The sequence below is a fragment of the Amphiura filiformis genome, chromosome 2, assembly GCF_039555335.1.
Source record: "Amphiura filiformis chromosome 2, Afil_fr2py, whole genome shotgun sequence".
Lineage (NCBI taxonomy): Eukaryota > Metazoa > Echinodermata > Ophiuroidea > Amphilepidida > Amphiuridae > Amphiura > Amphiura filiformis.
Genome location: NC_092629.1, coordinates 64206475 through 64278563, shown reverse-complemented (window position 1 = coordinate 64278563; position 72089 = coordinate 64206475). Strand labels below are relative to the sequence as shown.

The window sequence follows — 72089 nt, the reverse complement described above, 5'->3', positions numbered from 1 at the left end:
TTAAAAAGGTTTAATAAAATAGATATTAAAAAAACACTACCACAGCATTTTTAAGTGTCGACAAAATGTTTAAGTATTATCGGTAAACATTTTTGAATTTTTTGGTTAAATGTTTGGAAAGATGTTTCTGAATGTTAATAAAACGTTTATGTAGGCATACAATCATATGTACATGCCGCACACCTCCTATTCTCATACTAATCCACCCACCCCTCGCAATCTCATACACTCCACGCAGGCAAGGGTCCGGGGCGGAAGGGTCCGGGGCCGGACCCTTGAAAATCGGACGCGGGTTCTACTTGATCATATCTACTTAGAAAATACTACGGATGCACCTGGATTCCAGCAATGTGCAATGTGTTCAAAATCTGTCACGTGTGTTCTGGAGGGCGATTCAAATCATGTATTGGATTGTACCATTCCTCCTGAGCAGACATGAACACTTTTGACGCACAACGTGTACAAGGTGTACTGAGAATGTTGGATCGTATTTTTGGGGATATTTATACCCCGGGACGTACCCTTTAGCTCTAAACTATAGTGAAAGTAAACAAGGGAAGAGGCCTACGCATCATACACTGGAACATGGAAACATTCAAACAGTACAAACTAGCGCACGAGATCAAATTAATGATGCTTAATCGTATTCTTAATATATCAATATACAGGGGAAAGAAGAATTGCGCATCGCACACTAGCACAATATATAGTGAAAGTATTATTTTACAGTTTCTCAGGCATGGCAAGAAATTGCGAGCAGTCCTGAATGGCGTGAATGACGGGCAGTCCTGAATGAACATTTAATTATGCTCGAAGTTGAAAGGAAGTTCAATGACATTTCCCCATGTTCCTGTGGCATCCCCCGGTAGAAATATAAGCTTGTTCTGCAAGTTTTTAAGTGGCACTGCATGGAGAAGATCACTGCAAGGAAACAACACAAAAACAAACATGCAAATTATCAATGCAGCAAATGGCCATTGTCAAGCAATACAAGCACGAGTTTGGAGACTGCAGTGGACCCAGACTTTTATAGTGTCCATGGTTTAATGATGATAAATATTACAGATCATCTCCTTAAAACCAAGTTCCACACAACTATGAAGCGGAAAACGAAGGATTTATAACACGTTATAGAAGATTGAGCCTCACAATTATTTAGTCGAGAACAAACTTTTTTTGGATTCAATATGTTTTCAAAAGTGAGAGCTAATACTTTGAGAAGAAGACCCATACCTGATTTTGACTGGAACTATGTGCTCAAGTAAATCTGATTTGTGATCAAGATCCAGGTCTTGAAGACATTGAGTTGGTATGCCCTCCATTAGGTCTGCTTCTGGAAAACTCCTCAGACACTTGACTAAAGCCAATGGATGGGAGTCTCCGCCTTCATCTTGGACCATACAAAACGTTTCAATACAGCCATAGAGATCCCTCCCGCAGCTCAGGTATTTGATGTACTTATCGCAGTACACCTTCGCTTTGTCACTGCTCCCTTCGTAGGTGGTAATGCCGCGATGCTCTATGCGATGAAATTTCAGAACTTCCACCCCTGTACACATATTATTTTTGTACAGGTGTATTGCTTCTGCCTCTTTTCTGGAGAGCCGGGCATTTTTCAAAGCCCCCGTCTGCACAAAGCCACCTCCCAAATCATTCAGATTTCTGAAATAGGAGAACAATAAATAACTAATTATCGAGAACAAAAGTGCAAAAGTGTCCAAGTGATCCTTAATCCCCGCCATGTTCATACAAGTTTCAAAGGTATAGGGGAAACTGGGGTAATTGTGGCCCCCTCTTGCATTTTTACCATGTAATTCTTTCATGAACTGGAGAAGTAAAATTTCTTCTGAATGAATGGATAGAGGCAATGGGTTCCTATAATATGTAATAAATATAATTGGAAAATATATTACAATTTGCATAATAATTAACATAATGTTAATTAGTTTTAGGGGCCACAATTACCCCAAGCTTTGGGGGTAATTGTGACCCCTGAACAAAATAAAGAATAAGAGTATTGTGAATCCAGTTCTTCCTGATAACTATTAATAACATGTTTTATAGTCATTGCAATAATTCTAGGCCATTTGAACTGGTTTATTTTCCAGGAAAAGGCATTTTACGGCATTTTGTAAAATACTTGTTATTATGCTAATTTTTGCATGCCGAAACTGCGACCGGATCTAACTGTTCATTATACTTCCTTGTTTTGACTTGAAAATATACTAAATATGTCTTTTTTGTTTCAATAATGACCTCAAATGGCTAATTTTATTAACATATAACAGATTAATGACCCAAATAGCTTTTTAGGGGGAGGGTCAGATGCAAGTAATTTGCGTAAGACATGAAGACGGGCCACACTTACCCCAAGCTGGGTATTACATTATATGCAAATTTAGCTCATTAAATAAACATTTTTTTAAATAAAATTGTTATATAAATGGAAACTGTTATGATTACCTTTCATGTCAAACACATACAAAATATACGAGTGGATATTCAAAATACAAAATATACAAAATAGTCAGTGATACAACTAATAAGTACCGGTATCACCCGTGTGAATAAAAAGTGGACTTGCCACTTTTTTAAAGCCATTTGAGATGTCGCTACACTAATTAGATCCCTCTCATAATAAAAATTCCTTTAAAAAAGGAATGTGGCGCCCAATGTGAACTTGGACGTGATATGGTGAATTCCATGGTGTGTAGATTTGGTATTATAATGATTTTTCTAGGAAGAGTAGAAGATGATCAAATGCAAGAGAAATGTGTTTGATTGGGGAAGGTGTTCTGACAATCCAAATATAAACTTAGTCCACCTCAAATGACCTGTAACAATTTGTGATTGACATTACTTAATTCACCTCGGATGACTTTGATCTGATATTCAACATTTTCGCGCTTACACCAATCATATCCATAACAATTTAACTCTTACAACTTCCTGTCAACTCTCTAATTTAAAACTCTAAATTTCTGTCTGTTTGCCTTTTCTGTCTTATACCATTTATACACTACAGTTTGTTACAATTATTAAGAGAAGCAAACATTGCTGGGTAGATAACAGGATTTAGTTATTTACTTAATCCAATCATGGAGGTAGTAGCTAGTCAATTTTGGTCTTCAGTGTTTTAAAATCCAACAATGTAGAACATGTATAATTAATATGCCGTGTTGTTTGCATACAGTTTGCCGCCCAATTGTGCCACCATATTGCAACTTTGGCAATAACCGCTATATAGATTCTATGGTATAATTAGCAAACAAAAGCCATCAGTTTAAGAGGCTTCGTTAATTGATCTTATCACTATGGACCACAAGAGTTTCATCCCAATGGCACAGTCCAATAACCTCAATTACATAATCATAGTGCAAAATTTGACCTCAAGTTGCAGAGTATGAGTTTGTGTATATCCAAATTTTCAAAGGATGAATGTACAAATGTATTAGGGTTTAAGAACTGTTCCCATGATAGATGAGCATGTTGTGGATCCTAGTGTATGGTCAAATGTCACCGTCTATCGGGTTCTAAGGCACACGGTAAACTGGTTGAACGCATACAAAGGTCAGGATTTATTTGGTGTTTTATAAATCCTAATTTTGTATTTTAAACAAAGAATATACGCTCACCATTTTATCCCGTGCATATCAGAAAACAATAATAAAATAAAATCCAAGCAAATTGTGGTTTTATTTCTGAGCTGGGCATAATTGTAGCAAAACAATTGCGAAGTCAATCTAGCAAGAGTGAAATTAGAAACTTTTCACAAAGTCATGCCTATATTGTGGCGCGCCTCCGTAGAGGGCGCCACAAAAATGTTAATGCTATTTGAATATTTTTTTCATCAAACAGTAACATAAAGACTACTCTTTCATACAAGTTAAGTCACCTAGACCAATGCTTTAGTATAAAGACACCGTGATAAAGACAAGGGGTCACATTTACCCCAGGGCCACAATTACCCCAGTCTCCTCTACAACAAAATCATGGATTTTACAAAAATATTCCTCTCATTTCAAGCAGTGTGTTTCAAGGATTCAGAGAAAGTATAATTTCACCATAGACCCTATAATTATAGGGTCTGTGATTTGACACATACTCACACCATTCTGAAAAAAGTCAAAAGGTCAAAGCTTGGGATGGCCAGTTTTTTGCCCTTACAGGGTCAAAAACTATAAACGCTCCGATTTCAACAAAAATATCTCAAAGTGTGTAAAGAAAGTCAAATGAATGATACACATGATAAAGGAAACACATTGGCTATTTACGTTCATATCAAATAAAACAAATGCTTACCTCTTGTCATGCTGGATCAGCTTTCTGACTGATGGATGGAGAACTGAATCATCCGAAACCTTTCTTCTTAAATCTTGTGCCATCGTTATGCCGGAAACAATCTGATTTAAGAGAATTTAACACAAATAGGACCGTTTAATAAATTACACTGTCAACACCATCCTAAACACCTGAAATCACAATTTTACTTAAAAGATAATTATTCATAGTTTTCAAATTTCAAACGATTTCAACGGAAACCTAATCAGTAAATCTGACTAATATGGCAATGTTGTGAAGTGAAGGAGTATGTATGTGCTATGTATGTGCGTGGGGGTATCATGAATGGATCCATTACTTTAGATCCTAATGTACCAAATTCAGGTTATTTCTTCATGTAATTTTACACGAAATTAGGGTTAGGGTTAAGGTTAGGGTTAGTTTAGGTCTATGATTAGGGTTAGGGTTAGGATTAGGGTTATGATTAGCTTACACGAAATAATTTCATGAAGGATCGACCCAAATTCACAAGAAAGATGGAGGAATATACGAGAAGTGCACTAAACATTTATAAACTTGGTTGAAATCGGCAAAGAATTGGCCTAAAAATCATGAAAATGGGGTTTATGGTATGTTAAACTGTTACTAGGGTGGGGGTTACTCAAGTTTGGTATTGGTAGGGGTGTGCCGCTAATAATTTGAGAGTGGACCTCTCGTCTGGCTTCAATCAGGGAGCGTTGAGAGTATCGTCTAGATCCAGATATAGGGGAGAGCGGGGAGTGTTCGCCCTTGGTGCACGTTCGCCCACCCCTTGTTTCTCTATCGGGGAATTTGGTGATGGCAAAATTAGGTGACATACCGTAAAACCCCATCTACAAGCATATATGGGTTTTTTATGAAAGCTTAACTAATACTAATTAGGCGTATATATACCAATACAATAGATTGGTCTTCTTACAATAATACTTGTTTTTATATGCTTGAATCTGTAATTTATTTGTTCAAACTCCAGAATGGCGCCTGGAATAATTTAGCTTTCATCAGAAGCACTCTATATGCTTGTAGACGGGGTTTTACGGTAGGTCATTATAAACTTCTCATGTTAGCTACGCGACATTATAGGGACGTGTTCATCGAACTGCAGCCAAAACAAAAAAGTGATACCAGAACGTAATTTTTTCTAGCATTAATAATGTTGTATTATCATTGATACATAAATACAGATGGTTTTAATGGAACGCTGCATTGGGAACATATGGGAATTGTCAAAGATTTAATGCAGTTATAAACGCCTTATTCGATTTGTATTTTGCATATCCTGAAGAACATACAAAAATGTGCACAGGGGGCACGTTCGCCCTTTTGTGGATGGGGCATGTTCGCCCTATATATCTTCCACGGGCGGACTTACCCCAAACTGGAGGGCGGACATGCCCCATCAGCGTATTATGCAAAATATTTATAAATATATACCATTAAACAAGGTAAAAATACTGAAAAGCATGTTTTTTAAAGTTATGTGGTATCAGTATTACTCATACCACCCTACATTTTACCTTGCCCGACCCGTGTCAACAAATTTAGTGACTCCCCAGAAGAGAACGAATGCCATGCATACTCTTGCTATGTGTTTGCATTTAATATGTTATTGTTATGCAGTGTTTAAACCTTTTTTGTGATTAGGGTGAACTTACCCCACCATATGGGCGAACCTGCCCTTTTTTGTTTGCTCTATCCTGTTGCTATTGTAAGGCCTATCAGGTCATCCCTAACCTTAAAATTGGCATCGCTAGGCTGGTCAGAAAAATATAGGGCGAACACTCCCCGCTCTCCCCTACTATAGGCTTTTAAAAAATTTGGACTCATCGATACACCAAAAGCAAAAATATTGGCGAAAGTCCCAAAATTTTGGCTCGATTGAGGCAACATTTGGCTATAATTTTCCGGAAAAAAAATAGCGAAAAAAAAAAAAAAAAAAAGGGACCCATCCATGTACCTCCTCAGGTAAAGATAAAGCCCTAAAATTCCTTAGGGAATTAGTCAACGGTTAAGATGTATCCATGTAGTATAAATTATTTTCTGTCTGTAATCAAAGTAACATCAGGTGTAAGTCAGTTCTTCTGTGGCGAACTGGGGCTTCTTGTTTAAGTACAGTTTTATTGTAGGCATACTCGTAAGAATTACCTGCTGTGCTGGATAACGGGTACTTGTCACCATCTTGCTGTAATCGCCACATCTGCTTTCAAACCCAAAACACCCATGGGTGTACAAGGGGCCAGCCAATTCTACAGAATGGACCAGGTGTGTCCCCACGTTGTGCGCATTTATAGTGCATTGTTCTGGACCTGGAGGGGAAATAGCAATTATTTCAAAACGTTACATAGTTTTGGAAGAAGGGACCCTCGTAAATCAAGGTCTAATCCACGTTTGCAGATCAGAAAAGGAAACAATAAGTTATGTTAACAAATTCAAAAAGTATCACTTTGTTCCAGTCGACATTATTTCAAATGAGCAATTTCAGTGCTACATCGATTTTTATTGTCTAAATCAATATATTATCAAAAAATAACACTTTGATGTTTTGCAAAAGTTCATTCTACAAATCATATACTTTTAAAACTTGCTTAATTTATTGTTGTTAATGAGTTATGTACATTTTACAAAAGTGTTGTTGTTTCAGCCCTCTTTACAACATAACTCAAGAACCACAGGACCTACAAAAGTATTTCTGTGATATTTGAATTCTTCTACACGCTCGCAAGGATATGAGCAATGCATTTTTTGCCAAAGCTCACTACCATTCGCAAGATGGTGTGAACTACCAAATCGCAACACTTTAAAATAGTGTATTAGTACCTTTTAAGTCGCTGTAAAATCGCTGAAAGTCGCTGTAAAGTTGCATCATAAGGGGTGATTTATATCCCTGGTAACACTGAGTTGTGATGTTTAAAATGGTAGGCTAATTCTTGATTAAAAACACAAGAAGCGTATTTTAGATTTTTTTTAACCAGTCAAGCTTTAAGTGTCAGTGTCGTATACATACCGTAGTATTGCTCAAGATATTTCAGCCATCCCGTAAGCAGATCTCGTGCTTCCTCTAATTCTTCAGGCTCAATTTTGTCCGACATTAAAATAAATATTGCCCGTGACAGCATGGCAAAATGTATATAATGAGGTGGAGCTAAGACCCCTTTCAAAACATACACGCCGTAGAACAGTAAGAAGTACATATACTCCGATGCTGAAATTAAACATGGGGAAAATTAGCTGTAATTAGTTTACCAAGTTTATGCCCAATCTGGCAAGCTTTCACATTTTGTTCCCATATGACCTTGGACCTCGAATGATTCGACTCATAAAGTTTAATCTCAATCGGATAAAATTTGATAAACCTCTGAGTTCAAATAAATTTAGTGAATTGTATATTAAACACTCATTTTTTTCGATGTCCCGTATGAATTTTGTTAAGTTTAAGCCCATGGAATCGTGTTCATTAAATTAATTAAGAATATACGCATCATGTTACCCATGTTGATAATATTTACCCGGAAATTACACTGAAATTGACATTCCTTTTGCAGTGAATTTCATGATTACAGGCCTGCGTGGGCTTACATCGACCGTGGGGTTATAAATTAGGAGTCAACAGTTGGAAACTGATAAAAATAAACCAGGGCACATCTGGAATGGGAGTTGGAAGCTGTGTTAGTTGAACCACCAACCCCGCTTCCCTCCACCCCCCCATTAATTGTAAATATGATGAAATCAAATAAAACAGCTGTTTACACTGCAAAAAATGCATTAAACGGGCGATAACGTGTTGGTAAAATAACATTCAAAAACTTATGACATCGACCATTGCCCAACGTTGGGAATTTTTGGGTGATATATAAAAAAAATCAAGCAGCGTTGGGCGAGATTAATCCGGAGCAGGGAAATATACAGTGGGTGACTTTTCGCCAACTGCTATGTAAAACGTAGCACGTGCTTGCAGACAAAGCAAAAGTTCATGATGTTTTTACCACTTGAACCTTGTTGAAGAACCCTAACCCTAACCCAACAATTGGTTTTTAAAATACTCAACATTTTAGAGTAAATTTTGACCAACATTTTAGTAAACAGTAATGCCCATTTGTTGGGTTATGAAATTACTCATTTGATGTTGAAAAAAAATCTGCCCAACAAGAGGGCAAAACCATGTGTTCCACGGTGTTGGTGAAAATTTACCCATTAGATGGGTGGGATGCATACTTCAGCAATGTTGGGCGAAATGTTGGGCGAAATTTAGCCCAATTTTCTAGCAGTGTAGGCCTACCTTTGAATTTCGGCTTCCTGGACAGTGTCTGTGGTGGTCTGCGGATGTCGGTTGGTGGTTGAATACGTAGGAGCCTGCTGTCAACTTCATGGAGATGTCGCTTAATGCAATATTGCTTGCTTAAAGTTGAATCAAACCAGCATTCCATTAACCGTTTAACCACTCCGAGACAGACACCATGCATATGGTCGAGGAGAAAGTGTGTTGATATGTTGCATCTGGGTAGCAGCATGATAACAGACAAGCCTTTAACCCCTTTCACCTAAGAAATATACATTTGCACAAAAAAGTTTGGCCATCAGTTGCATGTTGTGGATGTTGTTTGTGTGTTATAATTTTTATACTATTTGTACTTTTTCTACAATACGACGGCAACTTAGCTCACTTCCGGTCATTTTTACCGGCGTAACATCTGCTGTTACGTAAAAAATTTTTTGAAAGAAGTCGCCAAATACGTTTTGTTGGAAAACACTTAAAATTGAATGTAGAATGAAATGGAATATTGAGCCAAAAGATAAGATTTGATGCATGAGTAAAAACAAACGTGTAAAAGTTGAAATATTGCGGGGAAATGAATGTTTATTGTGCCTGAAGTAGCCTACAAAACGAGAAAACATTCCTGTCACGATCATTAAAATGAATACAATTTACAACCTAACCACCGGTCGTATGCTTTTCTGTAATGATCGACATTATAACTAACGTGAGCTTGTATTAAATTTTCAGCGAAAATGATTAGTGGAATACTTGAGTCGTAGGTTGAAAAGTTACTTTCAAAGAGGCCTCGTGTCGTGAACCGTGCGTGACCATTGGTGAACAGAGTCAATTAACAGTTGGTTCTGATATATCGATTAATAACCGCCAGATCGTTCAGAGATGTATTTTTTTATTCGTTCAAACTTAAGATTTCAAAACATATATAACAAAATGAAACAGAAATGCTACCGGGATTCGAACCAGGGAAGATGAGTCTATGTATACAGATTGAACTTCTAAATATTTACCGCAAAGCTATACAAGTGGTTTGATAGACTCGGTGTTATAGCAATGTTATTCTCACTCAGCATGCTCAGTGGCTCACTCGTGTAGGCCTGTGCTTTTTTTTCCAAGGTAACTAACCAACAATGGACAATTGACAATGACAATTTGTTTATAGGAAGAAAATCAGGCGTATAATACGTCGCGTGACAGTAGTCACGTACAGAGATCAACATTTCAACATGTTCATTATACATGTACGACTATAGGAATATACCCCACCCATATTTCATGAACATGACACCCATTTTTGAGTTTGGCGCTTTTTCTTACGTGAGGATATGAACATTTTTGCGAAATGAAAACAAAAATCCTCAAACTCTCATGTTCCTCCTTGAAAATGAAAGGGTGCGTCACTTAGTTAATTGCGGTGCTTAATTCGAAAACGGAATCACTGGATGCCTATGTGTTGACATTTTTTGTTAACACATTGCTTACCGCTTTTTTTCCACCGTTTTGCAAAGCTTTCTTCCCTTGGTCAATGATGCTTTCATGTGTTCTAAGAAGCAAATTATCTGCATAAGGGTACACACGCGCACGTCCATGTCCACGGGTTACATGACTACCTTCATGCTCACAAAGTCCGCAGCCAAATGAACCGTTGTATTGGTGAACCTTAAAGGTAAAAATATACAAACAAAATTATAGACGTGATTGAGGGGTTCATTCATATATCTATATCATATGACTACACGAATGTTCATTATGATATGAATGAATTCCGTTCATGCTTACCAGAATATTTTGTGGTTCTTATCTCATCAAAATAATAACAAAAGATACCAAATTGTGGGATAGCTTTTACGACAATAACATAACAATGAATTAGTGGGCTTTTAGCGGGTTCGCCTTCGGACAAGTTTAAAAACCCACTAAATTGAAAAGATACCAAGTAATTATTCAAAAACACGACTGCACATCTAAACCAACGGATATCCGTATTATACCAATGGCGGCGTATTTAGGCACTCAGTTCTCATGGTCTCACGCCAAACTCACGCCAAGGTAGTGCCGAGTGATGTATCTCACTCCCCCACACTGGCAAAATAGTAAATTTCGCGTATCGTCAAAATATTAAGTGAAAATAACCTATAAAAATGGTGCCAAAATGGTTTCATTTGGACTTTCATTTTGGAAGTTTTATCACGGATGAGGCGGAGGGTGGCCCGGGGGGGGGGGGGGCACTCAACTTAAATTTTGGTAGGGGTGGGAACTAAGAACTGATTTTCGGGCAAAATAGGGGCTTGAAGAACTGAAATTAGAGCCAAATTATAGGCTGTTGAGCTAAAAATATCTAAATTATTTCCAAATTTGAGCTTAAGCGCTACAATTGTCAGAGTTTGAGGCTCAACGAACTGGAGCAGATTAAGATATGGGGCTTAAGGAACTGCCGGAGAGCCTGAAAAAGGGACCCTTGACCGCCGCACATACCCGTACCACCTTAACATGTGAGTGCCCCCCCCCCCAGGTAATATACATGTACATATCGGTTAGACTGATATAGAGAGACAAAAAAGAATAAAAAATGAAAAAGAAAAAGAAATTAACAGAAAGAGAACCAATTAGGCCCTAATTATACCCCATGTCCCCGGCAGAAGTTCATGCAACCCTTCTTAGTCGTACTATCATGTAGATAGACCTCTTCCAGCTTCCCCGTGACGTCTCTTAATTGATATTGGGTCTTTAGTACGTACACGTGCATCCTGACGTGCATTTCCCCGTGTATGCAATGTAACAACACCATACACTGCGTATTTCCTCCCGGTTCTGCATACCTATAGTCCAGCTTCCCAAAATAATTAGAAATTGCATAATCTTATCTTACCTCCTTTACAGCACACATTGCAGGGAGATCCATAGTGCACCCAAGAGCAAGAACGCAGCATCGCTTTGTGTTTCCATCCATTACAATGTCAAACCCTACAGGTGGTACACAAACATATAGGCCTAGGTTAATGTCATGAATCCTATAATTTGTAATTATGTCGGCCTATAGAAAAAAGAGGCAACACTTTTAAATTAGAAACAAAAACGTCATGTCTGCCAGGTCTTTTGATTCTTGAGAAAGGTTGAGTAGGCTTTCGAAATATTTAAGGAGTGCGGGTGGCATTTGATTGGAGGGGGATTGTGTTGACAATTGGTTTTACCATTTTTGGAATATCAATATCATTTATTGCTTTAACTGATAATCTGTCCATCAATGTGACAGGGCACTTCCCTGAGGAAACCATAGACTCTGAGTCTATGGGTCAACAGGGTACCGGCACCAACAAGGTCATATCTGTGGACTACTGAGCATAGCATGTTTGGTTGCATGTGAGTGCATAATTGATATGTTGATAACAGATCTAATCATGTTGTAGAATCAAAATCTTCATTATATGGACCACATTGAAATCAAAGTAATTATCTATCATATCCTGTATCGTTTTATGGATAAAATGACTCAAAATGTTATTGATGATATTATTGCTATCTTAAACATCAGTTTTGTCTTTTTAATCCGATGGAAAATAAAGTTTTTAGGGGCTAGCTATAATGGGCACAATCCTATATAGTATTGAACAATATATATCCCATATTTTGACATGCACTTATAGAAAATAAATAAATTATTGTCTTACTTTATAGATTATAAATACTGTAAAATGACACATAACTAAAGTGAGGCCACTTTCTATCTATTTTTATGAGCTTCATAAAATTACATTCAACAAAATGATTGAAGACTGAGAAAACACGCAATGCAGACTATTACAGAATGGAATAGTAAGATAGTAAGAGTAAGATGTCATGTCCATAGCTTCGCAGGAGTTTCGGAATAACAATCAACACATTCAGAAAAAATACAGTTTAAAAGTGAAGATTGTAGTGAGTGATCAGTCCTCTATCATGTGTTTGCCACTATCTACTTTATAGTAAACTATACCTTGCGAATTAATATAAAATCATTTAAAAATAAAATGTGCATGTAAGTTGAGTTTACATAGCGAATTAACTAACAACTGCAGTGTATTTCTTGATTTTAATAATAAGCATGGGTAAAAAGCAGAAAAGACAAAAATACAGAACAACTTGGAGTAATGAATTAAAGAGTTGACAGGAGTTATAGGAGTTAATGTTTTTTGCTGCTTCAGTGTGCATGTTCTCATCATTGATGGGTTAGTGGACTGTCATGTAACATGGATATAAGCGTGAAAAATGCCCTTTCACGGTGACCCAAACTATTAACAAGACCTCTTCTGCATTGAGGCTGGCCTTCCCTTTTAAAGGGAATTTTTATTACTGGGATATTCGAGCGGGCTCTTGGTACCCGCCCATTCAATATTGTCATCCATGTAAATATTTTGCTGAAAGCAGACGGCTATTATGATACCTTCCCGAGTCAATAGAATTTACTTAGTTAAAGGCCCATTCAGTGATTTGCTCATCCGGACGATCATCGTAAAATCATCAAGATTAAGATTTTGGTACTTTTGCCATTGTCATAGATGTGCTAACATAGCCTGCGAGTGGTTCAGCCGAAAGCCGTGTATTTAAAACAAATTAAGACATTTTACATGAATCTGTAATTTATTAGATACTGATAGTATCTAAATTAGCTACATGTATTAGAATGGGGCTTCAACTTCGTCAGTACTGCTGTTTTCTTCGTTTTTTTGCCAAATTTGTCATTTCAAATTATACCAAATGATAATTGAATGACTTATCCTTCACTTGTAAGCAATTTGTACACAATTTTAATTTGTTAACACTTGCGCCGGGATCACTGAATGGGTCTTTAAGTTATATTTTGTTTACATATTATTGTTACAGTAAGAAAAACTTACCATTTAGGTACATGTCTTGGAGCGTATGAACAATTGGAGTGAGATAATTGTTCATTTTGGGTTTGCTTGGACCAAACCACAAGCCAAAGAGGACTATGTAGTTCTTGGAAAATCTACATAAAGCATAAAATAGATTAAAATATAAATAGCAAGTCAAGATGATAGCGATCCCTATCTAAAGCCACAGCTACAGAGTATATAGTATATGAGTATATAGTATATTTATTAAAACACACATTGCAGCCAAATGGCTGAATTACATGTATTTTACAATTTGATTTGAATAGTATAAAAACATCAAATAACATTTTAACGACACATTTAGAAATTGTAAAAACATCAAATTACATTTAGAATAATTGCACACGAGAAACATTTAAATATATATAAAAAACATCAAATATTGCACATTAGAAATACATGTAATTAATAATACCAAACAAAAAATGAGACCATGGGGGTTACACAGAACAGACCAGCTGTTTTAAAAGGGGCTAAATTTGGAAAGGGGGATACATAATGTGCAGACCAGCTGCTTGCAAGAAAATTGGATTTAAATATTTGGAAAAAAATAGATGAAAATGAAATAGCTATCACAGACAAAATTGCACTGAGCAGACCAGCTGCTAAAAAGTTTGAATACCTGATAACAGGGGGGGAGGGGTCAACCATATTAACACAAGATAATGTTCAAAAACTAGATAATATTCAAAAACCTGGCAGCAAAATGAGTTGAAAAAATACAATAATACAAATGCACTCAAAAACACCAAATTATTTGTTTAAAAGGTCAGCCATGTATGGCATGAGGCTATCCTGGAATCTTTTTTGTTTTGCACTTGAAGTTCTTGAATTTTCTCAGTAACTCAAAGGAGAATAAATAAATAAATAAATAAATAAATAAATAAATAAATAAATAAATAAATAAATAAATAAATAAATAAATAAATAAATAAATAAGGAACCCGGTTGAGTAAAATTGTGAAAAAATTTAATTGGGGAGAATTATATATATAGGGGCCTAAACATAATAATCATTTTAGAGAACAATGGGTCATTCGACGATATAAATATCCATTTATAACTATTTAAAATGGGCAATTGATTGGTTGACAACTAAACAGAAAGGGGTCATTGGGTGTAATGAAGTGGGTCATAAGCAAGATCAGACCTACCAAATGTGTAGCAACCAGAAGTAACAAGAAATAGCACACGCTGCTTGTGCGACGTAGGTAAGCGTATATGCCTATTGTGATTGTGCAAGTGTGACCTTGTGTGCAAGATGCACACTGCAATTTCAGCTTTTCCATCTTTATCTATATGAGAAAAATCTATGTTTTTGCTATCATGAAACCCCAGAATTAACATTGAAACTTTAAAAATTCATTTAAGGAAATCATAATGGCAGCATTTAACATAAGAAATTATGAAATATAATGTAGGCCTATAATACTATTATACATGTAGTCTGATGTTAACTATATGTTAACTATAGAAATCAAAGGGCATTACATGCTTTGTCTATTGGTCCATTGTTAAATATCTCTGAACAAACTTGGGAAATGGACTGATCTGTTAAAAAATGGTGTCAACAATTATTGGAAAAAGCTATCTACTTTGTTGGGTTTTTTTCAGTACGTACTGCCACTTACATGTTCATTCATATGTAAAAGTGTTAAGAACAACAATTCAAATATACTACTACCGGGGTTAATTTAAACAGAAACTTAGCTTGTAATCACTGTTAAATTCAAGCTTGAGAAGTGGACTGAAATCATCACCTATGAACTCCTGGTCCATTTTTGTCATAGAGATGTTTATTTTGAACTACCGTAAAACCCCGTCTACAAGCATTATAGTGTTTTTTATAAAAGCTTAATTAATTCGAAGCAAGCGTTAATATACCAATACAATAGATCGGTCTTAAAATAATACTTGTTTGTATATGCTTGGATCCGTAATGTATTTGCTCAAACTCCATAATGGCGACTGGATTAATGTAGCTTTCATCAGAAGCACACTATATGCTTGTAGACGGGGTTTTACGGTATATCATTTGTTCATTTCATAGGATAGGGTTTGGCTGAAATTTTCACACTTCTCACATCCAGCTTGTCCAGGGGTGAGTTTAACAAACTTTCATTCGCTTTCTTAGGAAACCATTACATAACATTAGTCAACAACAAAAACTTACTCAACAAAACAAAAAATAGATCCTTACACAACTTGGTCAGGACATTGCTTATAGTCTTAGCTTTTCTGTGATACCCTATTTGTTAGGAATTATCTTCAAATTCTCTTAGAAAATTGAAAATACGTGAGGCTACATGAGCTCGGTTGTTACGCATTACAGGCCAATATGAGCGCCTCGTTAAGAAAATTAAGTGCTAATTAAACAGTTAATGAAGAGCTTTGTTTTTTGTTTGTCGGGCTGAAATATATACCTTAATATCTTATTCATAAATAGAAACAATTAAAATGATGTTAATATTAGAGTTTAGACTGAATTCTACCAAAAATCAGGGGTGGGTACATAATGCAATTGGTTGGTCTAATCTTGCTTATGACCGGCATGAACTGTCTATATTTTGTATCAAAATAAAATTGAAAACTATACAATCGACTGTTATCAGGTTACATCCGAACACGCTGAATTATAAGGACTGACGGGGTAAAATTTTCTGTGCTGCATGGATGGTACATAACTCACCGTTTTCTGAGAGGCACTTCATTCACGACTGCCTGAACTGGCCATATCTGGACATCACTGGACTTGTACACAGACACGCCATCCGTGTGCCACAACAACGATATGTTTTCCTCTTTGCTGAGGAAATCCATGTTTTGCTTGTACAGCAAGCCATCGTAGATGTCACGGATGGATCCATCATGTGAAGCCCGCTCTCGCTGCTCCTTGATTCCTCTGGCAAATTTTGGATCTGATCGAGAGAAAAACTTCAATTTAGTCGAATGACTTTTCGGTGTTTTCCGCATGTACCCCGATATGGTGGTCTTTTTTAAAATTAAATCCAGAGTGGCCGCTTATGCAAGGGGTGAAATTTCGTTTGACCTGTCTCCAACATAGAGTTCATGAGGTCCGAGACTTTGGCAAATATGAATCAAAATGAGAAAACTTAACTTAGGTTAGATAATATCGCAAGTAATTAGACATTTTCCTTATAACTCAAGAACTGTACATTGAAGAGAGATCAACCTATACTTTTTCTGAATCCTTATGATTAGAGGAATTCACTGGGATAATTTTAACAAGAGTTGACCAACTTTGACATTTAAATACACCCCTGCATAAGCGGTCATTTTGGATTCATGCAAATTACGCACTTTTTCTTAGTTGGCGTTTATTTCAGCAGCAGGATGGAGTATACATTTAAGTTTTTTCCATCTTTATTTAAAATCCACCACAAACACCGAGTCACTTTTGACATATATAGTCGGACGAAAATTTGCCTAAGTAGGGTGAATCTCGATACAACATCTTCATCTAGAACATAGTCATGGTGAAATTACGTGCGTATTCCCCGATTTTATCATGTTTATGGGGAAAAAGGAAAACACCCCACCCCCACCCCAAAAAAACACGCACCCGCTCTGTTTTATTTTGTCTTAAACCAAATCAAGTTTCTTGTGGGTTCCACAAGTGTTTCCACATGGCCCGAAACCAACCGCCCACCCCAATAAGTTACTCCTCAATCTTTCCGACACCTTTAATATACATTCGCAAATTTGCAGTATTTTATGGTCTGCCATTATAGCAAATTGGCCAGCGATTGTGCTAATGGGTTTACCTTGGCGCCTTGGGCCATATTGTGCCCGCTTTAATCATACCTTTGAGTGAAATACACGTACCTTTAAAGAATTCCTGTATCTGATATGCCGCGTCCAGCTCAATGAAAAATGCTGCTGGTTGAAGTTGTCCCTTTTCTGCTAACTTTGATATGTACCGCTGTCCGCCACATACCTTGCCTGACGATAAAGTAGGACATCTTGTTTCCCCCTCGCGAAACAATCGCGAGCAATTTGGGCAAACATGATGCAACTTTGTTCTTGATGCTTGAAGTGACATCTGCAGAAGATGAGAAATGTCAATTTTCAAAGCAATTATATTGTTCAAGGTTAATATTCAGGATATAGGCCTATCAATGAGCAGTCATATATAAGGGTCCTAGAAACATGGCTATGCACCTTGCACATGTTGCATAGGCGTAGATCTCGGGCGTAGATCCCGGAGATGGGGATGACACCTCCCTTCATATTTTGATGAGGGGTGGTCCATACAATCGCCCCTCCCATGCCAGTGCCTGTAGGCCTACGTGGGTTTCTGGCGACAATAACCTCGCACTGGGTTATACTCTAGCCTTTATAAGCCAATGCTTGCACCCCAGAGGGGGGCACTTCAATATGAAATGGATATAGGTGTAGGGCTGGCGCTTTCGCACTAAGGGGTATTCGGTGAGAGCAACATGTAAAAAATATGGGGTCATTGGGTGAGAGCATGATTTTGGCATTCGGTGAGAGCAAAATGTAAAAAATATGGGGTCATTGGGTGAGAACATGACCTTTTTTAAATGGAATCTTTGGGTGATAACCAAAACAGCGCCACAAAAACCTCGAAAATCGAATTTATTTTTTCAAAATAAGTAACAAAATCAGTGATAAATGAAAGTTGCTGTTCAAATTGAACTTGTAAGGGTCTTTGGGTGACAGATCAAATGGAAAAATAGGGGTCTTCGGGTGACAGAGCGCGGAGCGAGCATGTGTTCGTAAAAAATATGGGGTCTTTGGGTGACAGCGATGCTGAAAAAGGGGTCTTAACAGCCCTACATACGCGTCACCTCCAAAGTTGGAGTGCCCTTGCAGGGCTTGCACTCTTTATGCGAATTTGTTCTACTTATGCACCATATTTCTTTTAGTTTTAATATGCACATTTTTCATGCGTAGTTGTGCCATATAGGTCTAAACTTATTCGCCAAACGTGCTGAAAGTCGTTTCTTGGTCAACATGGTCAAATAAAAAAAAACAATAATTGTATTTTAGCATAAAATAATTGTATTTGTTTCAGTAATGTCAAATAAAACCATACATGTATAGTGCTTTTGCTAGTTTAAAAGAATCCTGGTGTTAAAACTAGGTGTGACAGGTAATTCGAATCCCAAGAAGACGAAGAAGAAGGAAAAGAAGAAGAAGAACATGAAGAAGAAGAAGAAAAGCAAAGGGTTTTCACGTCTTTTCATAACTAAATAAATATAGGTTTTCAACAAAGTGAATAGTCCTATGTAACACAGAATAAACACACAAATGTTTTAATGGGTAATGCTTGTAATGAGAAGTACTTTAGGTATATTGTTCATTTATAAAACGCATTAATGCTTGCAAATACGAATACGAATGTAACATTTTAATATTGTTTTATTCACACGAACGTATTAAAATATGTTTAAAACATCGATTAACACGTTCGGGTGTTAACAATATTAACACTTTAACATGTTAATCGTCACGTTTCCAGGATTTCATGTGTTTATAATTGAACACTCACTATTCGCCTTCACTGCTTAAGTTATGGACCTGTTCAAATGTTTTTGCAGACACCGAAAATGCCTATACATTATCCAAATTTTCACACGATGAAAATGGACACGAAATGCGTCTATACGAGGGTCAGTCGTATAAATGAGTTGACTTGTGACGTCATATGTGGATTGTTTTCATGGCATTTCTCAATGATTACATAAACACTGTACCTTTGTCTTTCAAACAACAAATGTATAAAAATTATATCACACACATGATTACGTAACAGTATTAGCAGAAAATCCAGTCTAGAGTCACCTACTGAAATTGAGTCGCTTTTTCAACCCAACATTCTGTTAAAAATATATTTTGGATTGTTATTAAAACGTTTTTATACCCTTTATATAACCCGACATTTAAACGTTTTCTGTAACACATTCGGTGTTTGCTGGGCAGTATCAGAAAATGTTTTTTAATGTTAAGAAAACGTTTTATACCCTTAATAAAATATACCCTAACCCGACATTTAATCGTTTTCTGACAACCTTTTATAACCTTTTGCGAATGATGTCGAAAACATTTTGTGTTTGCTGAGATATCTTCTCTTGTATACATGTAGACTACCGATATTATTGAAACAAAGCTTGTGAAGTAGATTTTAAAAGAGATTACCTTGACGACCAAGTAAAATTCCATACAACCATTAGGTGACATGTTTGCCAAATAGTACTATTTTGTTGTTATTGTTGTTGTTGTTATGAATCAAAATATAGGGTTGTCAGTAGCGTTATGTGTGTATTGATGTACGTCATGTACGTGCACCATTTCTTAACCTAAATTAAACTAACCGATTAATGAAATTGATAAACACCTTTGGGTTTTGATCATGTCAGTAGCTTACCCATAGAACTTCGCTCTATTTAAAGCAAGGCAAACATTATAAACTTTCATAGTTTAGATGGTTAACTTCATTAAATATCATGATTACAAAATAGTAAATAATATATGATACGTACCTGTTTAAATTTATAGATTGACTTCAGATGATCAATGCACCCAACAGATTCCGGGAGGTGCAGTACAATTAAGTCCAAAACGATATCCAGAGTTGCCATGGTCATATCTGGCCTAGACGCCAGGTATAAAATTGACAATATGGACTCCTCCTTTGTCAATTTTGCACCAGGGTAGATTTTGACATCTTTTCTGATATCAGGAGAGCTACATGTATCAGTATTGTTACTTATATCAAGCAACGGACAAGACAAAGACACTTCCGAAGATCCGCTATTCTGATCACTAACAGCAATATTTGGATAGCTTGCAGCTAGGAGTGAACGCATCTCTTCCCGGGCGTTGATTTCAACACTATGAAGTTTTTCGTAAAACGTGCTTCTTGCGTAGGGAAGTTGATTTTCCTTTCCTAACTTATATTTTCCACGTTTTCGCTTGCTTTCAGTCATAGTGCTTTTCCAATAACGAGTACGTCCAACGAAAACACAGATATTCAACGTTAACGGCGCTCAGGATAACTATAATCCACATGCGGTCAAACGAACCAACTTTAAAGAATGACTTATATAGCTCTGTTTAAATCATAAACATTAACTGACAATATTCTGAACATATGTCGAATACTTTGTCCTGCGATTTAGTTCATGGTAATCCAAACGGTAAATTCAAATTCCTCTATTATAAAAGAGGAATAAGGGAAACGGTCACATAATATTGTTACCAGGGATGACGGTAAATCCTCTCTGCAAACACAAAACAAAGATATATACACCAGGCTTGTTTGTTGAGCATTGTAAAGTGATCCTGGAAAAAGCAAGGGTTATATATTACAATAGAGTTGTGAGCATCACTGCCTTTGGTGAATAGACCTATTATTAGAATGTTTGAATCTCGCGCGTATAGGCCTATTGGTATATACCAGGAAATGAGATAAAAATGAAAAAGAACAAAATCCATGTACCCCCCTCGTTTTTATATTGAGCCCCTCAATTAAGAATAACGATTAGGCACGATCTCGTGCGCTAGTTTGTCCTATTTGAATGTTTCCATGTTCCAGTGTATGATCCTCTTCCTCTGTTTGTACTGATCAATGAAAAGTTATAATGAAGCGTTCACCCAGGAAATATACTTCTAATCGACGCTTCTAGAGCAGAATACATGTGTAGAATAGATAAGCTAAAATGTAAAAATATTCCTGTAGTCATATATTTTCAGAAATAAAAACGTAATTTGACCTGTGACTTACTTTTCTTAAGTTGGTGAAATGGGGGTGGGGGTGGTGCCCAGCCACTCACTAAAAATGGGTGACGGGGATGTTCGGCCATATTGACCCCCGTTTTTCATCATCTCTTTGTTTTGTTTTTAACGATTTCCTGACAAATGATGTACTGATCAAGTTGATAAATTTGAAATGTAAAGTTATAATAAAGCTGTCATCCTTTACACAATTACAAAATTATCATATATATATGTATAAATAAATAAATAAATAAATAAATAAATAAATAAATAAATAAATAAATAAATAAATATATAAATATATAAATAACAACAAGAGATGAACAAGAGATGAACTAATTTTTGTTTACTCATTGCTTTTTGTGCCTAGATTATAGCGCCTTAGTGCAAATTCTTTTTTGGTTTTTGGCGCTCTATAAATGTCAGTGATTGATTGATAATCCAGCCGATATTTTTCTGATATTCTCCCTCAAATGTTCAAGCTTAGTTTGCATGTTTCTTATGACCTATAGTGATCAACTTAAAATAATATTAATAAACATCTGACAGAATTAGAAGCCTTTGCGTCGGGGCTTGAGATTGGAATTCCAGTTTCTTTTCTCACTGAGTAAGGGCTAAGAGTAAAATTCTACAATTGTATTTGGGAGTGGCCTTCTCTCCTTTCTCCTTTCCCTTGCTATTTTGTTCCATTTCTTGCTTTGTTTATCAAAGCTATCTGGGCCAGCATGTATTTTTATCAGCCTACACTGGCTATCTAGGCTTGTGCATTTGTATCTGTTTATAGTATGAGCTTGGAATGGTCTGTGGATTTCCCATGGATTAGCATGTGTCCCTCACGGACAAACCCGGGTAAACAAACAAACATACAAACAAACAAACAAATAAACAGACACACTGTGCCTAGCCTGTTCAGGTTTAAACGAGGAATTGTTCGCCTTTAGAGTTTCATCATCTCTTTGTTGCGGTTTTTCCGATTTCCTGACAAATGATTAGATGTACTGATCAAGTTGATAAATTTGAAATGTAAAGTTATAATAAAGCTGTCATCCTTTACACAATTACAAAATTATCCAGCAGGAGAATTGGGAAATATTCTTCTAATCAACGTTTATAGAGCAGAAAACATGTGTAGAAAAAGATAAGCTATGTAAAAAAACCAAGAAATGTCAATAGGCGTCAACAGTGGTAAACAACACCAAAATATTCCTTTAGTCATATATTTTCAAAATGAAAAAGCACAGTTTGACCTGCGACATACCTTTCTTGAGTTGGTAAAAAAAAAAGGGGGGGGGTTGCACGGAGCACTCACTAAAAATAGGTGACAGGGATGTGCGGCAATATTGACAACCATTTTTCAACTCACTCTCTCACAATGACCCCTTTTATGTTTTACTGAAATCCCGCTCACTCGATGACCCCCTTTTTTTCCCCTGTGTTCCAAGGAGTTTCCTCCTTTTAAGGGAGCGCTCATTATAAACATGATAAAGCAGTGTGCATGCATGTGATGGGAGGGCCTATTCAAGCGTTCACCCAGGAAAAAGGACGCTTCTGGAGCAGAAAGATAAGCTAAAAAAAATCCTGTAGTCATATATTTTCAGGAAAAACACCATAATTTGACCTGTGATTTACTTTTCTTAAGTTGGTCAAAATGTGTGTGTGGGGGGTGCCTGTGGCACTCACTAAAATGTCACCAAAAGACCACATTTTTTCAAAAATTGTTGGAAATTCAAATTTATTCACAATTTTGTTTGCTGGTGATGCAGCATAATTACCATGAATCAAAAGCATTGGAACATGGAGTGTGTGCAATAATTGGCTATAATAAAGCTGTCATCCTCTACACTGTTACACAATCATCCAGCAGGAGAATTGGGACTTTGCTAGGAGTTTCCTCTTTTTTAGGGAGCGCTCAATATAAACATGATACAATAAAGCAGTGTGCATGCATGTGACAAAAACATGTGCAGAAAAGTTAAGCTCTGTAAAAAAATCCTCTGGTCATATGTGAGCCGCGCCGTCACATCAAAACATACCTCTTCGGGGCTTTTATAGTTTCAAGATATGAAGCAAAATGTCTATGAAATTATGAAGGAAATAAAAGAAAATTTGAACCTTGTCTTTTATCACATCCTGTGATGTGTAAGGCAAACATTAAGTAATGAGGTATCATTTTAAAGCTTGATTTTAACACTTTCTGATGAGGTTGAAATCTCACTTTTGAAAAAAGCCCCCAAGAGGTATGTTTTGATGTGGCGGCTCACATTATTATATTTTCAGAAAAAAAACAGCTTGACCTGCGACTTACTTTTCTTAACTTGGTCAAAATAAGGGAGGGGTGTGTGTGTGTGGGGGGGGGGGGGGTGCCCAGGGATCACTTAAATGCCCAGGGATCACCATATTGACCACCATTTTTCAACTCCCTATAACCCAATGACCCCTTTTTTGTTTTACTGATATCCATCTCGCCCAAATTGTTTTCCCGTCACCAAAAGACCCCATTTTTCACAAAATTCTGGAAAATTTCTGGTAATCTCTCACTTATTGACTCCATTTTATTTTTTTTTAATTTAAAATATTTCAAATTTTATGCAGCATGATTATCCTGAATGAAAAGCATTGTAACATGGAGTGTGTACAATAATTGGCTTCAATTTTGTTTCCTCGCACTACTATTAAAATATGTAACCCGTTCCTGCAAAATTAACCTTAGGTGAGTTCTTCAAAATAAATAAATAAATAAATAAATAAATAAATAAATAAATAAATAAATAAATAAATAAATAAATAAATATAGTTAGTAAATATATAATAAATAATATATATATATATCTATATTATAAATATATATATATATATATATATATATATATATAAATAACAACAAGAGATGAACTAATCCAGCCGATATTTTTCTGATATTCTCCCTCAAATGTTCAAGCTTAGTTTGCATGTTTCTTATGACCTATAGTGATCAACTTAAAATAATATTAATAAACATCTGACAGAAGCCTTTGCGTCGGGGCTTGAGATTGGAATTCCAGTTTCCTTTCTCACTGCATGAGTAAGGGCTAAGAGTAAAATTATACAATTGAATTTGGGAGTGGCCTTCTCTCCTTTCTCCTTTCCCTTGCTATTTTCTTCCATTTCTTGCTTTGTTTATCAAAGCTATCTGGGCCAGCATGCATTTTTATTAGCCTACACTGGCTATCCAGGCTTGTGCATTTGTATCTGTTTATAGTATGAGCTTGGAACGGTCTGTGGATTTCCCATGGATTAGCATGTGTCCCTCTTGTACGGACCAACCTGGGTAAACAAACAAACAAACAAACAAATAAACAGACACACTATGCCTAGCGTGAGGTCAACTTTTAACGAGGAATTTTCGGCTCTAGAGTTTCATTATCTCTTTGTTGTGTTTTTTACGATTTCCAGGCAAATGATTAGATGTACTGATCAAATTGATAAATTTGAATTGTAAAGTTATAGTCAGGCTGTCATCCAGCAGGAGAATTGGGATTTTACTAGGAGTTTCCTCCTTTTTAGGGGGCACTCATTGTGAACATGATAAAATAAAGCAGTGTGCATGCATGTGAGGGGAGGGCCTATTATATTGTTCACCCAGGAAATATACTTCTAATCAACGTTTCTAGATCAGAAAACATGTGTAGAAAAAGATAAGCTATGTAAAAAAAACGAGAAATGTCCATAGACGTCAACAGGGGTAAACAACACCAAAATATTCCTTTAGTCATATATTTTCAAAATAAAAGCACAATTTGACCAGCGAGATACATTTCTTGAGTTGGTAAAAAAAAAAGGGGGGGTGCCCGGGGCACTAACTAAAAATAGGTGACAGGGATGTGCGGCAATATTGACAACCATTTTTCAACTCACTCTCTGACAATGACCCTTTTTGTTTTACAGAAATCCCGCTCACTCGATGACCCCCTTTTTTGTTTTCCTGTGTTCCTAGGAGTTTCCTCCTTTTAAGGGAGCGCTCATTATAAACATGATAAAGCAGTGTGCATGCATGTGATGGGAGGGCCTATTCAAGCGTTCACCCAGGAAATATACTTCTAATCGACGCTTCTAGAGCAGAAAGATAAGCTATATATATTTTTTTTTAAATCCTGTAGTCATATATTTTCAGGAAAAACACCATAATTTGACCTGTGATTTCCTTTTCTTAAGTTGGTCAAAATGGGGGGCACTCACTAAAACGGGTGACGGGGATGTCCGGCCATATTGACCCCCGTTTTTCAACTCCCTCTAACCCAATGACCCCTTTCTTGTTTTACTGAAATCCCTCTCACCCAATGACCCTTTTTTGTTTACCTGTCACCAAAAGACCACATTTTTTCAAATATTGTTGGAAATTCAAATTTATTTTTTTTGCTGGTGATGCAGCATAATTATCATAAATCAAAAGCATTGGAACATGGAGTGTGTGCAATAATTGGCTATAATAAAGCTGTCATCCTCTACACAGTTACACAATCATCCAGCAGGAGAATTGGGACTTTGCTAGGAGTTTCCTCTTTTTTTGGGAGCGCTCAATATAAACATGATAAAATAAAGCAGTGTGCATGCATGTGACAAAAACATGTGCAGAAAAAGTTAAGCTATGTAAAAAAAATCCTCTAGTCATATATTTTCAGAAAAAAACCAGCTTGACCTGTGACTTACTTTTCTTAACTTGGTCAAAATAAGGGTGTGTGTGTGGGGGGGGGGGGGGGGTGCCCAGGGCACTCACTAAAATGTGTAGAAAAAGATAAGCTATGTAAAAAAACAAGAAATGTCCATAGCCGTCAACAGGGGTAAACAACACCAAAATATTCCTTTAGTCATATATTTTCAAAACGAAAAAGCACATTTTGACTTGCGACATACCTTCCTTGAGTTGGTAAAAAAAAAGGGGGGGGGGCGGGACACTCACTAAAAATAGGTGTCGGGGATGTCCGGCCATATATATTCACCACCATTTTTCAACTCCCTATACCGCAATGACCCCTTTTTTGTTTTACTGATATCTCTCTCGCCCAAATTGTTTTCCCGTCACTAAAAGACCCCATTTTTTTTTAATATTTCAAATTTTATGCAGCATGATTATCCTGAATGAAAAGCATTGTAACATGGAGTGTGTACAATAATTGGCTTCAATTTTGTTTCCAAGCACTACTATTAAAATATGTAACCCGTTCCTGCAAAATTAACCTTAGGTGAGTTCTTCAAAATAAATAAATAAATAAATAAATAAATAAATAAATAAATAAATAAATAAATAAATAAATAAATAAATGAATAACAAGAGATGAACTAATTCAGCCGATATTTTTCTTATATTCTGCATCCAATTTTCAAGCTTAATTTGCCTATTTCTCATGACCTATTATAGTGATCAACTTACAATTAAAGGAGGATTTCGTGATCCTAGCATCCTCTTTTTATGACATTTTTCAGTAGATATCCACGAAAAAAGCTTATTTCCAAAATTTCAGTTGAGTCCGATTTTGCGTTTGCGAGGTATGCATATTATGTGTATTACACTGCTCCATAGACAATGTGTTGTAATTTCGTTCTGGTGCACCAGAACGATATTCAAATTTGGCGATATTTTTGCTAAACGAATTAATCTGCAAGAAATATTTGGTACATAAACATTATGTAGCCAGAGGTATCCAGTGGTGTAAAATTCTCAACTCTTTTTGGGAAAAGTGGGGGGATGAGGCTGTGGATCACGAAATGCCCCTTTAATAAACATCAGGCAGAATCCTTTGCATCGGGGCTTGAGATTGGCACTCAGTAAGGGTTAAGAGCAAAATTATACAATTGTATTTGGGAGTGGCCTTCTCTCCTTTCTCCTTTCCCTTGCTATTTTCTTCCATTTCTTGCTTTGTTTATCAAAGCTATCTGGGCCAGCATGCATTTTTATTAGCCTACACTGGCTATCCAGGCTTGTGCATTTGTATCTGTTTATAGTATAAGCTTGGAACGGTCTGTGGATTTCCCATGGATTAGCATGTGTCCCTCTTGTACGGACCAACCTGGGTAAACAAACCAACAAGTAAACAAACAAATAAACAGACACACTATGCCTAGCCTGGTCAACTTTTAACGAGGAATTTTCGCCTCTAGAGTTTCATTATCTCTTTGTTGTGTTTTTTACGATTTCCTGGCAAATGATTAGATGTACTGATCAAGTTGATAAATTTGAATTGTAAAGTTATAGTCAGGCTGTCATCCAGCAGGAGAATTGGGATTTTACTAGGAGTTTCCTCCTTTTTAGGGAGCGCTCATTGTGAACATGATAAAATAAAGCAGTGTGCATGCATGTGAGGGGAGGGCCTATTGTATTGTTCACCCAGGAAATATACTTCTAATCAACGTTTCTAGATCAAAAAACATGTGTAGAAAAAGATAAGCTATGTAATAAAAACGAGAAATGTCCATAGGCGTCAACAGGGGCAAACAACACCAAAATATTCCTTTAGTCATATATTTTCAAAATAAAAGCACAATTTGACCAGCGAGATACATTTCTTGAGTTGGTAAAAAAAAAGGGGGGGTGCCGGGGCACTAACTAAAAATAGGTGACAGGGATGTGCGGCAATATTGACAACCATTTTTCAACTCACTCTCTGACAATGACCCCTTTTTTGTTTTACAGAAATCCCGCTCACTCGATGACCCCCTTTTTTGTTTTCCTGTGTTCCTAGGAGTTTCCTCCTTTTAAGGGAGCGCTCATTATAAACATGATAAAGCAGTGTGCATGCATGTGATGGGAGGGCCTATCAGCGTTCACCCAGGAAATATACTTCTAATCGACGCTTCTAGAGCAGAAAGATAAGCTATATATATATTTTTTTAAATCCTGTAGTCATATATTTTCAGGAAAAACACCATAATTTGACCTGTGATTTCCTTTTCTTAAGTTGGTCAAAATGGGGGGGCACTCACTAAAACGGGTGACGGGGATGTCCGGCCATATTGACCCCGTTTTTCAACTCCTCTAACCCAATGACCCCTTTCTTGTTTTACTGAAATCCCTCTCACCCAATGACCCTTTTTTGTTTACCTGTCACCAAAAGACCACATTTTTTCAAAAATTGTTGGAAATTCAAATTTTTTTTTTTGCTGGTGATGCAGCATAATTATCATAAATCAAAAGCATTGGAACATGGAGTGTGTGCAATAATTGGCTATAATAAAGCTGTCATCCTCTACACAGTTACACAATCATCCAGCAGGAGAATTGGGACTTTGCTAGGAGTTTCCTCTTTTTTTGGGAGCGCTCAATATAAACATGATAAAATAAAGCAGTGTGCATGCATGTGACAAAAACATGTGCAGAAAAAGTTAAGCTATGTAAAAAAAATCCTCTAGTCATATATTTTCAGAAATAAACCAGCTTGACCTGTGACTTACTTTTCTTAACTTGGTCAAAATAAGGGTGTGTGTGGGGGTGCCCAGGGCACTCACTAAAATGTGTAGAAAAAGATAAGCTATGTAAAAAAACAAGAAATGTCCATAGCCGTCAACAGGGGTAAACAACACCAAAATATTCCTTTAGTCATATATTTTCAAAACGAAAAAGCACATTTTGACTTGCGACATACCTTCCTTGAGTTGGTAAAAAAAAAAGGGGGGACACTCACTAAACATAGGTGTCGGGGATGTCCGGCCATATTCACCACCATTTTTCAACTCCCTATACCGCAATGACCCCTTTTTTGTTTTACTGATATCCCTCTCGCCCAAATTGTTTTCCCGTCACCAAAAGACCCCATTTTTTTTTAAATATTTCAAATTTTATGCAGCATGATTATCCTGAATGAAAAGCATTGTAACATGGAGTGTGTACAATAATTGGCTTCAATTTTGTTTCCAAGCACTACTATTAAAATATGTAACCCGTTCCTGCAAAATTAACCTTAGGTGAGTTCTTCAAAATAAATAAATAAATAAATAAATAAATAAATAAATAAATAAATAAATAAATAAATAAATAAATAAATGAATAACAAGAGATGAACTAATTCAGCCGATATTTTTCTTATATTCTGTATCCAATTTTCAAGCTTAATTTGCCTATTTCTCATGACCTATTATAGTGATCAACTTACAATTAAAGGAGGATTTCGTGATCCTAGCATCCTCTTTTTATGACATTTTTCAGTAGATATCCACGAAAAAATCTTATTTCCAAAATTTCAGTTGATTCCGATTTTGCGTTTGCGAGGTATGCATATTATTGTGTATTACACTGCTCCATAGACAATGTGTTGTAATTTCGTTCTGGTGCACCAGAACGAAATTCAAATTTGGCGATATTTTTGCTAAACGAATTAATCTGCAAGAAATATTTGGTACATAAACATTATTTAGCCAGAGCTATCCAGTGGTGTAAAAATCTCAACTCTTTTTGGGAAAAGTGGGGGATGAGGCTGTGGATCACGAAATGCCCCTTTAATAAACATCAGGCAGAATCCTTTGCATCGGGGCTTGAGATTGGCACTCAGTAAGGGTTAAGAGTAAAATTATACAATTGTATTTGGGAGTGGCCTTCTCTCCTTTCTCCTTTCCCTTGCTATTTTCTTCCATTTCTTGCTATCTGGGCCAGCATGCAGTTGTTTTCGCCTAAACTGGCTATCAAGGCTTGTGCATATGTATCTGTTTATAGTATGCATGGTATGAGCTTGGAACGGTCCATGGATTTCCAAGGATTAGCATGTGTCCCTCATGGACCAACCTGGGTAAACAAACAAACAAACAAACAAACAAATAAACAGACACACTATGCCTAGCCTGGTCAACTTTTAGCGAGGAATGTTCGCCTTTAGAGTTTCATCATCTCTTTGTTGTGTTTTTTTACGATTTCCTGACAAATGATTAGATGTACTCAAGTTGATAAATTTGAAATGTAACGTTATAGTCAGGCTGTCATCCAGCAGGAGAATTGGGACTTTACTAGGAGTTTCCTCCTTTTTAGGGAGCGCTCATTGTGAACATGATAAAATAAAGCAGTGTGCATGCATGTGAGGGGAGGGCCTATTATATTGTTCACCCAGGAAATATACTTCTAATCAACGTTTCTAGATCAGAAAACATGTGTAGGCGTCAACAGGGGTAAACAACACCAAAATATTCCTTTAGTCATATATTTTCAAAATAAAAGCACAATTTGACCTGCGACATACCTTTCTTGAGTTGGTAAAAAAAGAAAAGGGGGGGGGGGGGGGTGCCCGGTGCACTCACTAAAAATAGGTGACAGGGATGTGCGGCAATATTGACAATCATTTTTCAACTCACTCTCTGACAATGACCCCTTTTTGTTTTCCCGCTCAGTCGATGACCCCCTTTTTTGTTTTCCTGTTTCCCAGGAGTTTCCTCCTTTTAAGGGAGCGCTCATTATAAACATGATAAAGCAGTGTGCATGCATGTGATGGGAGGGCCTATTCAAGCGTTCACCCAGGAAATATACTTCTAATCGACGCTTCTAGAGCAGAAAGCTAAAAGATAAGCTATGTAAAAAAAAAATCCTGTATTCATATATTTTCAGGAAAAACACCATAATTTGACCTGTGATTTACTTTTCTTAAGTTGGTCAAAATGGGGGGGGAACTCACTAAAACGGGTGACGGGGATGTCCGGCCATATTGACCCCCGTTTTTCAACTCCCTCTAGCCCAATGACCCCTTTCTTGTTTTACTGAAATCCTCTCACCCAATGACCCTTTTTTGTTTACCTGTCACCAAAAGACCACATTTTTTCAAAAATTGTTGGAAATTCAAATTTTTTTTTTTTTTGCTGGTGATGCAGCATAATTATCATAAATCAAAAGCATTGGAACATGGAGTGTGTGCAATAATTGGCTATAATAAAGCTGTCATCCTCTACACAGTTACACAATCATCCAACAGGAGAATTGGGACTTTGCTAGGAGTTTCCTCTTTTTTTGGGAGCGCTCAATATGAACATGATAAAATAAAGCAGTGTCCATGCATGTGACAAAAACATGTGCAGAAAAAGTTAAGCTATGTAAAAAGAATCCTCTAGTCATATATTTTCAGAAAAAAAACCAGCTTGACCTGTGACTTACTTTTCTTAACTTGGTCAAAATAAGGGTGTGTGTGTGTGTGTGTGGGGGGGGGGTGGGGGCAGGTCACTCACTAAAATGTGTAGAAAAAGATAAGCTATGTAAAAAAACAAGAAATGTCCATAGCCGTCAACAGGAGTAAACAGCACCAAAATATTCCTTTAGTCATATATTTTCGACACGAAAAAGCACAGTTTGACCTGCGACATACCCAGCAAACACAAAACGTTTTCGACATCATTCGCAAAAGGTTATAAAGGGTTGTCAGAGAACGTTGAAATGTCGGGTTATATAAATAGTATATTAAGGGTATAAAACGTTTGTATAACATTGAAAAACATTTTTTGATAAGCTACTGCCCAGCAAACACAAAACGTTTTACAGAAAACGTTTAAATGTCGGGTTATATAAAGGGTATAAAAACGTTTTAATAACATTCCAAAAACATTTTTGAAAACCTGATAGAAAACATTCTAAACAGAATTATTTTTGGATTGAAAAAATATTTTGCGAAAAATGTTTGCCCAACATATTTGTAATAACGTTTTAAATACGTTTTTATGACCTTTATATAACCCGACATTTAAATGTTATTAAAACGTTTTGAAGAAAACGTTTTAAGAACATTTCTGTGTTTGCTGGAGGCAAATATTTTGACATAATGTTATTTAAGTGTTGACAAAATATTTGGCAAAAAATGTTTGCAAAAATAGTTTACAATAACATTTTTGAAAACATTTTAGAAATATCCAATTTTCAAGCTTAATTTGCCTATTTCTCATGACCTATTATAGTGATCAACTTGAACTTACAATTAATAAATATCAGGCAGAATCCTTTGCATCGGGGCTTGAGATTGGCACTCAGTAAGGGTTAAGAGCAAAATTATACAATTGTATTTGGGAGTGGCCTTCTCTCCTTTCTCCTTTCCCTTGCTATTTTCTTCCATAATTTTCTTGCTATCTGGGCCAGCATGCAGTTTTTTTCGCCTAAACTGGCTATCCAGGCTTGTGCATTTGTATCTGTTTATAGTATGCATGGTATGAGCTTGGAACGGTCCATGGATTTCCAAGGATTAGCATGTGTCCCTCCTGGACCAACATGGGTAAACAAACAAACAAACAAATAAACAGACACACTGTGCCTAGCCTGGTCAACTTTTAACGAGGAATTTTCGCCTTTAGAGTTTCATCATCTCTTTGTTGTGTTTTTTTACGATATCCCGACAAATGATTAGATGTACTGATCAAGTTGATAAATTTAAAATGTAAAGTTATAATAAAGCTGTCATCCTTTACACAATTACACAAATTATCCAGCAGGAGAATTGGGAAATATACTTCTAATCAACGTTTATAGAGCAGAAAACATGTGTAGAAAAAGATAAGCTATGTAAAAAAGAATCCTCTATTTATATATTTTCAGAAAAAAGTACAGTTTGACCTGCGACTTACTTTTCTTCACTTGGTCAAAATATGGGGGGGCTGCCTGGGGCACTCACTACAAATGGGTGACGGGGATATTAACCCCATTTTTCAACTCCCTCTAACCCAAAGACCCCTTTTTTGTTTCTTTTTTTTCTATTTCCTATTAGGCATTTTTTGTGCGAATTGGCGTGTGTGAGATTTTAAAAGTTCAATTACATCTAAAAATAGGGCCATCATAAAAAAACAAAGAACAAAAGGAAAAAAAATACAGAAACAAAACGCCATTATATACAAAATGTGGAGAGTTTTGAAAGGTCACAGTCAGGCATTCGGTGATTGAGAGCAAAATGTTAAAAATACGGGGGCATTGGGTGAGAAGGAGTAAGGACAGTTTTGACCGAAATGAGTGGGGCGGGGGGCTGAATGTGATGATAGTATGACCCTATTTTTAATGTGATCTTTGGGCTGTTCAAATTGAAAAATAAGGGCCTTTAGGTGGCCGAACGGAATAATAAGTGTGTAAAGTTTATGTCTATATATCATATTTAGGGCGAAAGATGTGTAGAATAATTTTGAGGGAAAAAATGATGTGTGGTATTATTTGCCGAAAATGCTCCAATCATGCCAATAATAAAACCATGCAAAACTTTAGGATCCTGACAGACAGATTTGAAACATTGAAACTTAATCCAGATTTATACATTGCCCATTTCAAGTCTGAATTGAGCATGCAAATAGGGTAATAATTTTACAATGATTTTCCGGGAAAAAACAGAACCTTTTAAATGTTGAAACAATTTTACATTGTCTGTTGTTTTAATTATTGTTTATTATATCTTTAACACATTTTAAGTGAACCCTTTACATTTTTCAGCTCGCGCTTTCCCGGCTTTCGACTGTAACTTCTACCTGGGGCTCTATTTAGTTTGTGCAACATTTGGGGCCTATTTACTTTAATCTAAGAATCGGCGAAATAAGTATTTTAAATTAAGTTGAGAACAGGTCAAAATAATTTAGAGTTGGCCATATACAGCCTGTCTCAAAACAATTGTGCAAGTGAAAAGCGCCCTCTTTGACAATTAGAAAATACTGTTGTGACACAAGACTTACATCAATGTCAAGGACGTAGTCTTAGCTCTCAAATCTCGAGATATGATTAGTTAACAACGAAAGGGTAAAATCACAATTGTGCCACTTTTACTAGGGACATGAGGGAAGAGGGCTGTACAATCAATGAAAGCATCGAGTTTATCCAGAGTTCCTTCCAGGAATCAAAAGAGTGCATTAATTACACACAACAATACAAAATAGTTTTTACTGTTTTTACTGTTTTATCATGATAGAGGTATAATGATTTTCTTTTTCCACTATACCTGTATCATGATAAAACAGTAAAAACTATTTTGTATTGTAGTGTAATTGATGCTGTAAAATTAAATATATGTGCATGTCAACTCAAGACATGTTAAAAGACAAACAAATATTGCACACTTATAGCCTAAGTTAATGAACGCGTATGACTTGTTGGAACAGAAATTAGACAAAATAATGCACGTGCTGATGTTGATGCGTCTAATGCACGAGTCCTGAAAGGGGGAGTGCATTAGACGCATCAACATCAGCTATCATTGCTTTACATGTACAGCCCTCTCTTCCCTAGTAAAAGTGGCACAATTGTGATTTTACCCTTTCGTTGTTAACTAAATATATCTCGAGATTAAAACAAGTAAATTGAACAGAACAAACGGCATTTGAGAGCTGGAAATACTAGAAAATACTCCTAAACATAAGCATTTCGTGGTCAATCATGTCAATACTGGTTTGGCAATATTTTTATATTTCAGAAATATGGTTTTGTTCATGTTGCTTTAATTACGAAAAACAGATTTTTAGAGATAATTTCCTATCAAAAATATAATATTTCAAAACATTTTAAGAAATGCCATTCAGCCAATTAATATTTTATTCCTCTTATCTGCGAGTGATATGGTATGTGTCTGTGAGAAGAAGCTACACAATATAAGTTCAAAACATTATTATTTCCACTACACCAAATTAAAACACTACCTTTCCCTTCTACCAAGAATGGTTTTAAATGTTTTATTATTTCGAGCCCGCTTTAACTACTTGCATTCCAGTTCACAGTATTTCCCGGGCCGGGAGTATTTCCCGATCTTTCAGTTCCCTGATTGGTATAGTCGGTACATGTACATCAAATTATTTGCCATGTTTACCGACCTGGTAGTACCTTTCAGCATTGACACGGTAATGATAATTAATTGTTTCCTAAAATGCACCCCAAATTCTAAGCTATCTTAATGTTACAGAGAAAATCAAATCAAATTTGAATAGTTTGTCTAGTTCGAGGGGGACATAATCTTGTCAAAATGAAATGGGTAATCTTGTCAAAAAATGGATTTGAGATCTTGTCAATTTGAATATAGGTATTTGTTAAAATAAAACGGAAACTATACGATTGTTGGTTCCTAATCAAAATGAACAGTATATTTCAATAAAACGAATAGCTACGGGATCAAATTAAATAAGAAGTGATTATATAAAAAAAATAACGGTACGAAATTAGAGTGCAGGGTTAAACTAAATCTAGGGCTAAAACTTCCAGACTCATTACATCTTTATAGCCCCGGGTATAGCCCACTTCCAAACTGTTATGATTCTTAAGAAATGGGTACCTCTCACGATGATCATGATCTTATAACATCTTTTTACATCAAATGTTTTATAACGCCATTACAGTGCAGGCCTAATGTACACATCATTAACAATGTTGGCTTAACGTTAAAGATCATAACGAATGATTGTGTAAGTGTACTTATGGTGTTTTGTAGTTGAACAAACCGGCAAACCAGCAGCTAAAAGATCAATTGATATCACAATAGATGTCAAACAAATACAACAAATATTCATCTTTTTATCTACGAAATTGTTGCGTTTTTTAGTTGACCATGTTGACATAGGCCAAAGTTTTGAATTGAACATGTGTAGTGGCCCGTGATAGCCATTTTGTGGCAAATGCCTACTTAGGGACGGGACCATTTCATTCGGGGGGGGGGGGCATTGAAGTTTGGGGCAGGCGGAATTTTTTGTAGCCTCTTACGGCGGGGAAATGCTTTTAATTTTTAGTTTTAATGTATACCTTTATAGAGGTTTTTTACTTGTTTTACTCATCAGTGCAGGGGCGTGATTGTATCCGTCTCACTAATAGTGAGCTAGATGTTCTTTTTTCCACAAACTCACACGCCTCCCCCGGTTATCAAATGGTGTGCCCCTTGTACACTTTTCGTAATAATACAAGACTGGGAGGATATAAGAATTGCCTAAATACCTCTAGAAAATGAATCATGAAAACTACAATGTCATAATTATAACAATCGACGCGAAAAATTGCGCCAAATTTTTGGTATTGATAATACCAGAGATGCACGCATGCAGTGGTGTTCATTAACTGTCTTAACTTCAGTCGAAAACTGTGGAGATTCAAGATATCGTTGATATCAACGTAGAAGACACAGGTGGTCCAGTAAAGAATAGTCATGAACGCTTCTGGTAAGTCTTGTTTAAATAATAATTATAATTTGTATTATATAATTATATATAATTTATACGTTCATCATGAACTCATCATATTAATACGTCCATGTTTTACTCAAAATGTATTATGAGTCATCGTCATGATGTCTTGTTTTAAAGTTGATTGTGGCACCAGTTTTACTGTTCTATGCATGCACTGAGCCCATGTATGTCGATCGGCAAATCGGTGTTTCCCGGCAAAATAAGCAATATTCGTGTTGAAAAGCCGGGATGGAAACACTAATGGAAAGATGAACTAGGGATTTCAGAACATAGCTTAGCTTAGTGAAATGTATTTATTTATTTATTTATTTATTTATTTATTTATTTATTTATTTATTTATTTATTTATTTATATATTTATTTATTTATTTATTTATTTATTTATTTATTTATTTATTTATTTATTTATTTATTTATTTATTTATTTATTTATTTATTTATTTATTTATCTATTTATTTGCGATTATTTGAAAATCAGATAAAACGCATCTCTTAGAAGTATTCAGTCCATTTATGATTTAGCACTATTCCTTCATCAAAAACATGGTACGTATCGCATCCATATACTAGTGGACTAGCATATAGTTGGAACCAAAGCCAGATCTGGTTCCACGTACTATCATAATGGTAATCAATATACTTAGTAAAATAGCCAATTCCGCCACTAGGGTGCATCCAAATTCTAAGGGTCGGTTCATAGTGAATATTCGAAGGCGAATATTCGGCTTCGAATACGTTTTGGGCGTCAAAATATATGCGGCTTCGAATATAAAACTATGAACCGGAGAAAGATATATTTCTACAATTCACAGCGTTGCCCTACTGTTAACAAGTATTGCCCGTTGACCAAGGTAAGCAAAATTTAGAGAATTTCCTTAACGAAGTAAATAAAATCATAATACTATAGGTAAACTCCATTGAACTATTGTCATGATTTAATGTCTATATAAATGGGTCTAAATAGGAGCAGTGGCGTAACCAGTGGGGGCCGGGGGATGCAAGCTGCCCCCGGAAAAAAAAAACCCTGGAAGAGTCAAAAATTGGGAAGGGAAAAGGGGAAAGAGAGAAAAGAGGGAAGGAAGAGAAAGGGAAAGAAGAGAAAAAGGGGAAGGAAGAAGAGAAAAAAGGGAAAGAAAGGGGGAAGAAAAGGGGAAAGAAGAAAAGAAAAAAGAGGGAAGAAAAGGGGAAGGGACGCAAGGGAGAAGAGAAAAGGGAAAGAAAGAGAGAAGAAGATCTATAGGCCTACTACTTTCATTGTGAAATTTGTACTCTGAAACACTGATATTTTCTAATATGCAAAAACCAGGAGCTTCATGGCGCTCAGCCCCTTGACCCCCGCCTGGGCTTTGCCCTGGACCCCGTAGTAGACCCCACCGACTCCACCCGTTTAACGCTTTTCAGGGGCATTTACGACCTGCCTGTAACAGGCGCGGAGGTTGACCCATACCTTCTTGTATGTTTCAACTGCAAAGCAAATCAAGAAATTAATGAGTCAATAGATATAAATAAATATTAAATAAATAAATAAGTCAATAAATACATAAATAATTAAATAAATAAATAAATAAATAAATAAATAAATAAATAAATAAATAAATAAATAAATAAATAAAAAAAATAAAAATATAAATAAATAAATAAATATATCAATATCATAAGATATGATTGAAGCGACGACAAATATGACAGCCCTCACAAGTGTTATATATGAGACCACCCACGGTGACCCACCAAATATATATCTGTCGAGTTCAACAAAATTCAACTCCCACAAATATATTTCAGGTGAATACTTTTTTCATTGGCTGATATCCACTTGAGATCGGTATCATCAAAGTAGTATTGCTCTCATTTCATGATTCATTGAGCAATCAATTTTGGCATTTGACCGAAATACGCGTCAAAAGATAAAAGGTCTCGTTCCGAACTTGTGTAGGCCTACATTGCTAGGGCCTAAATGTGTTTTAATGCCTGATTCACAAATTATAGAAATAAACAAGAATTTATTTTAAAAGAACACGCAATGATATGGTACCAACGCTCGTGGTTTTGGTTGCTCTGCATAGTTTATGAAGATATTCATTGCAAAGCGCTATATATCCATTCCTACATATTACTTATTTTGCCCTCTTAATTATTAATTATAATTATGAATTTGACTGATAACAACGCATTACATCTTTATTCCGCCCACAATAAGGCATCGTTTAAAGGAGCCAAAAACGTCAAGAATTCCGCTAGTGCGGAAAAGATGACAAAATGGGTGAACCTCCATGGCAAATGCATTTTATATCAATAACCAATGATTTACCACCCCAGACCCTCACACATCCTCTGCCAGGGACAGATGCATATGGGGACCTAGAACTGGGGCCAAACATTATTTATGTAAAACCGGGGTGGAGGCATAAATCTGAATTTGGAGTTAGACTTTTTTTTTCTGCATCAGTCGATTTAAATGGAGCTACGTTAGTATGGAAACATTCACTTGTACATTTAGGTTATGTTTGTAAGCCTAAATATCATATTATTTGTATAAAACATTACTTACCATCACTACAGCATTGGAATGCTATTGCCTGCCAGGCATTTTCCTTTATTTTCATATCAAATAAAAATGGGTATGCTTGTACTGCACTAATAAGGGGCACACCACTAAATCAATGCGCCATTTGTGTAACCCTAATGAGTTCCGGTAAAATACAGAAACTATTTGAGGCTTTAGACTTATTAATCAGAAAGAGTGGCGAATTATAGCTTAAATAAAAGTGGAAAGCCTATACATAAATTTGAGTCACCAAAAAAGTCGCATTTTTATCATTATTGAGAAAATAGGTCCGCGAATTAAAAAATGGCAGAATCGGGTTTGCAGTCTTGAGAGCATGTCAAAACACCAAAAAAAATTACGTCTTTTTTTGAATTTAATCCATATCTTCAATATGAAAGGGCAAAATTTTCAATTGATCGTCGGCTTTTCCTCCCAGCTACATACACTTTAAGAAAATATCATTAGATTTATAATATTTACTTCGAGGACTGTTATATATCAATATGTGAAAAATATCAAATTTTAATAATTTGTCATGAAATTTGTATTATATCGTGAATTTCAAAAAATGAAAATTATTTGATATCATAAAGACATTCTTCGTATTCATAATGTAATTCGATATGTCTGATGTGCTCTCATGTCCCACAAAAATACTGTCGAAACGCTCAAAACGCTCATTCCAGATGCCTTAATTTTCATTGGGGATTTTTGAAATCATCGTTCGTTGAACGATATTCAGGTGACCTCGAGCCTTTCATATAAATCAATAGTATCTCACTATCAGTTGCGCGATATTTAATCCGGTTCAACTCGGCGTGTCATCATATTTTATTCGTTGCCGTATATATTTTGACGTCACAAAAAGTATTCGAAGCCAAATATTCGCCTTCGAATATTCACTTTGAACCAGCCTTAACTTCGACTTGTGAAAAGCCGGGGTGAAAAGCCGAGAACTTTTTGGTGGATCTAAGTGACACTATTTGATTTTCAGGGAGGGTGGGAGTTTTATGTCGGGTAGAATTTTCTGTTCTTTTTTTAAACGGGTACATATCACCCAAGAGTGAATATACTTGTCTTTTCCCATGCTCTTTTCAAAATGTTTAGGGCCTACATTATAGTCTTTGATTCACCATGACATCATATAGGCCTATGAGATTCCTTGATGAACCATGACATCCCTTGACACAGCATGACACCCCTTGACTCACCATGACACCCGGCGACCCATGACCTACCGCGAGGAATTGCCACATCACAAACTTTGAATGATTTTAATATTTTTTCTGCTGGACTATATGTGTCTACATTGACGAAAACAATGCATATGTATTGTTCACTTTCTAATTTAGGTCAGTGGTTCAGTGTTTTGTGGACTTGTGACGGCGAGACGTCGATACATAAGAGAAACCAGATCCTTCCATGGCTAGTTGGCAACAATTTAGAAATTGGAGCCAAAGTAAAAACAAAGTTTTACGACAAGGGGAAGAAACAAAAGACTGTCATAGAAGGCGTCATCACTGACTGCAAAGGTATGTATGTTAATATTATTTTATAAATAAATTCGGTATGTGCCTGTGAATTGGTAAACAAATATATGACCTTGTTATGTAGTAGATAAAGGGTGAAAACAGACCATTACCATAGATAATCGGTGTCTTGTTGAGGTATGGTGAGCATGTTAGTCGCTCGGAAGGCGAGACCCCGAAGGGGTCGAGCCTTCCGAGCGACTAACATGCGAACCATACCTCAACAAGACACCGATTATCTATGGTAATGGTCTGTTTTGAACCGTTTATCTTACATATACGGTGAGCCAAAATAAACGAATTTGTTGTTATGGTTTATTCATTTTCAAAAAGACAAACTGGAAAAGCTGATATGATTATCTTGTGTAAGTTTAGGGTTTTCCAAAAATAAAAACACACCGAGACAGTGTAATATTTTTCCCGTGTGTCCTGCGTTTGAGTCTACGAGTCTTATCTAGTGTCAATTGAAAGTGATTTAATCAAATCAATACAGCATTGATTTTAACCGGAGATTCTATTCAATTCACTTGTGGTCATGTCCCACTCGATTATACATATTCGTAATATTAATAATGAATATGTAAATAGTTCAAAGGTCAAAGTGGGTGTGTTTTACCTAGACATGGCGGTAACTCATTTAACACCATAGAATTTATATTTATCTTTAATATACTTATAGAACAAATGTCCTGAACCAAATCAACGCATATTCCTGGGTACCTTCCTCGACCTTTTTGGTTGGGGTTAGGCCGCAGATTGTTGTAGTTTTTCTACATCTAGTCTTGTGGCCTGTAATGTGCTGCATTTTAGGTGCAAAATATCCTTGGTTGAACTTAATTTGTAAGACCTCATAGCTCTTGTTTTGTTACCTACTTTGTCGGAATCTGCGTTAGTTGGGGGAGGGGGGACAAAGGTAGATTGACGTCCTCGTCCTAATTATACAGGCTTTAAGACATAATACAAATTAATTTGCATTATTCAATATAGGTGTTCTTGGTGTCATTCAATACACACAAGTATTGTTTACCATCTTCATTTAAATCTAATATGCATAAACTTGCATAATAATTTATGCTGATCGTGTAAAATATATTAAACTTTGATGCATTTTAAGTTTGTTGAAATGTCCAAAAAGTCAAATAATGTGGCCAGTGTTTCTAAATATGAACATGTACTTCTCTTGTTCAAAATTTATTGACCTGACCAAGATTATCTTGACCTGACCAAGATTATCTTGACCTGTCCAGATTATCTTGACCTGTCCAGATTATCTTGACCTGTCCAAATTATCTTGACCTGTCCAGATTATCTTGACCTGTCCACATTACTTGATATAATCGACAGTTGACCAGACTTTGAACAAAAGAAATACAATAGATAATGGAACAAAAGAAGAGGGCTAGACGTATATATAGGGGTAGGCCCCATGGGGCCACTCATGTATAAAAGTTGTAAGCATCCGTGTGAAAGAAAACGCGAATTTAGGTTGGTTTTGAAAAGCAAAACGGGGATCCGTGCGGAACACTCATTTTATTAGAAGAAGGGATGTTTTATTATGGACAATCATCGTTTAGGGTTAGTTTGACAATGTTTCGACATCCTATCGTAGGGTCATTTTTAAACGTCAATTCACACAGATGCTTACAACTTTATAGGCCTACATGAGTTAATTTGAAAAAATTAAGCATATAGGCCCTATACTGCTTAACTGTAAAGCGGGTATTATTTTGCACAATGTCTTATATGAGCATGGTCATGATGGTGAAGTTGGCTCGAGATTAGAGATTAGAGATTAGACATTCGTTATAACGTCGAATATTACACTTTCAATCGTTGTTATGCATCAATCAAGTGTACGGGAGTAATTTCAGAAAATTTCAGACCATTTTTGGACTTTAAACAATTTTGGCCCAGACATTTTGAAAATTTGAAAATTTCGATTTTTGACTGAATTTGGGCTTAAAAACAATTTTCATGTATCGATCAAATGTTCTACAGTATTTTGACAACATTTTGGACTTTCAAAAATTTTGGCCCAGAAATTTTAAACTTTTAAAATTTCGATTTTTTACCGACTTTTGGCCTAAAAACAACTTTCATGTATCGATCAAGTGTTCTAGAGTATTTTGACACCATTTTGGACTTCAAAAATTTTGGCCCAGAAATTTCAAAATTCAAAATTTGGGCCAAATCTGGGACAAAAATTTTGAATGTCTAAAATATGTCTGATATTACTCAAGTAGGCCCTACACTTGATCAATGCAGAAATATAATTAAAAGTGTAATATTCAATGTAATAACGAATGTCTAATCTCTATTAAATCTCGAATCTCGAGCCAACTTCACCGTGCCCTTTAATGTACACGCTTGACCTCGTGCTCGCGAACGCATTGGTCAGGGGGTCAACGCATAAAAGGAACCTTACAACAGATTATTGTTTTTGCCCGGTATTCTGCTAAAATTCAATGCATAGGCCTAATGTTCAAGCCACTTTTATTTTGCAGAATTTTTCCTTGAAACTTGGTGAAGTGTTTCTATAATGTTCTAATATATTATAATTAATGGCTAGCCGCCATCTAATTTGCATATTTGCATAATTAATTCCATAGATAAATGAAGAGATAGTCCAATGAAACAGTACTCACTGTGGACGTTTCGAAGTCTAGCAGATTTCTTTCTCAACACCGATGTTGTTGTGACGATTTTCTGTTTACCGCTGATGATACTGGATGCTTAGCAACGCGGTTGCCAGTTGGTTTTCCAAGAAGATCGTCAAATGCGTGACTAAGATTGTATTGCCCCTCGTCCCTGTTCATGATGTTGTCTTGCTTCCTGATCTGAATTGCCTCCTTAATCCACAAGATCTATCGCTTATATCTTTCCGCCTCCTTGCCTACTACCCTAGCCTCTTCCCAGTCAATAATGTGATCTTTGTCCATGACATGGTCTGTGATGGCTGATTTGTTGACCTTTGATTCTGATGCCTTTCTGATGGGTCTGATTCTTAGCCCCTGCTTTCTCCGCCTCTACCCGGTGCTCTTCGATACGCTTACCAAACTTCATGCCTGTCTCTCCAACATTAGTGTTGAGAAAGAAGTCTGCTATGCTAGACTTCGAAACGTCCACAGTGAGTATACTGTTTCATTGGACTAAAAATATGAAATCTCTTCATTTATTTATCAGCAACAGTCCTGAGGAAAATGTTTAGTAATGATTCCATATATGCTAAGAAGTTATAGAAATTAGGGCGGCTATAACTAATTAAACTCATGCAAAAAATTATCTGAAAGTCATCTGGAACACTTTGACCAATTTTGAAAACAATATTAGGCCTATGTCAAATAAAAATGTTATGAACATTATTTTATACGTTGTTTTTATCAAAATATTGGCACACATGGCCTTTGTAATGTTTGTATTATGAAAACTGTACGTCCGATTGGTTTCAAGTAAAAGACATACTGATCATATCAGTGCTCTTTGTCCTGCGCAGTATATGTTTAGGCCTAAATCATGCATAAGGCACGAGTCTCCAAAATATCTCAAATACTCTGAATACCACCTTAACAAAACTTGAATGATCAGGAACACAGTCACTCTTTTGTTTCCGGATATTTTCCGTTGACAACGGCAAAAACTTAGATGAATTTCATCGAAAAGCGACCGACAAATAATATAACTTTAACATTGTGTTCTTATTAATTTGCAGCCAGGAAATCAGACTTTGACGATGATGATGATGATGAAGGTAATCGTTTTGCCTTTTCTGTCTTTATTGTTTTTAATATAAAACCTACATCACTACATCAGAGCTAATCCACCAAATAGTAGGCATATAGGGGATTTGACGATGGTAAAATTAGATGACCTATAGGTCATTATAAACGTAAACTTCTCATATTAGCTACGCGACATCATAGGGACGTGTTTATCGAACTGCAGCCAAAACAAACAAAAAATTACACCAAAACGTATTTTTTTGCATTAATAATGTTGTATTATCATTGATACATAAATACAAACGGTTTTAATGGAAATCTGTATTGGAAACATATGGGATTTGTCAAAGATTTAATGCAGTTATAAACTCCTTAAATGTCCTTCTGTTAGGGAGGACAGTTTTTATGGTCTACTTAGCTCAGCAATGCTTTGCTGTCTTCGATAATGGTTCATGTACGCTAGAGCGTTCGATAGGAACAAGCGAACAGTATACGAGTTTGCTGATATCTATCGGAGCGTTCAGCAGAGCAGCAGGATTAAAAACACGGTCGATGTTAAAACCATAATCAATTTCCTTTGTGTTCAATAAGTACATAACGACCCACTTATCAACTCCTCAAGTGGTCATTAAATAAGCATGTCTGGGTCGTGTTTTGCGGTCAATAGAAAGTCAATAGTGCAATTAGGTTTCAAGTGGTTGTTAATTCAAGCATGGTCGTAAAATAGATTCGATCGATATTTGGTCAAATTGTGGTATCGGAGCGCTGTGTACAATTGAGCGGAGCCTGGCAGAGTTTGCTACAGGCGTTTATGGGTTTGGGCTCTGATAAAAGCCAGGCACCTCTCCGATACAATGCGCTATCGAAGACAGCAAAGCATTGCTGAGCTAAGTAGACCATAAAAACTGTCCTCCCTTATTAAACATTTGTTAAATAATTTGAATTAAATCTAAATTACTTGATATCAGAAGGACCTCGTATTCAGAATGCAATTTGGTGTGTCTGGTGTGCTCTCAAGTCCCACAAAAATACTGTGCAAAGGTGGGTGACCGAGCCCTTAATGCATCATTTCTTCTATGTTTTGATAGAGCTCAGTGCATTGGTACTACAACCCATGGAAAACGTTGAGATGAAGAAAAAAATCACCGAGAAGATGCAGGAGCAGAAGCAAATGGACATGGACAAACCTGCAGAGAAAGACAACAAAGAGACGAGAGACAACAATAGTGCTGATAGAGGTGAAAATCCCGAAGAACAAGTGAAAGGTATATATTTGTTATTCACGGTATATTATTCTCTTTTGCAGAAAAGAAAAAGACAATTTTGATATACTAAAAGTGTGGGGAATACCAAGCAGGCCTAAAGTGGTCAGATGCATATTTCTCAAAATTGGGGAGACATGTTAAAATTGTTTTATGATAGGCCTATTAGTGGCACATCATTAGTTCGCGTAATCCCCTCATAAATATGGAAGTAGAAATAAAAATAAAAATAAAAATAGACCTAATAATAACGTCGTTTTTACCTTACAAGATACTTAGCTTAGTAATCATATGCTGCCAATCCTGTAGTTTACCCAAATTAAGCAAAACATCAACATTTCGAGAAATCTGCCTAAATGAAATAATTCAAACTTTTTGAACCAAATTAATTAATTAATTAATTAATTAATTAATTAATTAATTAATTAATTTATTTATTTATTTATTTATTTATTTATTTATTTATTTATTTATTTATTTATTTATTTATTTATTTATTTATTTATATTTTTCTATTTATTACAACTCAGAAAATTTGAGAGCATTTATAGCATCTAAGTGCAGCGAAGGCCATATAGATGAGTTAGTGCAAATGTATTCCAACAAAATGTTGAAACGAGGCCGTTTGACGGCAACCAGTCTGCTCTCGCAAACGGAAAGGACAGAAATTTCAAAGTTTGTAACCTACAATGAAGATGATAGGGATGAGTTATTGATGTATGTATGTCGCCTGGTCAACAATATGATATCACCAAAATCCAAAATACCATACAAAAACAAAATCCTTCATCTCGAGTTTTCAGCTGACATATCAATGCACCTATGCCAACATCTGCTGAAAGAATTTGAAGGTAAGTAATAGATTTTTAGGAAGTTATGATACAGTTTGCAATTTGGCTTCTGCGGTGAAAACAAAAAGCGACATACTGGATCAATAATTAAACATTAAACATTAAAAATAAAAAGTTTATTTGGTGTTTTAATGTATAGGTCCTCTATAGAGACAGTCACCAAACACACCCCTACCCGGTCACGCATACAAAGTGAGATTTACATGAAAAGCGAGGATAAAAAACACACATGCATAAAGACAGAGGTCTTTGCATTTTCACATTAGAAGTGAGGAGTGTATGCATATATTATATGCAGTAAGCCAAAGAATTAAGGTACCAGTTATGTTCACCCATGTGTATATCCTAAACAAATTATTGGAACCAGCTGCCAATAGCTGCATCTGGAAGGCGAGCTGGGAGGGCGAGTTAGCGTAGCGGTAGTTCCCTCGCTTTGCACCACTGAGGTCCCGGGTTCAAGCCCCGGCGCGGCCCAAGGACTCATGTGCACTTGGTTTATCCCGATTCCATGCTCGCTTTCGCAGGTTTTCTCCGGGATCTCCGGTTTCCTCCTGTATCGCAAAAATCGGTGATTAGTTGTTTGGTTATCAAAACTTCCTTCACCCAATGGAATTTGGGGAGCTGCACAGATAATTGGTGGATGTTACAATCTAAATGCGGATAGGTGTGCGCCGTTCGACAGCAACCTAGTTGATGTGACCTGATTGTGATGATTCACCGTTGCAGCAAAATTACAGCGCTTTGAGTCCTTTAAGATCTGGAGAAAGGCGCTTTATAAATCCCAAAATGTATTTAAATTTATCTTTTATCTCGAATTTAAGATCTCATTCGTTTAAATTGTTCAAGAAATTAAGACACGAAGATCCAACGAAAGGAAGATGCCAACTTAAAAGTTGCAGTTTGCTCCATTGCATGCCCTATTGATTTGTACATAGCGTTCGCGAACAAGTGAATGAGCGGCGTGCTTGCATTGATTAGCACGTTAAAACCATTGTCGTTCTTTCATTGATTAAAACTTTTGATTCCGTTTCTTCATTAGGATTTAGATCGCCGTTTCTTTAATTCTCAACTGATTTCAACAAATCGGTCTTAAATCAGAGCTAACGAGTACAGGTATTGGCTGCTTGTTTTAATTTTGACATATTCGTCTTTATATAGGATATACAGGGGTAAACACAACTGGTAGGCCTACCTGAATTCTTTGGCTTACTGTATATTATACACCCTATACACTTCCTCGCTACGTCAGAAGAATCGATAATACCTAGAATGCTAAAAAAGTATGTCGGTGTGGCGTGGCCTACCATTTTTCTTGTAGCTTCTTGTATACACGTCGATGTTTTCATCATTTATACAATAAATCCACATTTGATCTCTAAATTTATTTCAGGAATAAAAGATTAGATTACCATAAAAACGAAACAGTAATCATTGGTTGGGTCTAATGTCATTCTTACATGGAATTTTCAAGGTTTTTCTATCGTCATTCTCGCTCAATTAAAAAAATATTTTGGCGTATATAAAATTGAAATAAAATTCTCTGCCTCATAAACGACATCAAATGTGCCACAATAATTATTGGGTATCACGAATCGTTATATATGATGTGCAGTTAATATTCATATTTTCTTTTGAACAGGGGATGCTTCAGTTTTGACAGGAAAAATATTTTCTTGAAACCCCTCTCACTCGGTTATTTCAAAACTGTAACCACGCCTCCCTAGAATGTGCATAAATTAGCATTAAAATTTTTCTTATTCTAACAGCAAGCGTTTCTAGAATGCAGTATGGCGAAATGTGGTGTAGCCATCAGTTACTCTCACTCTCCTGTGCATGTGTGTCGCTCTGTCCGGCTATGCGTTTCGCCGCGCTTCGACGCATCTATCTGATTTTTCAGATATGGATCGGTACCGGGAAAAGCATATTGACCGGGTGATTTTAAAGGTCATCCGAGGGCAGAGATCAAAATTACAAGCTTCGTCCGATCGGGCTCAAACCTGTTTGGGTCAAATTTAACATCACGATCTCACAGCTAAAGGTGAACTAGTTACTTTATAACAATCATGCTGGAATAGATATGGGACCCAAGAATCGGTAAGTTTATCATGTCTGTGAGCATGCATATTTTTGTCTTTATCAGCACGCTTAGCTTTTTGATTAATATGAATCCCGTCCTCTATGTTTTGATTATTTTGATAGAGACCAGCACACCAAGCACAGCAACAAAACAAGTGAAAGGAAATAAACATGCAAAAGACATGAAGGAGAAGAAGAAGAGAGAAAAGAAAGAGAAGGGGAAATTAGGGGGAAAACCTGAACACCAAGTGAAAGGTATTTATTTTTACATTATTTTTCGGTGTCATACAATGTACTCTCTATCTCTGTATCCATCTACCCAACTGATATTTGCATATCAATGGCCTTAGTGTGTTACCTTTCTAGTGAGTTATATCGTTCTAGAATATCATCTCATTCAGTTTCTTGAATAATGAATTTCAATCTTGCAGTTAACGAGAAGAACAATAAGAAAAAGCAAAGGAAAATTGACAAACAAGCAAAAAAAGACACAAAGGAAACGAAGGAAAAGAAAAAGAAGAATGATACAACGGGAAAAGAACCTGAACAACAAGTGAAAGGTATTTATTTACTATTATTAAAGTATACATGAATACTGAAATATATCTTTAATCAGTGGATGTATTACTTCTGGCTGTATCAAAATGATATAACCATCAGTTTCCAATCATTTTGATACAGTCTGTATATACTTTTAGGTTCACCGTCTAAGCGCCGAGTTATCCTGTATTTATCTACATCTCATATACGTTTGTGCACAATTTGAAATGTACAATGTAGGCCTATCACAAACGTATAATTTTTTTTCTTGTTAGAATGTGAAGATGAATTGGCTGGGCCAAAGAAGAAAAAGAAAGTACAACATCATGAAGATGAGAGAGAAAACAGTAAGTTGATGGTTGAAGTTTATGAAATTTTGAGCTTGTGATTTTGTGTGGTGAAGTTAATTGTGCATATTTAATACCAATGATTAGGAAGAGAGACCAATTTAAATCTTGAATATGCCGGAATATACGGAATAATTAACAGCATGAGCAGAGTAAAACCAATAGATTGCGATCTCAAAGACAAAAGGATATACGTTTCTTTTGTATTCTTTGTCAATTATTTCTGAAAAGAAAATGCCTTAAAAGGGATCGGATAGCAATGTTGGCACAGTATTGTTTTGTGTGATGTGAGAGTACGTCAGACATGTCGAATTGCATTCTGAGTTATTCTGATATCAAAAAAAAAAAAAAAAGGATTCGCGATATAATACAAATTGTATGGGAAATTACTTAAAAAAATAGGTCGGGAGGGGGGTAGAGCATCTTCAATACGGAAGGTCAAATTTCAAAATGATGGATGGATTTTCCACCACGCTACATGTAGCCTACATTTTAAGTATATATCAATAGATTTATAAATTTTGAGGACTGTTAAAATATCAAAAATTAAAAAATATGAACTTTCAATAATTTCCATAAAATTGTATTATATCGCAAATTAAAAGAAATGATATCAGAAGGAGATTAATTCAGAATGCAATTCGATATGTCTGATGTGCTCTCATGTCCCACAAACATGCGCGTATTGTTTTTGGTTTTTTTTTTTGGGGGGGGCCTTTGGGGCGCCAACCCGCCGGGGTACAAGCAGGGGGCTGCCAAAATGCAGGGGCGGCGGAAGAAGAAGGGGCGGCAAAAACAGGGGCGGCATAAACGAAGGGACGGCAAAAATAAATAATAAATTAAAAAAGGGCGGAAAAATTTGATAAAGCATAAAAATTTTTGAAAAAATGGTACTATACATCAAAATGTGTTGCTTTTAAGGCGCTAGCGCCTGAAATCCTTATTTTGTTTCTTTTTTTTTTTTTTTGCTCTTCACTTTTTCAAACAACCGGGAAAAAAATAGGTCAACCTTTTCGGGCTGTTGAGGAAGGGGCGGCCAAATTGAATTTTCTTCAGCCCTCCGGGGTTGGGGCGGCCACGGTACGCCACTGACAAAAATATGCAAACGTTGCTATCCGATCCCTTAGGAGTAGTCTCTCGAATTATCATTCATCTTTTGGGCAGTCCAAATTTATCGCCATGCATTTTCACTTACTTACAAAGCGTATGTAAATTTTTACCCCCTCCCCCATCCCTCCCTCGAGTTACGTGCAAATAAAATGGCAAAATTGAGGTGTTGGGTTGGCGTTGGGGTTAGGGTTAAAGTTTATAGGTTATATTGGTGTTCCGTTAACGTTATATTAGTGTTCCATGAGGACATTTGGTTCTGAATTAAATGCTGAAAAAAAATCATTTTTAAACCAACTTTTCCTGAAAACGAAAGCCACCAATAAACTAAAATATAGCTTAAAATACATAATTATTAGTGTATTATTATTATTATTATTATTATTATTATTATTATTTATTATTATTATTATTATTATTATTGTTGTTGTTGTTGTTGTTGTTGTTGTTGTTGTTGTTGTTGTTGTTGTTGTTGTTGTTGTTGTTGTTATTCATGTTAGTGCTATTACTATATGTTATTAGTTTCAGATTATGCTTTCCAACGACGGCAATCGTTAGATCGCATGCAGGAAATACATACTGAACATAGCCAAGGAATGCTTAATACAGAGACAGAAAAGCGCTTAAACGTAAGACATTTAAACTTTATAATAATAGGTATGGTTTTCTAAACCATGCGAATTAGCCACGATATTAAAGGAGGTTAAACGCACATAAAGAAAACACGACTCGATTTCTAAAGTCAATTTCTGAAAGTTAAGAATTATTGTAGCTTATTTTGAAAGAACATCTTTCCATAATTATTTCTTCGAATCATAAGACAAATAGTAATACATTAACCTTAACTATTGACAGGCACATACCGTCACTTCCAAAGTTGAGTGCCCCCCCAGGTCACCACACCAGTGGTTCACATGCATGTAGGCATATTCATGATATTAGGTGCATTTCTTTTAAAGCTGTTTTTGGAAGTTAATTGAAGTACTTATTATAGCCACGTACTTTAAGCCTACACTTATAACGCCCCATACCGAATCCCAAGTTTTGGCACTCGTCGCCGTTCAGAGATTTACCCCCACCCCGGCTCGTAATGATTGCACCCTGTTGGACAGCCCCTATTAACTTGATAACGTTTCATTTTTCAGTCAATTTGTTATGATTGTATCCATTTCAGGTCATGGAAGCTGACATAAAAATATTACAGGAGAAGCAGGAAAAATGCAAGGACGAGATGTTGTCCTTGCAGCAAGGACAACGCCTTGCGCATGCAGGTAAAAACGCACTCATTTTATACGAGTTACTAACCGTATGCACAAAACTATGAACGCTAGGCCATGAAGACCTCATCAAATTGAGCTGTTGATACCGGGGAGGGGGGGTACCGGGAGGGGGTACTCAGTACACATGACCATACGGGGACGTGCCGCAAACATGGGTAGCATTTTCAGCCTTCTGGTATATCAATGACCCCCTTTTCAAAGTATATTTTGGTATATATGAATGGGTCCTTTTTTCAAAATTTTCTCAATTTTTTCGGAAAACAGCCCAATTTTACCTTAATCTAGCCAAAATTGTCAAAATTGATGTGTTTTGCATGAATTTAATTCACGAATATATTTCATGACATAATTTATTTGTATACTTATTTTCAGAACTGAAGGCCAACTTTGAAGAAATAAAGACATTCTTTGGTATTAACAAGCCATCACCATCACCACCGCAGCTACAACCCCAACCACAACCAACACCATCCCCATCATCCCACGTACCACCAGTACAGTACGACAACCCGTCACGCCAACAATCAATGCATTTGGTAAGCGAATCATAGATTTGTTTGTACAAATTGAATTGAAGAAATAGGTTGTATCAAAAATACAAAAATAAATTACTGGGGACTCCTGTTTGTTGTCATCGGGCCAGTATAAGTCATATTGTATTGTTCGTGCTGTGAATCCTGCAGGCTGTCATATAAGGTAAAAGATGGGGGTCAGCAAATATCCATTAAAGCTATAGACTGCTCTGCATTCCCCCTTTTTTGATAAACAATTCATATATACCTTTCCATGCATAAAACATAATACATCTCCAGTGACTGCCCTGCCCAGAGAAAAGAGGCAGTTTTTTCATGGATAGCTGAGCTGTTGAATCAGAACAGGAATGATGAGTTTTCCATGGTCAGGTCAGAGAGATTTAGGGAATGATAACTTAAACTGGTCTACTACAGTAGACTATTAAAGTCATAATGTGATTTGCTCCGCAGCAAAGCCCTCGGGTTTTTTTTTTCGAAATTCTACTTTCCCGGTTTTATTCTAAGTTCGCCGATCAAGTGCTGAATAAATATATCGCCTGCGTGTGTACATTGAATCAGTGACGTACCGTATAAACTGTACGCATATCGCTGTTCGTAGTACGTCTTGTTTGTACATCCCAGCAGCTGCGTGTAGCTCCGCCAATAATCATGATAAATAATACGATCGGCGAGATTATGCACGTATTGCAGGCGCTGTACGTCGACTTGACTCTTAACTTAACTGTGTTCATTGCTATTCGTCTTATACGTCTTGTGTGAGTCCCATCAGCTGCGTGAAGCTCACAATAATCATGATAATAATATTCGGCGAGCTAAATACACGCATTGTAGGCGCTGAAATGGAAAGTACCCACTTCCTTTGTTTTACCTCATTTGTTTGGCTCGAAATTAAAGGGGACAACGCGATCAGAAGCTATCAGTGAACCCTAACATTAGGAATAGGAATCTATTTTATAATGCAAACCACACATAATTGCTTTAATTATTGTTATAATCCAAAATCTACTGATCAATTCCCACATTCTAAATCATGACCATCTTAACCTAACCCGATCTTCACCCCTCTTCCGCGATTATTGTCATTGTTGATGAGGTTTTGGTATCATTATAATAAAGCATGTGTTTCACATTACATACTGAAATTTGACGCTCCAAGTCAATACATTGCCGAAGAAATCGTGAAAAAAGAATTATGAAATTTCCGCGGCCTTTGAATTTAGTCTCCTCAGCCGCCTGTTTGGTTCCTCTCCCGATCCCGCTACACAGACATATTTTAAAATTATTTGTATGGATAGTGGAACCCAACTAGCTACTGGGGACACTGTGATAAATTCGGCTTCGAGATATTATGATATAGTTTCCAAATATTATTTCCGTACCGGTAGTAATCGCAGTTTGGTCGATAGTGCAGTGGTATAGACCCCTGGTTGTGCACGCGTGATGTACCGGGTTCAATTCCCGGTAGGGCGGGTTAGAATTGTCTTTCTAACAAAATACAATTAGGTACACAAATGCAACTTTTAACCGGAAATGTAACGTAAGGTACCACGGACTCCTAACTGTTCCAAACTATAAAACAAGAGGATTGATCAAGTAGTTTGCGGGTTATACTATAATATTATAGACCCCGGGATTAGGGAGGATAATGGGGGTTCACATATACATGTATGTATCCAACCCAAATTTGTTACTATTTGAATGAATACATTTTCTTTTAAATACATTTTTTTTGCAGCAGAGATATATCACCTTGATCAATAAGGAACATGGGATTTCAAAAGCTGTTAGGTTACTGGCAAGGTTACCATCCCTGTTCAGCGATGGAGAGTTGCTCTCAGCCTCTGTGCATGGGAGTAACGAAACAAGACCACTAAATCCAGCATCTGTCAATACTATTACAGGTGTGTATTTCTCGATTTTCCTTTTGGATAGGCCTATTTTACAACGCTGTGATATGGCATGCAATGCCTAAATATATTTCTAACTCCGAGATTGGGAACCAGTTTGATTAATATAATCATTGTGGTCAAAATCATATCCTTACTTTTTAAACAGTTATTTGCGATAAAGCAAGTTAATAAACAACTTTAAAAATGAATGAATGAATGAATGAATGAATGAATGAATGAATGAAGAAGGAATAACAATAAATTGGCGATCTGCTCTACATTTTCATCGCACACAAAAACCATAACTTGAATGGTCCAATATTAAAGATTTTGACCACTTCAAATAACACACACAAAAAACAACAACATTAAAATACTGATGTTCGGATATTTCTCATATTGTATGTTTTGTTTTAGATGTTCTCATAAGTGTGTGGGGTGAGGCACATTTCAAAAGAAACCCTAAATTATTCGTCCATGAGATATTAGGTAATGTATGCAGAGAGACGCGTCGAAAACTAAAAAGAAAAAATCAGCCACAGCAACAACGTCATCATTTACAGCAACAACCACATCAGCAGCAACAACAACAACAACAACAACCATCACAACAGCAGCAACAACAGCAGCAACAACAGCAGCAGCAGCAGCAACAGCAGCAACAGCAGAGAGTAACACCAACGCTTCAAGATGTACCATGGCAGCCCAGACCACATCAATTTCAACATCATGACACTCTGGCACCAGTGAATCCAGCTGACATTTTTCCAATCAGGTCTAGTCTGGAGATACTCAACTTGTAACTTGTCGACTTCATTGACTATTGTGTATACTATAGAATGGTTCTATTTTGGAAATACGTGCTTATATTATGCATATAAGCATCTAGCGTAAACACTGACAACCAAATTATTTTGGTTAATTCGGGTATGCTGAATTCAAAAGTTTTCTCTACCAAGCTATATTGGAACCCCGCGACCCACAAAAAGACCCCAAAACATCTAATCTCATATATAGGTGGCAAAAATTAATGCTCAAAATTCACTAAAAGACATGTCAAATTATTCGTCTGGGTCTAAGGGACGCACCATTAGATATTATCGGGGGGGCTAGGGAGTTTGGGTCAGGCAGAATTTTTTTTTTCGCCGCCTTTTTTTTTTTTCGGCGGCGCAAAGTGTCTTTTTTAATTTTAATGTATACCTTTATTCACAGAGCTGGGTAGGGAAATTTTTTTTTTACTCATCAGTGAGGCAAAATTTTTTTTTTTTTACTCATCAGTGAGGCAAAATTTTTTTTTTTTACTCATCAGTGAGGCAAAACTTTTTTTTTCAAAAAACTCCCTAGCCCCCCCCGATAATATCTAATGGTGCGTCCCCAATGATCACAAACATGTTTGCACATAGGACATATACTTAAAAAGTTATGAGGCTCGACAGGTCCAAGGTCAATTTGCATGATTTGCATGCAATACCGACGTAAAAAATTTAAGTTGTTCCGATTTTCGTAAAAATAGATGCAACCTTTCCTCAAGTTCAAGGGATTCAGGAAAAGAATAGCTTTTTTTACAGCGATGTCAAGTTCTCAGAAGATAGGTACTAAATAAATACAAATACCATTGAATCCTATAGAATTCTACATAATTTTTTATAGCTTTTGACTCTTTGCTACGTATCATGCTAACTAGACATCGCAGATAGTGCAAACTATTCTTTTTCTAAGACCTCTAAGCTAGGGGAACAATTTGCCTCAACTTTTACGAAAATTGGAGCAACTTTGACTTTTGACCCATACACAACAAGCAAATCAACCTGTGACCTGCAACCTGTGACCTATAGGTCGTACACGCACAAACATTATCTGGGGTCCGTGGGGGCAGATCGACGCATAATGTGACATGTTTGAAAGTGTTATTGGAATAATTAATTTTTGCCCCCTATATGGTCCTATGGGGTCTTTTGGGTTTTTTTTAAGGGCTACAGTCTCAAAATATTGCTTGACAGACAACTGATTCGAGTTCAGTATACCCAAATTCAAATATTCATTATTATTGCTATAAATATAAATGGTAGTATAGTAGGCCTATTGGTGGTTGTAGTATGCTACATAAAAATAATGTTACTTATCATTTCTATAATTATTAATATTTTATCCATTGCTAAAATACTTTTGTGTATTATGTATTATATTCTTTCATATTGGGAAATATTGTGACAATACTCTTGATACTCATTGATAAACATTGACGCTCTTGATTTTAGTGATACTTTTGGGGAATCATTGTGTTCATAAATTGTAGGCTATTCAAGTGAAGATGTGCCAGATACTATGGATTAAAACTGAACATAAGTGAACATTTTAAAAAGCTGTTATAGTAGTTTTTCATGTAAAACGTTTCTAACTTGATATGAGCATTTGTATGATAACCGTTGGGGCAAGATTAGTTTGCATGTTAATATGTAGGCCTAGTGCATAAACTTGCATTATACATTCCTCATACAAATGACAGTATCAGACGGAACATAGTCCGAATCATGCTCATTTTATTTATAACAAAGAATCATATAAAATGTCTTAGCTTTTGGCTTGACCATGCATTAGCAGGCTATTAAGCTATACATCTATAACAGATTTTAAAACACTACCAAAGGTGTGCAAATCAGAAATTTTAATGATTTTTATGACCCTTCAGTCGGATGATGAAACACTTAATAGGCCTTGAAATAAAACATTTACAGATTTTACAGACTTGCCCAATTCTGAGAACACATAAAAAAATCATTAAAAAATCACTGATATAGGGGTTTGCAACAAAAGCAGTTTTTGGCGGGATGCTTGTGTAGGATAAGCATCCCACCAAAATCTGATTGTGTTGAAAACCGCCTTATATCAGTGATTTTTTGATGATAGTTTGATGTATTCTCAAAATTGGGCAAGTGGAAGTAAGGGGTTTTGCAACGAAGCTCTTCAAATATAAATCGCAAATTGCTAATGATCTATCTGGTTCATAAAGTTGCGTGGTTTGTTTTACACTGCACTCCCAAGATACCAACTATATCATGTATACAAAACAGTTTTACGCGGGAAAGTACCCTTTGAACACAGTTCGATTGATTTCACCAGTTTCAAGCCCAAAGTTCACCCGCAACTCCGCCCAATTCACCCCCAATTTTGTCACCAGTTTACCAGTGCTATTTATTAGTTTACGTTGAAACCAAAAGAGAATTCGGGTAGTGAAAAGAACAATAGTTCTGGACTTTTACACCTTAACTCGCTAGTGAAAGCGCCCCGGGGGGGTCACTCCATTGTGGCCTGTACACCATCCGCGATAATAAAAACGCGTAAAAGGGTCGTTTTTCGTGGGTAGGCACGATACGCGCGTAACGCGTTTAGGGTGACAAAAACATGAAAAATTGGAAAAAAGGGTAGCAAAATTGCAATTCCTAAATACGCGGAAATGAAATTTAGGATATGACATTTGATGTTAGGAATGAAATCCTTGTTTAGGGTGTCGTTTTAGCCAAGGGTTAAATCCTTGTTTAGGGTGCTTTTCAAAAGTTGATTATCGCGGATGGTGTACAGGCCACGATGGGAGTGACCCCCCGGGGAAAGCGCCCACTTCACTAGCGAAAACTCGTCGATTTCAGGAGTCACAAGAGAAACCGCGATCGGCAGAACGAATTCTTTACATGCTTTACACTTGTGCCAAACTGACACTCTCTATATTTAACCTAAAATCATATGAAGATCAGTAAGTGCCTTTAAAATTAGGGTGGCCTTTTTTCATAGCGGGATCTGACATTTTGACATGTTTTGTAAACCTAATGACTTGTAAAAGCATGGTGAACGTATACAAATCTGGACTTTCAAATAGTAGGCCTGTTCGTCATCAAAACGAGTGCGACCTGCGATAATTATATTTGATCTCACAAGACATCTCATTTTAATGAATTTTTACTGTGTCCTGTTGCTACACATGTTGTATATGCTCTCACATAATACTAGTATATCTATTTTATAATAACAAATACACTGCAAAAACAGTGTTTAGAAAGTGAAGGCAAAAATGTGTTTACAAAACGCTGTGTTTAGAACATCGATGTCAGATATTTAGATATTGAGCACCATACCAATGTTCAGAAATTTGACACATGATGTGTAGCTTCTAAACGTGTTTACAAAGTGAAAGCAAAATTATGTTTAAATAGAAAAGTGTTTAATTTTTCTAAACACTGATTTTGCAGTGTAGTCAGGAACTTCTTTTCTGGACACGACGATTTTCTACTAGTATTATATGCCTACTATTTTTCATAAACGCAATATGGATTTTCAAGAGCATACAGTATAACCCATATTTACAAATAACAAATAATTAATACCAATATCATCGTGTAGGAAAAAACTGTACAAATACATTATCAGTCGCCCGCAGCTCAAGTAATTACGCGGTAATAGTAAAGCATCAGTTGAACAGGTCGATATATTTCACCAGTTTCAAGCCCAAAGTTCACCCCCAACTCCGCCCACTTCACCACCAGTTTACCACCAGTTTACCAGTGCTATTTATTAGTTTACGTTGAAACCAATAGAGAATTCAGGCAGTGAATCGGTAGTGAAAAGAACAATAGTTCTGGACTTTTACACCTAAACTCGCTAGTGAAAGCGCCCACTTCACTAGTGAAAACTCGTCGATTTCAGGAGTCACAAGAGCAATAGTGATCGGCAGAACGATTTCCTTGTATGCTTCACATTCGCCAAACTGAGGAGCCTGTATTTCACCTAAAATCACATGGAACATTATTTAGTCTGGTGGCTACCTCGAGCCATACTTTTGAATGTGGGTCTTTCTACTCAATGAAAGTAAGAGGGTTTTTTAGTTATGTTTTTGAAAATCGACATAATCGAGCTATCGACATTATCAGTTTGGGATAAACATTTAATTGCAAATTTAAATTAGAGTCTGGTCATTTCATTAAAAACATTACAGCTGAATGGAAAAGAAAACGCGACAACTCTACTGCATTTAGCATATACTAGTATTTTAGTGCAGACTTTCCTAATGTAGATATTTCTCGTACAAAACTCAAGCAGTTTATTTATGTTTTTTGAGAATCGACCTAATCGTATTATCAGCATTATTATTTTGGGACAAAGTGTTTATTTTCAAATTTAAAAATAAAACCAGGACGACTGCTGAATGAAAAATATTACGCAACATCGACTAGCCTACTGCTGTTGCATTTTGCATGGTAATAAATTATTTAGTCCATAAGCTTGCATGATATAGACATTTTTGTCATACAGATGACCGTATTATCCGCACTAGATCAAATTATTTTATGTTAATGCAATAAAATGCAATAGTGAACAATAGTAATGTTATAAATACTGAAAACAAAAAGAAGAATTAATTATATTATCACATGAATTGTATGTACTGGGCAATCATTGCATACCAACCGGCTGTTTAATGTATTATGGTGCAAAGTAATGATATGAATACGAAACTGGATCAAAATATTACCTGTTCGTCATCAAAAGGAGAGCGACCTACGGAGATAATTACATTTGATCTCACAAAACGTGTTATTTTTCTTAATTAATTAATTTTTACCAGTGTATAGTGAAACTTCTTCCTTGCTGTTTCTAATCTTTATGATCTCATATTTCTCATATAATTCATTGTGTTTTATTAACAAATAATTATTAATAATAGCGTCGTGTCTGAAAAAAAAACTGCCTGTACACATAAACGCCAGGCCGCAGTTCAAGTAAAAAGTTTTACGCGGGAATAGTAAAGCACTCTTTGAACAGTTCAGAAGATTTCACCAGTTTCCAGCCCAAAATTCACCCGCGACTCCGCCCAATTTACCACCAGTTTACCACCAGTTTACTAGTACTATTTATTAGTTTACGTTGAAACCAATAGAGAATTCGGGTAGTGAATTGGTAATGAAAAGAACAATAGATTTGGACTTATACACCTAAACTCGCTAGTGAAAGCGCCCAGTTCACTAGTGAACACTCGTCGAGATCAGGAGCCCGGGTTCAGGAGTAGCAAGAGAAACGGCGGCAGAACGAATTCTTTTATGCATGTTACACCTAATGACTCTCAGTATTTTTATAGACGCACATTTTGCTACCCCATTTGTCCAATTTCGTTCAATATTGACAACAGAGCAGCGTTTTAAAGAAAAATACCCCAATTAAAAGTTGCACTTATTTGTATTGATTCGAAGTCAGCGTGAGGATAAATGGGAGGTTTTACGTGTCACAATGCTTGCGTAATAACCATTGATCGCTGTAAACTGCAACTTAATAGTTCTGGTATTTACTTAAAAGCACTACTGTGTTGTTAAGATTTAACGACATTTGACTAATAAATGCGCGTAAATAAATCATCCGTCTTTCTATGTAGAAATATTGTGGAAACAATTTTTAGTTATAGGTTATAAGCCCCGGGGGGGGCACTCAACACAAATGACCATACGGGCATGCTCCCCGGAAAGACCCCCTTTTTGGGTTTCGCAGCTCCGAAAGACCCCCTATATTTGACCAAAATAAAGCTCCGAAAGACCCTTGATTTTGATAATTTCAGCTCTAAAAGACCCAAAAATTGCTCATTCCTCATATTTCTTGTTTTTTCAGCCAATTTTCAACCAAAAAGTCAAGAAAGACCCTTGATTTTGACTTTTCGCAGCTCCAAAAGACCCCATTTTACTTGTTCACAGCCCGGTTCGCAGCTCCGAAAGACCCCCTTTTACCGGTACGCCGTCAGCTCCCAAAGACCCACCACCTCAAAAATCCGGGGGAGCATACCCACCAATTTTTTTTGATGTGCCCCCCCGCCCCCGGGTTATAAGCTATAGGTGTATTGATAACAATCTGCGTTAAATTTATACAAGACCAACTTATTTAGTTTTATTATCAAATAACAGCGTCGTGTGAACTGCTATAACCACCGCAAACAACCGGTTATATCAGCGATGGATAGGTCTATTATTATGTTGCAAATTAATATTAATTGATATCACAAGACGTGTAATTGTTTTTAAAAAATGAATTGTCACTAGTGTAGTAGACATTATCTATGAGACATGAGATGTGGACGCCATCAAGAACGCTGGGCGTGTGGCTGATGGCACCCAAAGTTACAACAAAATATTATAATACTAGAAAAAAAACCATAGATGATTAATGTATCAATGAAATTATAATATTAAACATAAAGAGGATGTCATATTAGGTACATGCGTGTACCTCATGAATATAAGAAACAAATATTGATTTTTATCAGTTAATCATCCAATATTTTTCGCCTATAAGTTAGAGCAGAACTTGCATGATATCGGGAGAGGAACATGTTTTGGCGTCCTAATGAATGTTTCAGCCTACACTTTGTTTTCGTTGTGTAATGCCGAAATGCGCACGAAAAGCTAAAAGCCATAGAGTTAAAACATAATGAAATTACTATTTATCATACGCCCTACAGCCAGTGCGTAAACTTTCCAGGTAAGTGCAGGACCCGTGGTAAGTGAAGTGCCTAATGTGGAGCATGATAATGAGTAACCAAATTACCAAAATCCCATTTTATTCATATATTGACATGATTGAGGGCAGTAGTAAAAAAATATCTACTTGGGTAATTATGTATTACGACTCCGCCCACTTCAGTAGTCAGTAGTGATTATTGAAGTTCCGCTCCGGATACTGGTGAAATTACAGACAATACCCGGGACAATACCCATGTAAACGAGGATTAAATATGGACACACTGGTAAAGTTCGGGTCCTGAAATGGCACAGTAAACAATGGGACCCACGAAAATCTCACGGGCGAACTGCTCATAAAGCTCATCACTGGGGGTGAAACATTCCGAAATTCAGTCCTGCGTAACTAGGGTAAAAGTGGTGATTTCTTTTGTTATACAGGGCTGGTTCTGGTCCGGAATCACCAGTCATTTTTACCTGGGAATGCTGTTTTGTACCACGAATCACAATCATTCCCATACCAAGGGCCAGGTTCCCCGTTGTTCCCCGCTTTGTAAGTTGTTCCCCACATTGCACATTGTACGTGTTCGCAGTTGTCCCCATAAAGTTATTGGGGATGCTCGAGCAACTACAAGCAACAGTTCTGAAAAATAAGGTTAGATTTCAGTGGTCGGGTAGGGTGTAAGACTTTGATCAGAAGAGAGTTCTCGGCTTCAAGTGACCACAGACCGATCCTAGCAGGAGCAATATTACTAAAGAAAAATTGTATCACTAAATCGAGAAAGACGGATCTACGATTAGCTTAAATTGTTTGGACGTAAAGAGCCGCATTTTGTTTATGGATGATGAAAAACCCTTTAGACTCCACTCCTTCGTAGCTCTAGCTAGCTAAATGTGCATATCGACCGTACCCACCAGATCAAATCAACAACCTGACTTGGCATGCCACGTATCGGTCCATACATCGGCATGATATGTGTCTGTTTCCTTAGGTTGTATTTTTTTGAAAATCTTCGCTGGGAGTTTGTAACCACATTTTATTCACAAATAAACACCACAATTGGCATCATGTCCCTTTGGAATGGAATGGAGAAACTGGGACATCGAAGCTCGTGGCATATTAATGCCATTGCCTCATGCAGTACAAAATGTGCCCAAACGACGCCATGAATGAGCGAACTCTAAGTAATACAACAGTACAAGTACATCGTATATCTTAAAACATACATTCCAAACAATTAAATACATATTAAATAACGTCCTTTGTTTAACCGCACGATTGTTTGATGGGATCATTTATTAGCTTTTCAAACAAAACATCATGTATAACCGAACCGAATTTTAGGCTTAAATAGCTAAAAGTGATGTCGTGCTAATGTATACAGATGCTTTTGAGTCGTTCTCAACTTTAATTTTCCCTCTTTTACAAAATTATTCACTTTTATAGTATTTTTTAAACCTTTTTCGGATATAAAATGTATCTATTAATGGCAAAATTGGTGGCGCTATTTAGTTACTGGAAATTACCCTTTCAAGCTTGTAATACAAATAATTCCTTTTATTGTGTGATAAAAATATGTTTATGAAATGTCCTTGTTGCTTGTTTCACCTATTCCAACTGTTTTAATGGCGGTATTAATCACTTAACCCTTGCAAATAAAGAAATATGATTTAGGATAAATAACGCCATCTATAGTTAATAATGAAGCCAATTCTATATACATCAAAAAGTATGTCACTAGACAACACAATAATTAATCAACACAATAGCTTTCATCTAATCACATTGAAGCAGCCAGAGCCAAAGAGAGTGCCATTTATCAGTGTACTTCGGTTATATAGTATACATGCGCTTTTATAAATACGCACGTGATCACCTCCGCGCTGACATAACAGCGTATAGACAGTAAGTCTCGAAGTGACCTTTTACATAGCGAGCAGTCTTTCTATACATTCGAATATAAAGTCGGCATAACGTGAGATAGTTGTGCAGCAAAATTGTCTATGTTGTTGTTTTGATAACTTGACATAAGTATTACAAGTTCCTATCCCTTTCTGTACAGTGATCAATGCATGAGGATTTAGTCACGCTTTCTGATATTGGTATGTCGTGCCCATGGGTCACGTGCGTATTTATAAAAGTGCACAGTTTATATAGCAGAAAACATCAGTCTGCTTAAAGGTTGATTCGCTTTGTAACGGGCTCATTGTAGCTTACTTGCCGTAGTATGTCCAATGCATCTTGAATTGTCGATGGCTGTATAATAGAATTGGAGCACGTGAACTTTGGCATGCTCTCTGGGGATACTCGAGCAACTTGAAGCAGAAGCAACAATTCTCGAAAACACTGAGGAAAACGTGTTTTTTTTTCGATGTCTCCTTTTAAAGATACAGTGATGTGACATACATTAACATGTACCGTGACACGGACGCAAACCATTTGCAAATGTGGCCGAGTTGTATTTATTATTTCCTACATTAATGGTTTTAGGACACAATATATTTTCTACCATTACTTTGGATATACAGCTTCAAAAATAAAACCAAACAACCCCACAAACAAACAAACAAACGAGCGCACAAACACACATACCCAAAATAAACGAAACCACAAAGCGACATAAATGCGTCACGAATGCAGTTAACCGTATTGGGTCAAATTTACACTAACTTAGTAACGAGACAGGTAATATTTCTTTAGGCTCTTCTTTAAACGACAGGTGTCACTTTGTGATGTTTTATTGGGTTAAGCCTTATTCTACAATTGAAATGTCATCTGTAAAATCTGGCCTAAATAAACCCCGAGCTGTCTATTATATTTATTCCCGTGACAATATTGCTCCATTTATATTTCAAGGATCTACTTTCAATCTACACCAAGACAAACATTTTAAAATTACTATTATAATATGTACACTCTTATCGCCAATCAAAACCCCTTGTCAATCATGTTACGATACACGCACTGACTCGTTTCTTTGTTAAAAGTTCAAATGTTAATATTACATTTGGATATGGTTCAAATGGAGAATAAATGCCGCAGCTTTAAAATTATAAATATATACCACGAATGTGTTACCTGTAGTTTTCGACAAGGACCTTCAATGGCCAGCTGATTTGGCGCTGTTTACCTAATTACCTTGTAAACACACACGGCTGATAGAATCTCGTTATCATCTCACCAGCACCTCATTCGCCGAACAAGTTACATCGCATCACGTGACCTAGATCGTTTTACGCGATAATCAGGAAGAGCAGTCGGACACTTCTGAACAACCTTACTGAATACGATAGCAACATCGGCGCGGCAATAAAGTAAAATAAATAGTAAGTAAAGTAAATAAATTCGACCTGCCAAAACATCGGCTGGAACACAACTTCGCTAATCTCTCGAAACGATATAGGATGACAATATATATATATATATATATATATATATATATATAGGATGCCGATAGGAGAGAATAACGTCTCTCCGGAATGTAAAAAAGCCAGTTTGCAATGAAAACGACTCCGAACTGTCGATCTTACTCATAGGGCACACCTGCCGTTGAAATCACGTTGAAATTTACAACATCGAAATCAATTTCGACGTCGAAATCGGGTTGAAATCACGTTGTATTTGCAAATGGACTTCAACCTGATTTCAACCTAGAGGTTAGTTGAAATCGGGTTAGGTTGAAGCTTCGACGTTGTTTCAAAGTTGAGTCAACGTCCTAGTCCCACTTCCCTGGTTACACATAACCTGAATTAACTGAAACGGCATCTCGTAAGCTCCCATAGGTGACGCTACCGAACTCGAAGCCGAAGTTGTTAATCTTATTAGTCACCCCAAGTCCGTTATCATCGGTCTCAAGAGGAGTGTGAACCTTTACAACAACAACAACAACAACAGGGCACCACTATCCAAATATTACCAGCGGACAATAGTAGTTATTTGTGACCTAGAAATTGACAATGCGTCTAAACACACGAACATATCCTACAGATTCATTCCACAAAAACCGCGTGCTTACTTATTGATACATACATCTTGTAACTTGTTGACATAAATGACACAATTTGCCCCAATATGATAACATTACACGTCAAAGTGCACCTAACATGCGGTTAATTAGCATTTTTAGGTATATGCATCAATTACAAAGTCTTTATCAAATTGTAAATTTGCAAGAAAACAATAAATCGAATGTGTCCTACATAGAAATTCAGTTTACAAAAGCAGACTCCTTGTTGTCGAAATTTGTTGCCGAAATGAGTAAATATGGCTCTAAAGACTGCGAAAGGGGTGGGGTGGTTGCACCCGCCCTAATTTTCGATTATACCAAAATTAATACAAAAGTCCACACGTAATGCGGCTATGGCGTCATAATGTGAAGACCTGCACGCAAGAAGACCGTAAGTTTTTCTAAAATGTATTTGGAATGTTATTAAACGTTCTTATACCCTTTATATACCCCGACATTTAAATGTTTTCTGTAAAACATTTTGTGTGTGCTGGGCAACCCCCCCCCCCCCCTGAACATATTTAACGGCCGGTCCATCCCGCTGGTAAGGTGCTGGGGGTAAAAATTATATCAATAAAAAGAGCCGAAAGGTTGGATCTACGATGAGCTTAGGTCGTATTTTATGGGTTAATTGTCGTAAACATTGCAAACAATCATATCAGATGACTACATGTTTTTAATTCATAGTTATGAAGGTGACAGTTTATTTTACACAGTGTAATATCCCGCAGCTTCGGAGATTATCGAGCTTTATTTATCCCTAAAATGAGTATTAATGGTATATTTACAATTAGTCATTGTTGGTCACAAACTTTTAGTATATCATACTCAAACCAAGAAAGTTGGTAACTGTAAGACAAAAGTCAATACTTATGAAAGTTACCTGCAAAAATATAACGAATAAGCTTGCGGCGAAGAGGGTGTTTCCCCATTTGAAGAAAATGTGTTTGTCATCCCAGAGTAGTTTATTTTCATCGTATTTTATTCTTATTTAAAGAGTTTTGCTTCCAGAAGGCGTTAAATTCAAGATTATTTTCTTATTTCAATATCATTTTGTCCCAGAAGATTCCCCAAATCAAAGTTAAACAATGTGCAATTGGATTTAGCTCCTTTTGGAACAAACAATAATTATTATCCTTTATATTAATTATTTTCTTCTTCGCACGTGGGCTGTTAAAGAGATTTGTAATTATTTCTTTTTTAAAGATTACCAAACAATTGTCATAACTATTCTTGTTGCCCCATGTTGGCAAGTTTACTGCTACTCTTAGGAATATCTTCAACTTAATGTTATACAAAGCAGAATTTTGGAGTTAGCACAGTTAGGAACCAAACTCTTTATATCTGTTTCATCTGAGTATTATTCAAGTTTAATCTTGTTATTCAGGTATACGTATACTTGTTGATTTGTATCAACATTCCCCCGCGGGGGTATTTTGATACAAATTAATGCATTAGGCTCGCCTTGGCTTATGTGGATGAACGAAATATTGTCAAAAGCACATGTTTTCTTTCTTTCTTTCTTTCTAGCCTTGGTCCAAAGCCAACCTTAAAATATCCATCTGATTAAAAAAAAAGGAAAAGAAAAAGAAAACTGATACTGATACAAAAGACATACCATGGTCTTTACAGGTTTACTTCGCGAGTAGATAGTGCTCATGGTGTGGTTTATTTTGACGTGGGCTTGCTCGCCGTTGGTAAGCAACGCTCGGATTTATTTTGGTAGACAGTGATCTATTCCTTTATTTATCCTTTGTAGCATGCTGCTCCAAATCAGATTAATAATCGATTTATTCACCTCCGGAGGCTCGCTGGTAGGATATCTCCGTGTCCTAAACTTTAATATTGTGTTTTACTCTACAAGTACTTTAGTGTTGATTTTGAATTTATATAATGTGTATATTAGAAAATAAGTGTAATTAATGTTAGTAAACATCTAGTGTATGTTTTTGACGGGTTTTTGATAATCTTGCTCAATACAGTTGCCGTAGCAATATCACGCACCTGATAAATAAGGCACCATTCACCGTTTCTGAAGGAATCTAATACATCACACAAAGTAAATTTAACCATAGAACTACGAGGATTGAAACCCCCTAAGATTTCCATCGTCATAAAAAAAATCCGCGTTATTACGCCCAAACAACTTTTAAGTCAATTGTAGAGCCATCCTTTTCCTCTTTCATTTAACACTACTCAGGAGGTCATACTTTCTTGGCATTTCAAGATATGAAAAGGACCGACAATAGGACATTGACCCGGGTCTTATGAGGAGTGTGACCCCCGGTGAGGAATTTTTTTTTATTATATTCTTTATTTTGTTATCTTTCATTTGACACCACTCAGAGGGTAATACCTTTATGGCATTTTAAGATATGAAAAGGACCCATATGAATATTGACCCAGGGCTTATTATGAGTGCCACCCCGGGTGGAAATATATTTTTATTATATTCTTTATTTTTTGTTTTTCATTTGACACCACTCGGGAGGTCATACCTTAGTGGCATTTTCAGATATGCCTATTTTAGACCAAGTAAGTAAGGAAGTAAGGAAGTAAGATACATTAATATAGGCTGATACGATTTCACGGTTCAGCAAAAATGAATAGGTTATTTCATGTAAATAACTATATATTGTGTATGTAGCTAAATTAAAAACTCACAAGAATATTGGACACGAAAATAATTATGTTGATAAAGCGAAAAAACATACAGCATATATTAATACTAAAATAATTTTGCCACCGAGGGTGACACTCCTTATAAGACTTGGGGTCGATATTCCTATTTTGGGTCATTTTCATAATATCCAAAGAAGGTGTGAACGTTGGTATACATTGGTGACAATGTATACCACAATATACTGCCGAATCCCCATCATCAGTCCCAGAACAACGCCAAATATGGATTAAAAGACCTTTAACCTTGGATGTACAACAGCATGTTATGATCTAATGGGAAACTGTGCACATCAACAAACACCATTTCTATCAAAAAGGCAACGGCCGATATAATTTGAAAGCACAAAAATTACTAGAGTTGGTTCTTCTCTTGGATTTGGACCAAGCTTTAGAATATCGACTGTTGCGTTTTGAAATAAAACAAACCAGAAATTTATCACCCATAGTAAAGATATGGCACATGTACCGAATACATGTACATACATTGGCTGACCTTGTGGATTTCCTGGCCCAGCCATGCTAACCACATAAGGAGATTATACGATTAACCTAGTGCAGCTATTGTCATAGCAGGGTATTAGTTCAAATGATAGTGTGTATTTTCATGAGCTTCACATTATACAACATAGTGATGAACTTATTTAGACCGATGTTTTTTATAATGATGTCGTTTTTGTTACATGTTTATAATACATGGCAATTTGACACAATCGAAAACAATTTCCCACCAAACAAAAGATTTTTTACAGGAAACCTATACACGTCGGGTGGTAAATTTAGGAAGAACGTTTTAATAATATTCTTAAAAAAATGATTTTTCCATGCACATTTTTCAGATTTCAAAAAAGAAGATAAGCAATTTGGGATGTGAGGAGACCAAAAACGTCCTGTTTTATTTGTGGGTTTATATGACGCCATGGCATGGAGTACACAACAACTAACAACTTAGTTAAAGTGAAAACTGGCGATTTTCGCGGTTAAACAAGAAAAAATAGAGTAAAAAACACACAAACAAACAAAACCAAGCAGAAATATCAATGCGTCATTACTGCAGGCTATTTGGTCAGTGGCTCACAACTTTTACCACACTATTATAATTCTTTAGACTATTTTCCAAAAGAAAATTTTCCAAAAGAACTTAATATTTGGAAAAGTTTATAAACAAAATGTTCAGGGGGCCAATAATACATGAACATACAGAATTACATACATTCGAAATCATATACAATGTTTCCATGGCAACGGTACAGGTCTTAATATACGAGCTGGAGTTGGGCCCTTCTTCCACTGATATACTGCAAGTGCCAGTTCCGTAAGCAGATGTGTTACAAATAACTACAGAATTTTGGTAATTATCCATTAATTGCACAAGTAGAAGCATGTAATATATTAGCAAGAAAGTTTATTGTAGTGAAAATCAGATTTAATGGATGAATAAAATTCATCTTTAACCCAATATTTATGGAAGAAAGGCCCAACTCAATGGAGTTGGGCCTTAAAAAAAAAAAAAACACGATAAGTGTGAGTGGATGACTATTTTGGAAGTGAATTTTTACACACAAGGAAGAACAGTCTGCTGGCAATAAAAATACTGGGTCTAACTCATTTTGGTAAAAAACTGGAGTTTGGCCATTCAGCCACTCAGGTATTCAATTGATTTTGAGATTTAGCTAATGATGGTATATTGAACTTCATTTGTATTTGATCGTTCTGGGCAACACTAAGATGAGCATATCTTTGGAACCGTAAGTTTAGTTATGATGGAGTTTTCAGCAAAACAAAGCTCCGAGTGTGGTGCAGGTAATACAAACACCTTTCGTGTCCCAGCAAACACAAAAACGTTTTAAAAACGTTTTAATTGCAATACTGGGTAAAAACCACATGTGCCTGCTAACGGTCAACATTTTTTTATTGCATGAGGTGAAAGAGGTTTGGTAGTAGGTTACAAAATGTCACATAAAAAATTCCTCCGGAGCTCGTTGCCATAGCAACGGCAGATTTGATGATTTTGACGATTTTTGCTTATTTTGGGGTGAAAATAAAGGAAACTATGTACTTTTCTGAATTGCTCCTGACATTAAATTTGAGGTCACATTAAAAAACAACCTTACCACCATAAAGTACTATCTTTGTGCTTTCCCCAGATACAAAAAATATTTCAATAATATTTCCCTATGTGCAATTTTAGGGCTGGGCAACATTGCCAATTTAGCATTTTTGACAAAAATTACATTTTTACCCTATCTTTGAAGTCTAAAAACTAATTTTGCTTGAGCACCGAGAATTATTTTCTCTTTGTTGGTACTTGGGCAGACATTGCCCCTTCCAAATTTGGTAAAACATCTCTGGGGCTATTTGACCTGTAAAGCCAGTGTTGCCAGAAAATTTGATAATTTTCAAAAAATGCATTTTTCAAAATAATGCATTTTCTACATATTTACTCATGTAACCTTTAATACCACCAACTTAATTGAAATATTTGCACACTTTGCACACATGATTAGACACACACTGCAACATAAGCAGCACTTTGAGGCTGGGGACAAGTCCTGTCCTGCAAAAACCGGTATTGCCAGAAAATCTTACTTTATTAATCCAAATTACCAATTTGTGTGTTTTACAATTATTTATTCGGCTAATTTTATACTATCAATGTTAGTTGAATAGAATGTGCATTCAAACATCATCTGATACAATACAGGTTCAGACACATGGGCGAGTTTTTCGACAGGTGGCATAGCAAGCCATAGGCTTAGGGGACCTTGAGGATACTAAGCCTAGTTTTGACCAAAAATAGTCATTTTTGCATGGAATTTTTTTTTTTAAATGACATAATTATATGCATCTTGAAAAGTGCATCAGCTTACTAAGATGGATGTTTGGATCAGAAAAGTAAATCACAACATTTTTCTGTGACCTGTGGTTTTTTACCTATGACCTCTTGGAATTCATAAGTAGGCCTAAAATGTAGGATTTTAATGATTTTGGTCATTTTGGGCAAAAATTTGACCTTTTTTTACCACCATCTCAAACAGGTTTTGAAACTTAGGCAATAATGGTGTTACCAGATTATATGACAATTAATTTACCCATAACGTAACTTTTGAGTTCGTCAAAATGCGTGCATTTGTTTAGAAATATAGCCCGGTAAAATTAATAATACGAACAATAATATAAACTTCAAACTCCCATGCGGGCATCAATATTGACGTTTGCATTATTTGACACCCTCATTGAAATTCTCCCCTAAATTAAGACATCCTTTTATTGTTCCGATGCCATCAATTTCTACTTCTACTTCTACGTTTATACTGGAACAGGACCTGTTGACGGGATACTTGTCCAGGGTGGAAAGGTAACATCACTGTCTTCACATGTTCACATGGAAACAACCATGCAGACAATATTTTACCAGTTTACAATGCAAGTAAAAATCCAACTGGTGATCGGGCTGGTGATGAAGCTAGTGGGTCATGATGTGCTGTTGCAATTAAAACACTCCCTACTTTCAACCATTTTCCCTAGTTTCTAACACAATCCTCAAAATAATTTTCTATCCGTTTGTGTACAGTATAATGCTATCAATTTGGTTAAAATTGCCATTCCAAAAGTATCATGGTAACAATGATATGATCATTAAAGGGAGAAAAGATATAATACATAATACCCTAAAGGATGTTGAGGTCAAAGGTCATTTAGGGGTTGAAATAGCTGTGATTGGGCTCAAACTTGGTGAATATAAACCGAGAGGGAATGTGTTAAAATCACAGCAGAGGTCACTTCAGGTCAAACATCATGTACGGGTCAAATTTCAAAATTGCTCTGATTAATTTGATTGTGAATAATAAATTGCTAAATAACATTTG

General features: G+C 36.3%; 1 protein-coding gene across 1 annotated transcript; it reads left to right on the top strand.

Moving 5' to 3' along the window:
- The first annotated feature begins 36259 nt into the window (after window positions 1–36259).
- On the top strand, window positions 36260–55116 carry LOC140136527 (uncharacterized). Its single transcript, XM_072158236.1, has 12 exons — window positions 36260–36339; window positions 40267–40446; window positions 44153–44191; window positions 45251–45427; window positions 48475–48606; window positions 48783–48911; window positions 49167–49238; window positions 50868–50974; window positions 51520–51616; window positions 51998–52161; window positions 53894–54059; window positions 54465–55116. The coding sequence occupies exons 1-12, from the start codon at window positions 36327–36329 to the stop codon at window positions 54848–54850; spliced, it is 1662 nt and encodes a 553-aa protein (XP_072014337.1). The 5' UTR covers window positions 36260–36326; the 3' UTR covers window positions 54851–55116.
- Window positions 55117–72089: the final 16973 nt, after the last annotated feature.

Bases quoted from the DNA above. Each gene is read 5' to 3' on its own strand.
- LOC140136527 (XM_072158236.1), top strand. The intron at 44,192-45,250 runs GTAATCGTTTTG...ATGTTTTGATAG, and splicing joins CGATGATGATGATGATGAAG to AGCTCAGTGCATTGGTACTA. The intron at 49,239-50,867 runs GTAAGTTGATGG...ATATGTTATTAG, and splicing joins TGAAGATGAGAGAGAAAACA to TTTCAGATTATGCTTTCCAA.